This window comes from Nicotiana attenuata, chromosome 3 (genome assembly GCF_001879085.1).
Source record: "Nicotiana attenuata strain UT chromosome 3, NIATTr2, whole genome shotgun sequence".
Taxonomy (NCBI): Eukaryota; Viridiplantae; Streptophyta; class Magnoliopsida; order Solanales; family Solanaceae; genus Nicotiana; species Nicotiana attenuata.
Window position 1 is genome coordinate 6,193,104 of NC_031991.1, and position 72,089 is coordinate 6,265,192.

The following is a 72,089-nucleotide window of genomic DNA, read 5'->3' on the forward strand; positions in this document are numbered from 1 at the left end:
ACAAAGTAAAGGGTTCCCTGAAAATGCAGTAGGCCCTTGATTTAACAATGACCCAACTGAAGGTATTTTACCAGTCAAATTATTATGCCTCAAGTCCAAACTCAACGTCACCGGAAACTTACCATAACTCACCGGAACTTCGCCGGAAAATCTGTTATACGAAAGATTCAAAGTCCCAGTGAGCTGAGTAAGCTCAGTTAGCTCCTCAGGAAGTGAACCATTAAGAAAATTAGCAGAAAGATCAAGGTGATTAAGGTTAATAAGTGAAGTAATTTGCTGAGGCAAAAAACCAGTGAAGGCATTGTGTGAAAGATCAAGTGAGTGAAGTGAAGTAGCATTAAAGAGATGAATTGGGATTGGTTTAGAGAAGTTGTTATAAGAAAGAGAGAGAACTGAGAGATTTGAAAGTGCACCAATTTCAGAAGGGATATAGCCAGTAAGATTCTTGGCTGAGAGTGAAATGGAGATGACTTTTTGGTTTTGATCATCACATTTGATTCCATTCCAATGGCATGGTGATGAGTCTGATTCAGACCAAGATGCAAGAAATTCAGTTGGGTCAGAAGAAATAGCTGATTTTAAAGCTAATAATGAAAGTCCATCTGAATTCAGTGCAAAAATAGGAGAGATAGCAAATGTGAAGAAACAAAGAATAACAATTGCTAAAAGCTTTGAAAGATTCATAATGTAAAGCTGTAAAGATTCAATCTTTAATCTCAAGAATGATAAAGATTCCATTTTTATTTTTTTTGCATGGAGAAAACAGCTTCAAGAATGATCAAAGTGGCTAGTTTTGCAACAAGAAGTTGCTACTTTTGCAACAAGAAGTTGGACACACAGTTGATGAGGAAGAAGAAGAAGGCTTGTTTTGAGTTTGAACAAAGATGGGGTGATTTTTGAGGTGTTATTTGCAGCTTTAAGTGATGTAGCTACTGGCTATGAGTATACTGTACATTTGTTGGATTTGAATTTGTTTTGACTAATGTAGGCGCTTATAGGGGGGTTAGTAGTAAATTATAGTATTAAATTATTAAATGGGGGATTGAGGTAATAATATTGGGTTTGTTTTACTATTCACATGTTTCCACCTTGGGATGGGAGATATGGAGTAAAGAACAGGAGAGAAGTATCTGTGATTTAATTCATTCATTGTTTGAACTTGTGGTTTTATTGGTAGGTACAATTATTCAAACTTCCCATTAAATATATGAAGTTTTTGAGTAACTTTTTCTTGATACGCTGTTTCTCTTTTAGATTTTAATTGCAAAAGAATTAAAATAAAACAAAAGGTATATATATATACATAAAAAAAAGGGAATGGAAATGAAGATAGTATAGCAGACCTTTTCAAAGATAATGGGCAGAGTTGATAGATTCCAGAGTGTTTGCCCCGGCTAAGGAGACAAAGAAGTGAAAGTATGTTATATTATTATGAAGTAGATAAATGATAAATTTGAAATTTAAATACAGAGCGAGAATACCAAATCTTCTGATCAAATAATTGGTGTTTTTGCTAGGTACATTTGGGTGTGTTAATCTTTGTTTCACAAAAGAAAAAGAAAAAAAAGCTTCTTTTTTTGCATTTTATATCTCAAATGTCTACTTTTTTTACTCCCAAATTCTAGTATGCAATGTTTTATTACAAACTTGCTTTAGCTCAATCAAAGGATAAATTGCACAAATGATTATATAACTGTGACTTTTTTTCAATGAAGAATAATATTTTTTTTCTTACACAAAACCAAAACCAAAGCTCTAGTGAATGTGCCAAAATTCATGATTTGCTTCGAAATTTAGCTAACATTGCTAAGGAGCAAAGTAAATACTCTAATTCATTTGATTATAAATACCCTGATTCTTTCTCACTATTTAACAATATTGTTATGTAAGATGAAATAAAAACAAGAAAAATATGGAAGTACCTCACAATCTTTTTCATATGGTGGTGTCAGAAAATCATTGAAGAAGAACACACATGCTATGATAAGTTGATACCAACTTTTCAGAAAATATTCCAGCTTCCACTTACAATGGTATTTTCGTAAATATGAGGATTTTATAGTAGTTTGATTCAAATCCAACGGTAAGGACAACCAGTATGAGTCCAATTCACTCTTGACTTGATTCCAACTACACTTGGGTTTGTCTTTTGGTAAGGAAGTAGATAAAGGAGAAACTTGCTCAAACGAATACTTGGATTTCTCCATTACATTTGCTCGTTTACCAATTACCGTATTGGTTATCGGGATTATGAAAGTTATTTATTTTGGAAATATTCATTTGAAAAATAATTTGTTGAGCTGAGCATTGTTTAACCAAAAAAATATATCTTTCGGTCAAAGACTATTTTTAGAAGAAAACGGGCTTCTGATAAGCAAGTTTTGCCTCACTTTCACAATGATATGAACAAGAATAAATAAGGAAATGATTTATTGCAAAGTCAATATAGGGAATTTCGAGAAAAGCAAAAAAGTAAAGTAAAATATATTCCAATATTGTCTCAGATGTCTTTACAAGTGAAATTCTCTCCCCTTATATAGAGGCTTACACATATAACGTTTCTTTCCATTTATGGCAAAATCTTTACGAGCTTTAATGATATTAATGATCCGTTATAATTGGTAATCGTAACTGTCCATGGGATTCTGCAACGATTCTTATTCCCCTCCTCATTAATTGATGGTTGACGAATCTTCCCTTTTTGTTGTCTTGATTCAGTCTTTTCCAGCTGTTAGGCTCGGTTCTTCCTCGTGGGTGTTTCCCTCCCGTGCCTTCTCTTATTCTATCAAATAAGACTGCCACGTGTTGCTATATCATTGCTCTTACGTGTTATGCCATGTCAGCAGTCTAATATTCCACGTGTAGCTCTTTTTCACCACCAATACAGATAGTCCCCCAACTTTCTTGAATATTCTCTATTGAATATTCGGGGAAGTGGAAGGTTTTTATGGCGGGAATCCTCTGCCGTCGTTTTCGAATATAATCATACCCTTTTCTGAGTCGATGTGACGTTCATCACTTTTATTAAATGTCCATGCCACGTGGCTTTTGAAAATTGGTTCTGCAAATTTTTAGCGTCTTTTAGGATTTTCCTGCAACCGCATCAGTCACGAAGTGACGGTTCCATTATGACGCTTCATAATGACCTCAATAGTCATGCCTTCCTATAAATACTTAACCTCTTTCTTTTTCGATTTTCTAAAGCCTTTCCCTCTTAGTCTTCTTGTCTTATTTCATTCTGCATCTTTTTCTTGTGCTTCTCTATTTGATCATGGCTTCATCAAAGCCAGATCCTCGTAAAGTAGTAATTGTTGATGAACGTCTCCCTTCAATTACCCCTGTTAGGAGTATAAGAGGCGGTAGGTTACGTAGCCTTGGTTCAATTTTTAACCGTGGTTCCTCCTCTCATGGTAGTGCTTCCAAACCATCTTCTTCTAGACCTAGTTCTTCTGCACCCCCAAGGTCTTCTTCTAAAGATAAAGATTTATCTGAAGCCTTTCGTGACCTACTTTTGATGAGTTGTCCCTCAGGAGCTATCCTATGTGACTGACAGTGAATCCATGAAGAGTCAAGTCTCTTCCATGGCTGCTTCTCTTGACCGTGCTGATCGTTACCTAACCTTGATTACCACCGGTCTTCTTGCTCTAGTTCAAAGAGAATGTAAATGGAAACCCGACTTCACAATTTTAATCCCTGGTTCTAACCAAAGAATAACTTCATATCAAACTGGTTATTCCTTCGTTTATACATATCCTTGTAATCATTGAGTTCTGTCGTGACTTCAATGTATGTTTGGGACAAATTGGTCCTATTGTTTGGAGAGTTAATGCATGCCTCCATTATTTATCACACTTGGCTTCTATGCCTTTTACTTTTCGTCACTTACTCCATCTCTACTCTCCCAAATTATTTCGTGATGGAGTTTTCTCCCTTGTGGCCAAAAGTAAGAGAGTGTTAGTTAGCCCTGAAGATGATAGAGATCGAGGCTGATATGCTCGCTTCGTTGCTGCTCCCACTAGTGGTTTGGTGGGTGAAGAAAACTTGCGTTTTCCCGAGAAGTGGAATTTTGCACGTAAGTATTTGTATCTCACCTTTTTCCTTTATTAAAAATTGATTCTCATGTATTCTCGTGCCTACTTTTTCAGCAACTATGGAAGTCTTTGAAGAGATCCCTGACTTTCGTGCTTGGGTAGGAAAGTTATTATCTGTTGCTCCTATGGAGAGAAGGTCTTGGAAGTACCTTTCTCAAAGATTTGGGTGGAAAGTCAAAACACAAGGTATTTTTTCCTGTTTTGATCTTCTTCTTTTTTCCTTTTGCTTGTTTAAGAGTTTTTCACCATGACTATTTTTCTTTTGTCAGGATAGGCACAGAGCTTATGAAAAGAATTGTTCATACTGAGCAGCTAGTCAATGATTATCATACTGAAGCAGATAACTGGAAGGAACAATATGAGGGTCTTCAATTGGAGAAGGAGCTTTTAGCTAAAGAGAAGTGTGCTTTGGAACAACAAGTAAGGATGATGGCGGCAGAATTGGCAATTGAAAAGGCCTCTTCGAATCAAGTTGGCAGAGACAAAGACATCCTTGAGTCTTCATTTGCAGAGCAACTTTCTAAAGCTACCGATGAGATAAGGGGTTTGAAAGAACTCTTTAATCAGAAGGAGACTTATGCCGGGGAGCTAGTTCAAACACTTACTCAGGCTCAACAAGATCTTCGTGTCTCTTCTGATAAGATCCAATTCTTGGAGAGTTCCCTCGCCCCTTTGAAGACCTCTTATGACGCCTCTTTGATTGAGAAAGAAGAGTTGAAGGCTGAAATTGACCGGTGGGAGAAAGATTATGAAGCCCTTGAAGATAAATCGACACTTGATATAAGTTGAGTTTTTTTGAATACCCGCCTCGAGACTTTGATGGAGGCTAGCCAGGAAGGTTTTGATCTCAATGCTGAGATTACTAAAGCTAATAAAGCAATCGATAAAACTCAGCAAAGTCAAGACTTTCATTCACCAGAGGTCGGCGTTTCTGAAGGTGATGAACTTACTCCTGGTGAAGTTGGTATTCAAGCCTCTTCTGCTCAAGTTGAATCTTCTCCCGCTGTTGATGATGCCTTATTGGATTCTGCCTCTCCTGCTGTTGATAATGTCGCATTGGACTCTACTCCTTAGTGTTATTAGTTTGCTTTTGGAACTCTTGATAAGAAGTTTTTTGTTTTTTGGAATGGATGGTTAGTTTTTACCCCTGGTTCGTTTTGGGGTTTGTTTGAACATTTTGGTTTTAACTAAGTGTATACTTAGTTTTAGCAAAGTTTAATGTATGATCTTTCGTTTATTATGAGCTTTTTGTTTAAACTCTTTAACTTGCACTTAAAAATGCTTTACTATTTTGTGATTTTTGCATGGACACGATTTTTTTATTTATAAAAGAGGGCCCTTTTATAAACGACACTAATGAAGAAGACGTCTCAACTTCATATTGGTATAAATATATGAGAGAAGTAGGAAAATACATATTTTGAAGAAGTTTCATGAATAATTTGAGGAAGTTTCATATCTTGAACTTTCAAATTACATAGTACTTTTACAAGTATTCAATTAACATCTACAACTCTTTCATAACTGTTTTTCTTATAACAAATTTCTAACATTCTAGGGTATATTTTGCAACCCATGACTAATCACTGCCTTCAACCTTAGTACTCGTAGGATCTTATAATTTATTTCCGCGAGTTTACACTTTATGAAAGCTTAATACAAAAGGTTTTTGATTCAGACTTGTTTCTTGGCTCTTGACTTCTGATTTTTGGATTGATCCAGGCTTGAACTGACTTTTAGTCTTCTTTTTCCTTCTTTGACTTGCAGTCTTCTTTGCCTGCTATCTATAGTCCCCCAAGTGTTAGAGCTTTGAAGTATGGAATCTCGAGCACTTGATTATTCCTTCCATTTGGTCCATTTCCTGAAAAGAAAAATACATATGGGACTCGGAGGTATATTTTTAGATGATGATTGCTTAACCCTTTTTTATTACCATCATAAAGGTTGTAACCCAGACCGGGGATAATTTTGTATCCCGCATGTCTTTTAAGTCTAAAATCATCATTTGGTGTGGGCTAGCTTTGTGCCTATCATCTAAATGGTTAGTATAATTGAAAAATGATAAATCTAAAACTTACATAAACAATACCTGACAGGGCGTTCTTCTTTTAGAAGTAATACTTCTTCAAATGAACAACATTTCAATTTGATGGGAGTACTTTGCCGTCCATTGTTTCTAACTCATATACACCCTTTCCAGCAATACCTCGAATCCTGTAAGGTCCTTCCCAATTTGGACTCAACTTTCCTGCATTGACTGCTTTTGATGATAAAAAAACTTTTTTGAGTATGAAGTCCCAAATCTTGAAATATCTAAGATGAGCTTTCCGATTGTAATATCGCTCAATAATTTGTTTCTGCGCTGTCATCCTTATTAGAGCCACTTCTATCCTTTCTTCAAGCAAATCGAGATTTGTTCGCATCTCTTCCTCATTTGATTCTTCGGTTTCTTCGGTGTATCTTGTACTTGGTTCACCTATTTCAACTAGGATTAAGGCTTCAGCACCAAACACAAGTGAGAATAGAGTCTCTCCCGTACCTGTTTTTGGTGTCGTCCGGGAAGCCCATAAGACTCCTGGTAACACTTATGGCCACTTACCTTTTGACTCCTCTAACCTTTTCTTCAAGTTATTAATAATAACCTTGTTTGTTGATTCAGCTTGTCCAATAGCCACAGGATGATAAGGTGTTGAAGTTATCCTTTTAATCTGCCAACTCTGAAGGAATTCTATGATTTTTGCACCTATGAATTGCGGCCGTTATCACATATGATGTCTTTTGGAACTCCAAACCGGCATATGATGTTTCGCCAAATGAAGTCCCTGACTTCTTTTTCCCGCACCTGCTTGAAAGCACCTACTTCTACCCCACTTGGTAAAAAAATCTGTTAGTACTAATAAAAATCGTACCTTTCCCTTTGGCTTGTGGTGGTGGACCCACGATATCCATCCCCCACTTCATAAAAGGCCATGGTGCAATAACCAGATGTAATAACTCCTCTGGGCAATGCATGTTGTTGCCATATCGTTGGCATTTGTCACACTTGGCCACAAAACTTTTCGCATCTTCTTCCATTTTTGTCCAATAATATCCTGCTCTAATTAGAGTTTTTACCAAGGATCTTCCTCCTACGTGATTTTCACAATGTCCCTCATGTACTTCTCTCATCACATACTCTGTTTGAGAAGGTCCGAGACATCTTGCTAAAGGTCCACCAAACATCTTCCGATATAGGTTGCCACGATCCAAACAATAACGGGCAGCTTTTCGTCGTAGTGACTGAGCCTTTTTCTTATCTTCAGGTAGAATCCCGTATTGCAAAAAATTAACGATCTCGTTTCTCCAATCCCAAGTTAAATTATTGAAATTTACCTCGTTTTTGTCCTGATCGAGTGTTGAATGAAACAAATGTGTTACGAAAGCATTTTCTTCATTTGTTACTTCTGCAACGGATGCGAGATTAGCCAACGCGTCTGCTTCAGCATTTTCTTCCCTGGGTATTTGCACGATTTTCCAAGATTGAAATTGACTGATTAAGTCTCGTGCCTTTTCCAAATATTGTTGCATCATCGCTTCTCTACCTACATAAGCCCCCTGCATTTGATTAACAACAAGTTGCGAGTCACTTTTAATTATGATATACACTATTCCAAGCTCTCGTGCCAATTCCAAACCTGCAATTACAGCTTCATATTCTGCTTCATTATTAGTAATGGGGTGGCACTTTATTGCCTGCCTTATGGTTTCTCCTGAAGGTGGGATTAGAACAATGCATAAACTCGCTCCTTTAACATTTGAGGAGCCATCAGTAAATAGGGTCCAGGTACCCGGATTAGACTCGTTGAACACCTGCAGTTCCTTTTCTGCTTCTGGTACTATCCCGGGGCTGAAGTCTGCCACAAAATCTGCTAAAACCTGTGATTTTATCGCAGTTCTAGGTTGATATATGATATCATATTCACTGAGCTCTATATCCCACTTGGCTAATCTACCTGATAGTTCTTGCTTATGTAATGTATTTCTTAAGGGGTAAACGGTCACTACAGAGATAGGGTGACATTGAAAATAAGGCCTCAACTTTCTAGATGCCATGATTAGTAATAAAGCAAGTTTTTCTAAATAAGGATAAAGGATATCGAGTTTCAGCATCCAATAAAGATTTTCTAACATAATAGATTGGAGATTGTTTACCTTTGTCTTCTCGTACTAATACTGCACTTATCACCATTTCTGACATAGCGAGATAGATGAGTAGCCTTTCTCCATTCTTTGGTTTAGCCAGCTACGGTGGGTTAGACAAGTATGCTTTCAAATTTTTGAGTGCATGTTGACATTCCTTAGCCCACTCAAATTGGCTTTGCTTTTTCAACACTGAAAAGAACTTAAAACTCTTCTCCGAATATTTAGAAATAAATCTTCCCAATGTTGCTATCCTACCTGTCAACCTCTGTACCTCTTTTTTGCTCGTGAGTATGTCTGGTATTTCTTCAATGGCTTTGATATGTGCAGGGTTTACTTCTATTCCTCGGTTAGAAACAAGGAAACCTAAAACCTTACCTGAAGACACGCCAAATTCACACTTTTCGGGATTTAACTTCATATTGAATTTGCGGAGAATCTGAAATGTATCTGACAAATGTTGGATGTGATCCCCCGTCTGTGTTGACTTGACTAGCATGTCATCGATGTAGACTTCCATAGTTTTTCCCAGGTGTTCTTGAAACGTTTTCGTTACTATCCTCTGGTACGTGGCTCCAGCATTCTTTAGACCGAAAGGCATGACTTTATAACAGTAAGTCCCCCTGTCTGTAATAAAGAAAGTTTTTTCCTCATCTAAAGGATCCATTTTTATTTGATTATATCCTGAATAGGCATCTAAAAAACTCAACAATTCATGTCCTGCAGTAGCATCAATTAGTTGATCTATGTGCGGTAAAGGAAAAGAATCTTTAGGGCAACCTTTATTCAAGTCGGTATAATCTACACAAACTCGCCATTTACCATTCTTTTTTGGTACTACTACAGTATTATCTAGCCAATTAGGATATTTTACCTCTCGGGTAGACCCGATTTTTAAAAGCTTTTGTACCTCATCCTGAATCACCTGATTTTTGAAGGATCCTTGTTTCTTTTTCTTCTATTTGACAGGTGGATATGTTGGATCTTCATTTAGATTATGGGTCATCACCTCCGGTGGTATGCCTATCATATCTGAATGCGACCAAGCAAAGTAGTCTGCGTTAGCTTTTAAGAATCCAATTAACTTACCTTTCATCTCTGCGCTCAGGTTGGTTCCGATGTAAAATTTTCTGTCCGGCCAATGTATAAATAGCACCACTGCTTCAATTTCTTCAATTGTTGCTTTGATGTTTTCATTCTCTTCTGGCTCTTGAATGATATCAGGCCTTGAGTCTACATCCGTTTGCCCATCTCCAGTTGAGGTTTGTGTTGCTAAATCCTCAACTGAATTCTGTAATTGCTATTTTTTGTCTGCAACATCGTTCTTTATGCTTGAATCCGCCCCTGAACTGATACTTCTAGAAGTCTGCTGATCACCACGGATTTGTCTAATTCCCCATTGTGAAGGGAACTTAATAACCTGATGTAAAGTAGACAGAACAGCATCCATATCATGAATTCAAGGTCTGCCGAGAATCATATTATATGCCATGTCCGTATCTATCACTTGAAATTTTGTATATTTGACAAATCCTTCTGCAAATGTGACGAGCACTATTTCCCCTTTTGTAACAATGCTTGAATTGTCAAATCAAGATAAGGTACGTGCTTTAGGCACTATTTTGTCATCAGCTTGCATCTCGTTTACCGCTCTTAAAAGAATGATATTTATAGAGCTACCTGGATCAATCAAAACTCGTTTTACATTAGTATCATGTACAAGTAAAGATATTACCAGTGCATCGTTGTGAGGGATCATCACGCCATCTGCATCTACATCATCAAATGTTATGTTGTCTTTTTCCAAAACTTGATGAACTCGCTTTCTGTGGGTAACTGTGACTTTTAATGTCTTTTTTGCAGCCGTATACGTCACATCGTTGACATCCTCTACTCCGCTTATCACATTAACCGTTCTTTTTGGTGACGGAGGTTTTGGTGGCTCTTGTCTATTCTTCATATACGCTTGCTTACCCTTCTCACTAAACAAATCGGTTAAATAACCTTGTTTTAACATATGCTCTATTTCACCTTGTAGCAATCTGCAATCTGCTGTTTTATGACCGTGGTCACTATGAAACTCGCACCAGAAATTGGGATTTCTTCTGCTAGGGTTCGATCTCATTTTTTTGGCCACCGCACCTTATCTCCCATACTTCTTAAAACAGCTACCAACTCAGAAGTGCTAACATTGAAACTGTAATCACCAATCTTTGCCTTTGTATTAACATTGTTGTCCCGCGTATCTTGCTCCTTTCCAAACTTGGATGATGAACCCGCATCTATGCTCCTTGATCTAGAATCGTACCTCGGGTTTTCATGTTTAGAATGTGAATCCCGTCTTGCTGGTCCCATGTAAGGTTCCTACTTGTTCTTACCGGACCTTTTTTTAGTTTATGGTCGCCTCAAACTTGTTCTTTCGTCTCCCCGTAACTGAGTGATAGTATCTTCCTCTATCCGCAGCTTCGTGCTATACATGTTGTAAACATCATTCCAAGTTGTAGCAGGGAATTCTCGTAAGCTTTCCTTGAGCCTCCACGTGGCTTCAGAGCTTTTCTCATTTAAATTTCTTGCAAACGCCATGGCTGCCCAATTATCCGATACTCGCGGTAAAATCATTCTTTCACGTTGAAATCTATCCACAAATTCCCTGAGTAGCTATGTATATCCTTCTTTTATTTTGAAGATGTCTTCCATTCTCTTTTTAACTTTTTGAGCTCCCGAGTGCTTTTTTATAAATGAATCTACAAGCTCAGCAAAAGAATCAATAGAATTTTCTGGTAAAATAGAATACCATGTTAGTGCTCCTTTTGTGAGTGTTTCGCCAAATTTCTTGACCAGCACCGACTCAATTTCTTGCTTGGTTAAATCGTTTCCTTTCACGCCAGTTGTAAACGCAGTTACATGATCTCATGGGTCGGTTGTTCCATCATACTTCGAAATATCGTGCATCTTAAATTTTTTTGGAATCGGCAAGGGAGCGGCACTTGGCTTCCAGGGCTGTTGAGAATATTTATCAATATTCACTCCTTTAATCATGGGTGGCACGCCAGGTATCTGTTCTATGCGATCATTCTTCTCCTTGAGCTACTTCTGCAAAGTTAGTACTAAACTTTGTAAATCAGAATTATTTGGGGTACCTGACCTTCCATCGCTAGATTCGCTAGGAGTTCCTCCGCTGCCTGAATTAGCAAGTCCCGAGCGTGTTTTTTTTTATGGTTGCAGTGTTGTTTGGAGGTGGAGTTGGTGGTACAGTTGGTAATCCACTAACGAAAGCTTAAAGGGCATTGTTGACGTGTTATGCAATTAGTTATTTCAATGCATCTTCAGTAGATTGATTGTCCCCTTGTTGGTTATTCGTATGTGATATTGATCTTTGAGGTGACCCCTCTCGGGAGTGTTGGGGAGAACTTTGGGGTGAAGGAATTAGAGTTTCACCCTCTTGTTGATTCTGTTGGTTTTGTTGGTTGTTGTCGTTGGCAGTCGACATGGTTGTTTGACAGAAAAATAAATTTGGAAAGTGAAAATATTATCAGTTTTCGGCAACTGAACCAATTTGTTTAACTAAAAAATATATCTTTCGGTAAAAGACTATTTTTAGAAGAAAACGGGCTTCACCAAGTTTTGCCTCACTTTCTCAATAATATCGAAGGAAAAGACAAGAATAAATAAGGAAATGATTGATTGCAAAGTCAATACAGGGAATTTCGAGTAAAGCAGAAGAGTAAAGTAAAATATATTCCAATATTGTCTCAGATGTCTTTACGAGTGAAATTCTCTCCCCTAATATAAAGGTTTACACATATAACGTTTCTTTTCATTTATGGCTAAATCTTTACGAGCTTTAATGGTATTAATGATCCGTTATAATTGGTAATCGTAACTGTCCATGAGATTCTGTAATGATTCTGATTCCCCTCCTCATTAATTGATGGTTGACGAATCTTCCTTTTTTGCTGTCTTGATTCAGTTTTTTTCAGCTGTTAGGCTCGGTTCTTCCTGGTGGGTGTTTCCCTCCCGTGCCTTCTCTTATTCTATTAAATAAGACTAACACGTGTTGCTATATCATTGCTCTTACGTGTTATACCATGTCAGTAGTCTAATATTTCACGTGTAGCTCTTTTTCACCACCGATACAAATATGACCAACATAAACTATGTTTTGATGACTAACAAACGTGTTGAGCGAATCAGATTTCCATCGATGTTATTTGCTATACTACTAATTGGTGTTAAGACAAAATATGCAGAAGATGAAAGAAGCAAATCGATAGCAGGATGAAGCAGAATGCTGAAGACGTTAATCAAATATAGTGGGAAATTGAGTGCAAGTTGGATTCCAGAAGAAAGTCAATTCGTGCACATCAAGGAATTATTTTAGCTAGAGGAATCCGCGTTCAAAAAGTTTCAACAATTATGGAAAACTTGCAAAGAAGGGAAAGATTGAGAAGTTGGAAACAAATAAGGAAACCATATAGAATAAGGAGAGGTTTCCCTTAGCCAAATTATTCCAGATTTTAGAGTATTAATTAAGGAATGATTTCGGTCAACCTCATACCTATGTAAAGAGTCTTACTTGTTGTTATTAAAGAGTGATGGCATTTGCACAGTTTCAAGGAATTACTTTTGGCAATAGAAATCTGAAGCAAGAAGGTGCTCTTATAGACTCAAACTGCTCATCGAAAGAATCATATCTCGAAGAAGAAGCTGCTTAGTTCTTTGGTTGTTAGGTTGAGTCTTTGTTCTTGAATAATAACCTATTTGCTTTTAAAGAAGTGTAATCACATGTTATCATAAACTTTTGAGTTTATTTTTTCGATTTCTAGACTAGAGTTAGTTTAAGAAGTGATACTAGAGTTAGTTACAATTAATTTGATTGTAGGGCAGGGTAACTAGAGTTAGTCCCTTTGGTTATACAGTTGTAACCTAAAACAGCTCTTTGAAATTAGTGAAGTTTTGAGGCAAATCCTACGAGAGTAGGTCATGATTTTTACTTTATTGAGCAAAAAAAAAAAATTCACGTAAAATTATTGTGTTCTAAATTTCGCACTTCACTAGTTGTTTGTATGTGAATTAGACATGGTCAAAGAATTAGGTTTTTTGACTCACAAAAATCGTTACGACACAATTCACCCCTTTTATATTAAGATGCAACCTTAGAATAACACAATTAACATGTTTGAATAATTGTTGTTTTCAAAAGATTTTGTTTTTCCCAAAAAGTTTCTCGCTTTACTAGTATTGGCCAATCATCCATCCTCGAATTCCACGTCAAATTTATGGGTCATCTATCCGCTATTACACTTCTTAGTTCTCGCTCCTTTTGTGTCCACTCCCTCCATTTGTCTTGTGTCGTGTTTCTCTTTTACGCGCTCTTTAAGAAATATTAATTAGGAAAGGAATTGAACTATTTTACCCTTATTTATTTCTTAAGATATAATCTCTTTTCATTGAATATTTATTCTATTTATGTGTTATTTTCTTCTTCAAGAACAACAATTACTAAGAATAAAAAAAGGAAAAAACAATCAATTTTGTCTTGAAATTCTAAAATGATAAATAATTAAGGTAACTATTTTTAATAACCACGACGGTTAATATGAGTAACTGCTAAGTGCTAACATATTCACTACTTTAGAGATGTTATCAACATTGTAAGCTGAGCATTAAAAAGTCTGAGTCAATTTGGGCTACAATTTGATATACTCCAAATCGACCCTAAGAATCAGGGGCTTTTGCATCTATACCCATTTTTTGTGTCACGTTTTAACTTGTGCCCGCTTTGCAAAAAAATTGCAAGCGTACCCGCTTTTTCGCATAACTTCAGCATACGGGGCTAAAGTAGCAAAGGCAATCACGCAAAACTTCAGCATTTTAGTAGCCGGGCCTGAAATTCTTCAGCTCTAGAGCTGAAGTTTTTATTTTGTAACCGGAAAACTTAAGCTCTAGAGCTGAAGTTCGCCAGTTATAAAATAAAAACTTTAGCTCTAGAGCTGAAGTTTTGTTTTGTAACCGGGAAACTTCAGCTCTAGAGCTGAAGTTCGCCAGTTATAAAATAAAAACTTCAGCTTTAGAGCGGGTACAATTGTGTCATAATTGCGCCACTTAGTTCAGGAGTGCATGTGCTCTCAGTTCATATGTTCTATCTCTTAGGTTTTGGTCTAAACAATAATGGAAACTCTATTCATTTGGAAGATACATCAGCCATGGCGTCTTCTGGAGCTATGATTCTTCGTCTTTGGGATGATCTTGGAAGCGCAAAGGTAACAAAAATATCATGTTAGTTTATTATTTCTTTAGCTACAAAGACAAAAACTTCAGCTCTAGAGCTGAAGTTTTTGTCTTTGTAACCGGAAAACTTCAGCTCTAGAGCTGAAGTTTTCGTCTTTGTAATCGGGAAACTTCTGCTATAGAGCTGAAATTATTTAAAAAGACATTTCTACGTTCAGGTATCACTGGGCTTTTGCTTTTGGTGTTCATTGTGTTCCTTTCTCCACTGTGAGTCTCCATTTGCTTATACTTTTTTATATGTTATGCTATTTGTTTTTATCGGCTAATTATAATCTGACTAACACTATAACTTCACACCTGCAGGCCCACGTTTTATAAAATTTACAAGAAGGGTATCAATCTATTCGATATGTGGTTGCTCTCTTTAGTTCCATGCTTTGGATTTATTATGCATTTCTCAAGACAAACACGACCCTTATCATCACTATAAACTCCTTTGGTTATTTCTCAAAATTTAATTAATGCAGATTCAAACTGTGAAGATGCTCGTATTATCAGTAGTGGGTGGCTTTGGCGTTATTGTCCTTGTTACCCTATCTATCTATCTATAAGAAGAAGGAGAAGAAGAAAATGAAGGAGGACAAGGAGGATGAGAAAAGAGCTGAAGTTATTGAAAAAGTGGGTACAAGTTAAAAGTTTTTTAAAAAATGGGTATAGGTTAAATGGGGGCGACCAAATAGGGCGTCCGTGCAATTTTTACTAAGAATCATGACATATTCATTATTTATTTAAGGCAGAATGGCCTGAATGACATCTATACTTGTGCCACTTTGTCATGCCGATCCCCAAACTCAATAATTTGCCAATCAAATTCTTACACTCCTTCAAACTGTGTATAATAAATGCTTATGACAGGAGGTTGTCGGTGCATGTAACACAATCTCCTCCACGTTGACTACCACGTCAAAAAATAACAATGTGTAGGTGCCATGTCACCTGGTAGATTAAAAATAATTAAAATATAAAATAAAAATAAAAATAAAATTCAAACATTAATCCCCTCCCTCATATGGTGAACAATAACACAACAACGACGGAATGGCCACTGTGCCGTCGTCCGGTGGTGAAATGCCACCGGACCAGTCCCAAAAGATGCGCCTCACCATTGCGCATAAACCCCACCTAGGCACCCCTCTCATTTCTTCCCAAGCTGCTGCAGATTTCAACAATGATGGATTGAGTACTGTAGAAAAAATTGCCTAGGCAAAACTGATATTTATCATTATCGGCTCTTGTTCAAAGCGAGTGATTCCAAGCAGTGAAGATTGTTCTCCACTTCAAATACTATCGACCTACCAAGTTTCACACAATTTCAATGCCTGAATAGTCTCCTTCAACCAACTTAATATGGCCGACGAACACCAGTTGGTCGAGCATGGAGCTACAGGTATCCAAATTGAACAAGACCAATGCCAATTGACTTCAACTGAGCAAGTGATTGATGCCAAACGATCAAACAACAACTACAATGAGTCAATCGTCACAACAATTCAAAAAACAAAATCTGCAAAATTGCAAACACCAGGTGTTCGACGATATGCTAAAGTAAGGAAGGGAGAAAGAATTGGACAGAAATTGTTGAAGAGAGAGAAAAAAAAAAGAATGGACAGAAAATGTTGGAGAGAGAGAGAGAAAAGCAAAGAAAAAAACTCACTTTTGTTCAACAATGGAGGATGAACAATCGGGAAGAAGATGACAGCCAAAAATGGCTCTTGGTGCCTTTTTAATAGGCCTCACGCTCCTTAAACGAGTGTAGCACACGCACTTCAGTAAAAAATGCCACATAGGATGAGCGGGGTTTAAAATGCTCAGTTTTTAAGGGTAGAGGGGTTTGGTTGGCAAATTGTTGAGTTTGAGGACCGGCATAACAAAGTGGCACAAGTATAGGTGGCATTTAGGCCATTCTGCCTTTATTCAAACCTCTTTACTTAATACATTTAATTAAAGTTTGACTCAATCAGTCCATTTTCCTCCAAAAGTTTGTGCATTTCTTTGCAACTACCTATATGCTTTCTCTCTTAATTCGACCAGCCCATCTTCTTCAATTATAAGGAAGAAGGGTTCGAATTATCATTTATTATCAATTCACTGACAGAAAATTTCCAGGATAAGATGTAAACCAATATATGAAAGGAAAAAAAACCTTTGTATCTCATTCTCAATACTTGGTTCTTTAAACTCGATGCAAATTCAAATTGAATTTTAAATACCGAATAATTTAACCAATAATAAAACAATCAAAAGTGTTGACTTGAAAGTCCAAACTATATGGAAAATATGATGAATAGCAGTGCAAAATGGAAGAAATAGACAAATTGAGTAGATGACATTGGAAATGCTAGTTGAGGGAATGGTGGTTGAAATGATGACAAGTTTTGAAAGCTAATTCGAAAGTGGAAAACAAGACAACGATGTGACATCCCCCAAGCTAAAAGGACATATGCAAAGTAAAAAATGCACTTTTTATCCACCATTGTGGTCCATACTTGTTAGGATTTTGAGGACCATTTCCCTATTTCCGTTCCACAATTATGTAAAAAGAGGCCAAAGGAGACATTATGTGGTAAAGACCAAATACGTATATTTACTTAAAACTCTCCCAATTTTCATCATTCACACACCTTCAAAAATAAAGAAGTGGATGGCAAAAAATGAAGGAGTTTTAAGTGAAAAAATGGTGAAGAAATGCTTAGCTAGTAAGTTCAAAGAAACAAGGAAACATCAGTACTCAAGGCATGAAGAGTTTGTTTCCACACTTGCACCTCCAAGCTTCAGGGTATAATGGAAACGTTCAATCAATTTGCAACTTAATTAGTCATCACAATCCAATTAAGAAATCAAATTGGGTACTTGTGAACTCACTGAGTTTGCGAGTTGGATATAGAAAATTGCACATTAACTATTCGTACGAGGGAGAGTAAATGAAAAGCATGGGGGAAGAATGTGCATGGAAAATTGTGGGGAGCTGCAGATATCTCCAAGTGAAAGCCAAAGAAAAATGAGAAAAAGAAGAACATACAATCCAAGATTTGAAATTATAAGCAATTAACTTGAATTTGATTGAATAAGCAAATGAAATTCTGTTGTAACAGCCCAGTCCACTAGTGATATTGTCGTTTTGGGCCTATGCCCACACGGGTTTAAAACGCGTCACTAGAATCTAAGGCCTGTCGGCTGTTACATATGGTATCAGAGTCACTCCGCGTGCAACCTTGAAAGGTGGTGGGGCAAACCTCAAAGGGGGTGTATGTGACACCCTAGGCGAATTCCACATCGACAAAACGCGGGAAAGATGCTGAGTATATAAGAGACATGCCTCAGACTCTAGTGACGCATTTTAAAGACGTGCGAGCCTAGGCCCAAAGTGGACAATATCACTAGTGGACTGGGTGGTTACATCTGTTCTCCTGGAGTTATATTTAGCATCGTAGAAGAGCTCAAATTACTGCTATCCAGAGAAAAAGTAAACAGCATATTCACCTTGCAATCATTATCACACAAGTAATTTAGAACTCACCTTAACAGATCAGTGAAAAGGAAAGATAGTAAAGATTACATGTTTCATTAGGGGAAGAACCAAGAATCTCCTAGAGACATATTCAGAACCCATCTCTTGACTGTTCAACGCTACTTGTTAGATTCTAAACAGCAACATAGCTAAAAAGTCTGTGCATTGTCTCTTCTCCTCTATGATTAACCTTTTATAATCAAAGTGCATTTTACAGTTTTGATCTTGGACCTTTCTTCCCAGGAATGTGCAATGCATCATAATGACCGAAGCCGTGATACAGAACCTTAATAGGATTTTCTTTGCCATATTCTTCCCCATATTCAGCTATAGAAATCAGGCCACGGGCATCTTGGTCATACATGTAAACAGTAATTGGCATCCTGCAGATGTCAAGAGTACAATCTTGTAAGTCGCGCATCATCAACCTTTTTCACTCTTTTATAATCAACACCATTTGGCCACAAAATTCATAAATCCAAGAAGATGACATTTATTCCGCTAAAAGAGAAATACTTATCTAGAGTAATAGGGAAATACTAACGAGATTGAGAACATTAACGAATAGACAGAAACACCAATAATATGTGAAAGTTTGGAAAAATCAACGCAACTACTTTGCCCAATCCAGCTCTTGTACCTGAGACTCAAACAGTATTCCTTCATTCATGAGCTCTTTTTTGATTTTTTTTTTCCAGCTCACCTAAATTCCTATAGTTTCCACGCTTCATTATCATATATTTTCTTTGTTAGTGCTCCTCTAGCTCCTACTTTCAGCTCATTTCTCAGTCACTAGTTTAAATGCATCCAACAGCAGCTCAATGAACTTTTAACTCATGCTCTAACCTCTTCTAGCTAGAGAGCAACAAAATGTGCATTTCCAAAATAGACATGTAATACACTGACCTCTCAAGTATCTCTACCTACAAGGTTACTGTATGACCCAAAAAATAGATCTTGATTTTATATAATTAATATGTTGAAAAATAGGGTTAATCATAGTCAACATTAATATTCAATGACGGATCTAGCACTGTGAGACCCGTATTTACTATATACTATTACATAAAACGATTGTAGGACAATAATGGAGCTGTAATGAATAGAAAATGTAAAGAGGAGCAATAAATAGTAATAAATGACTTCTAAATAACAAATGAGATAAAGACAACCCGACAAAGATGAGATTTTTGGATGTCTTTCTGACAATGATGGATGATGATGAGCAACCTTATATTCCAATCCTTCTTGGATCGGGTGAGAGGGATAAGAGAAAAGCGGTATAAAGTTAAGCTTTGTTTCTATTTGATAAAGTGAGAATCTTGTACAGAGAATGTTGATGAAATTCTTTACAAAAGGTCCCCCTACCTTTTTGATATGCATTTCTTCCTATTTATAAGAGCACATGTGCAACAAAACCCAAGATAGTACAACAAAAAGAATATCCATTAGAATATTCTCTAGGAATCTAAATCCTAAAGCTGGTCGTCACTTCGTACTAAAGGCAGATGCTCGTCCTCGTCCTTGTCCTAAGCCATTTCGACTTCGACTACAATTTATCATCCATATCTGACCTCGACCTTTTGGAGTCAGGTTGGCACGTCATAGCCTTCACAGGCTTTATTGCCTTGACCGGGTCAAACACATAAAATGAAGTTTTCACCCATACAGCTACAAATTAGAATATATGTTATGAACTTGTTATGGTAATTTGGTTGCTCGTGAATGTTTCTTGTTGAACGAGTGTTTTTGAAAACAAGAGTTGGAAAATAGTGCTTATATGAAGTGAAACATCACCCAACTTCAAATATGAACGACTCTTATTCTAGTAAGAATCTGGACATGACTCCTGAAGCAAATTTGTAGTCCTTGAAGCTTGGTTTCCAACAGTTCAAATGGTTTTTCATTTGGAGACAAAGTAATGGCCATTTTACTTAGGTCACACAGGCTGACAACAGCCAGAGCCGCGCATTGAAGATGGATAAGTAACCAGTGGACTGCACGGGAGTAATCTTCAGAGAGCTTGAACGTCCCCCCATCAAGTGCCTCACACTGGACTCAGCAAACAAGCTAGTGCAGCAGCCGGAGACAGTGAAACATTGGAGAATTTCTTAATAATGTCACGCGGTTTTGTGCCACAATTGTATAAACCTCAACCCTAATCCATGTATAAACATAGAACGTGGTTTAGCAACTAAAAGGAGTTGGGAAAAGGATTTGAAGGGATTTCATCACCAAACAAGAAATTACAGAGGCTAAGGTAAGATGGAACCTAAGTCTAGATTTTAACAAGAATTCTACACTGAGTATTGAATTTTTTTTAAGTACCATGAATACTGAACTGTAGTCACACAGAGTGACTTAAAGGTTGAGTTAAGGTTACAATGATTGGATTTTCACACTTTGTAAAGAAGTTATGGATTAGTTGACCTATAAATATGATGATCCCTGGAATTATGATAAGATTGCAAAACTCTTGCTATGGATAGAACTCTAACAGCTAGTATGAGGAAATTGAGTTAGTTTAGCTGGGTATTGCAAATGGGCAACGTATATAGTAACAAAATATGTTTAGAATGATGCTATTTCACAAAAACTTGACACTAGATCTATATTATATGACTATAGATGAAAACTTAGAGATTATTGATTTTATTAGAGACAAGTCCAGTTGAGACTTGGAATTGAGATAAGTAATAGCCCCACCTATAACTAGTTTCTTTGAAATTGCATAAATCTCATTAAGTTGATAATGTTTTATTAAGATATGGTTACATTAAATGATTTGATAAAGAGAGTATGTGTAGACAAGCCTACAGTATTATATGCATATCATCTATTTTGGTGGAATGCTTCTTGTTCTTGCAAGCACTGAATGTTCAAGATGGTCTTAAAATGTGTATTAGCATAGTAGCCTAAGTAACTTATATCTTATGAGCATGTATTGAACTGATTCTTGCAAAGCCTATACAGCATGTTTGACTTACATGTATTTGCACAAATGATACTTCAAGTAGGTGTGCATAACCTAAAAGAAATTGATTTGAAAAAGCCAGCAAGGCTTCGGGTGGAAACCATAGAGATGTCATCGTTTACCAGCAGGGCTGGCTCTAACCTTATCAGTAGTAAGGCTTGTGCCTTAGGCCCCCAAATTTGGGGGGGTGCCCATTTTTTAAAAAAAATGGTTTGTGGGTATTTTAAAAAATAATATTTAGTACTTTTAATACAGAACTAGAGTTTTTCGTATAAAAATAAGGATATTTTTTTAGATATAACAATTTGACTTATCTAAAAATGGGTAGATGAGTAACTTTTCCAACGTTTCAATATGAGTTGATTTGACAATTCCCTTTTACTCCTTCATTAGATAACGTGTAACATTTTACTCCCCCTTCCTTAATTTATCTAAGTCAATCTTACCTAAGATCAACCATGTCTCAAGAAAAAAATTAAATGAGTTGGTTATATTATCAATTGACAAGGAATAATTAGAGAAAATCGATTATAAAAAAATTATTAATAACTTTGTCCCTCAAAAGCTAGAAGATTAGAATTTAAATAGAAATATATATTATAACTTTCTTTTAAAAATTTAGGCCTCACATTAAGGCCCCGTTTGGCCATACATTTTGGCACCATTTTTTCAGATCTTTTTTGAAAACATTGTTTGTTCATAGATTAATGATCTATTTTTGAAAAATTTCTGAAATTATTTTTCAAGTTCCCAAAATCTAGTTTAGGGTAGATTTTGGGTGAAACTTGTTCTCCCACTCACAAAACTTCAAATTTTTTTCAAATAAAATGCATGTCCAAACATAATTTCAACTTCCAAAAATTATTTTTCAAAACTACTTCAAAAATTATTTTTTCAAGTTTCAACTAAATCTATGTCCAAACGCTAGCTAAATTTTGGTTTTAGGCCCAGCTTGTGCTTGAGCCGCTCCTGTTTGCCAGTACAGAAAAGTGTTGACATATGTAACCCGTAGTGGAAAGTGTATAAGTTCGGATTGCACTATCTTTTGTGTAGTGGATACAATAGCCCTTCCTGATCTGGTTAGCAAAGCACGTACTCCCATAGAAGGAAGTACTTTGAGATAAAGAGGCTCTTGAAAAAAGAAAAGTACTAGTTCGATATGACTCAAGTTTGTGATCATACTTCGATATAAAAGTTATATGTTTGAGCAGAATCTACTAGATGATACTTTGACATATACGATACACAATATTTTAGCAAGTATGAACATTGTACAGAGTTCATTATTATGTATTTGATAGAATACACTATTTTAAATGCATAAGTTGTCCCTAGTGGTTGTAAGGTTAGTATTAAGAGAGTCGGTGGATACACCCCTTCCGTTTACGTCTTCACATATCCAGATGCAGAGTTGAGTCAGAAGGACTGAGTAACACAGTTGGCACTTGAGCTACTTGGTGCTCCACACATTGTTTATCTAGCATGTCATGTTGCTTTCCTTGTGTTTAAAAGTTTAGATTTGTTGGTTCAATATCTAGAGTCTGCTCCATGTAATCCATGACAGGTTCTGAATTGAGTAGTGTACAATTTTAAGGTTCAAGCATCTACTATAAAATATACATACACATTGCAGATATGAAAGCTCATCAATACAATAGCACACTATTAAAAGCAGCAGAAATCTAACTCACTGGAGAACATGAGAAGCCATCAAGAGTTCTGGTTCACCTCCCCACACATGAGACTTCCTTATCCGTGCAACATATGTGTCAAAATCACCTTCGATGAACCTGAATGGATATCAAACCATCAATCATATGTCTACAACCCAAAAGTTAGAGCAATGAGGCTCTTCACTGCACCTGCCCAGCTATTCTCCCTACTAAGGAAAATTAACAAAAGGAATAAAAGATGAAGTGCATGTTCACTGAAATATCTGAAAAACCAGCAACAACTACATATCATTCTTCCATCATTCCTTAGAGTAGAATTCCATGATTATTACTGTTTAATAGCAACTTACCTACATCAGAATTAGTCAGAACTAAGAACTTAAATTGCATATGCTTTAGACTTACCATTCTGTCTCTTCTCGCCTCTTTATAAACTCATCTGCCACCTAATAGATAAAATGAACTAGAGTAAGCAGAAATTGCTGCAATTTTTGCTTCCAAACAATATGAATTTGTAAATGCCCCCTTATTTTGTTTTCTCTCCTAAGCTAATTTTCATTTTTCTACTTTTATATACTTCTCATTTCCTGTTTGCAGGGGCTGGGCTACCAGTGCTCTAAAAGCAAGTCTTAACTGACAACCAAGATCTCACAGAAGGTATGACATCAGAAGAATAGAGAAACATTAGACACCCCAAATATAGCCAGGAACTAAGACGCGTTTGCAGAAACAACAGTAGAACAAGATTATATAGTGATCACTTCAACCCTTTCGAACTTTATCACTTCAAATTTTCAGTCTTTATTAGTCTGCAAAGTGTCAGAACATTGTCAAGTGTTATCATTTCAGGCTTCAGCCAATAAACAGGGAGCTGCAAGTTTGTTAAGAACACATCATAGAAGAAACTAGGCAAACATACACTGGCCCGCAATTCATCCGCCAATTGCCTCTGTAGGTTCTCATCAGGAGGGGGCTTCCCTGACCTTAAACAAGCACCATGAGCAACAGAACGAAATAAACATCTTCCATCTCCAGGTATACCTGCATGGAATGAAGCAGTCTTTTCCATCAAAATAACTTCGATATTACTACTATTTACATTAGCCATTTTAGGTAAGGCTCTTGAAATCCAATATTAGTGCATGTACAATGCTTCCACATAATCAGCAAGGTCCTGGTAGTATATCAACCAACTTGGAAAGAACAGAAAAGAAAAGTCTGGAATGCACCACTAACCAATTACAGAGTAGTCAGTATAGACCTTCTTTCCATGTGAATAGCCAGTGGTTGAGGAATCACAGTTATTTCCCCTATTTTCTCCTGATGATTCTGCATGTACCGGTTCAGAGGCTGAGTAGCAGACCAACAAGCCAATAAATAAACCAGCACATGTATGATGTCTCTGTCCAGAAATATGCGCAAGTTTGCATCTGTTTTTTGGAATATTTGACTGAGTGGGCAAGGAAAGCCTCATATTCAGATTTTGGGACCGAAGAGAAATATCACAGCACGTCTTCCAGGTATATCTGGGATTAACTGCAGTTTTAAGCGTTAACGAGTGGCAACTGCTCTTCAGCTTGGAGATACTAGACCCAACACATCTTTTATGGGATCCCTCAAAGTTAATTGAAGATAAGAAACAATGTGACTTGGACGTAGAGATAGTAGAGTAATGGAGTTTTGTAGGCTTGGTTGAGATACAAAAACGCAAAGAGTTGGCTGGTGCTTGCAAAACTATATTACAGAAGCGACTTGTCATTTGTCTTCTCGCATGTCTGCTCAGGAAACACAAGTTTATCATATAAGTACAGATGGGAGAACTGACCATTATTCTAGAACGGCAGCAAGAAAGCAAAAGACTATAAAACCTAAACTCACAATTGTTTTATATAGAATCAACAGGATAATGTGGCACTTGGATTTATCGTATCAATTGGCTCTTAGTGCAGCTGCATATTCATCAAGCAATTGAAACCAGATTTATATACCCATGTATTATTTAAAAGCTTAATATCTTCTTTGTCTAAAATCTCCACATATTTCTTTGAGATGAATAAGATGATAGGCAAAATAAGAAGCAAAGACTGCAACCAATTTGGATGCCATAAAGGGAAAGCCTACAGACTGCTCAGAAGACAAATATCAAAATGGACTTCGCTCATACAAATACCAGTACCGTACAGTTTATTCCAGTATGAAAGCTCTTCCTAGACATTTTATCTTCTTATATATGTACAGAGACATTTCAGTTACAAGCATAAAATATATTCCATATTGTCTTTTGACAAACATATGTTGCAGTTTCCTCGATCAAATGATTCAAGTGGTTATTATGCTTTATTGGTTAGTTTTATCTTGTAGGCACCTTATATGCAAAAAAATACACCATGCATCAGAAAAGAAGACTTATCAACCGAAGAGCAAGGAGCATATCAATATGCCACATGAATTTCGGGAGGCAACAACCAATATCGACCATATAAATCTTGTCATTACTCCCCTATAAACTGACATGATTGAGTCAATAACTGCACAATATCTCATACAGTACTTTTTATTATAAAAGAAATAATCATCATTGCCTTCATATGGTACTTCATTCTTCTTGAAAGGGAAAAGTTAATGAAGTGTTCAAAATCATATGGTACTTCATTCAGAATGAGCAAGCTGTCTATTAGGCCAAATATTAACACTCATTTTGAAGTAATGGGAACCATCGGAATATGCAGATTTTTGAAAAGTCATGCAAATGATCCTTCAAGCATTGATCAAACTGAAAACCACATTGTAACTATCACATTTCCTTTTCATATGCATGTTTGATATCACAAACAATTATGGAAACTCTGAAAGTGCACAAACCATTTCATGAGACAATTCTTAAAGCACCAGTAATGCCAGAGAAGGATGTGGAAACAAATGATGGGTGTAATTGGTTGGCTGCTCAAAACTTAAAACATCACTGGAAAAAAAAGTACTAATGCAGGAGCTTACATCGACATTTCATGAACTATGGACTCAACATGACATTTTCCTATGTGAATGCTTCTCTCTCCTTATCAATAGTTAATTAGTAGAAACACCAAAAAGATCTCACAAAATAACTCCTATCCTATACTTATAACACCATTTGATTGGCACAAAGTTTTTTAGATATTAGTTTAACTTTGTATTATAGTAGGTTTGGAAGTAAGTATTAAGAAGTTGTTAAGAGTTAGTTTGTTCAAGAAAATATCACATTAAAGTCAAATGTGAAGATACTTAAACTTTTGTGAAAGTTGTAACTTATCAACGAAAAATATTGTGAATTTGCTTTGGATTATAATATTAAAATGTTGTCAAACATTCTAGTATGTTCTTAAAATGGAAAAAATATTTGGAGGGATAAATGAGACATCAATACACAAGTCACTATAACATAAAAGATAACTGATTTAAGTTATATATATATTGACAATGTAATAATTTTCTTACTCCATCATTGTAATTTAACTTGATATAGCAGGTTGCTTACCATTTATTTTAGGTAATCAATTAAGGTTATCAAATGAGCCGAGGGTCCATCGGAAACAGCCTGTCTACCTTCATAAGGTAGGGAAAAGGTCCGCATACACAGTACCTTCCTCAGACCCCGCTTATGGGATTATAATGGGTATGTTGTTGTTGTTGCAACTAATGTTATTAAATAGAATTACCTTCAATTACCTTTTAAGTAACCTCATTTTTTACACGGCCAATGGATAGAACTTAAACTAAAAGATAAGCTATGATAAACTAAGTATACTAAAGAATGCTGATTTTGAAAAGAATAAAAATAAGAACAGTATAAATCCAAACTATAACCATCCACAGAAAATGAAGGGTGAACATACAGTAGAAAAGACATTAAAACAAGGATTAGGGCTAGAAACCTACAGAAGACCAACGTCAAATATACATCAATTGAATGGTAGCCTGAACGCCAAAAATCAAGATAGACAAGAAAATTCAGAAATTAGAAAGTCTACACAGAAGCAAATTGTAGCAAAGTAAAATTGAAGCAAAGAATGTAAGAGTAGTGAAGAAAAGAATAACCTTTGAATTCTGATAAATGTTGAAGAAGAACAAAATACAAATGGTAAATTGTGCAACCAGTTTAAGCACCTCCAAACGTTTCCGTTAGAAGCTTCTACGTTTTGTCTGTAATTTGTTAGCTGGAAGAACTCAAAACTAATAGGCCCAAAAGGCCCGTTGCTTTATCCAACGGAAATGTTACGGGAACGTACCGAAACAAGTTACTCCCTCCGTTTTAATTTAGAGCCGTTTGGACATACAAAAATTTTCCTTTTTTCCAAATGTTTTTTTGAAAATAATGTTTGATTATTCTATTCTTACCAATTTTTCCTTTTTCACTTGAAAATCCATTTCCAAATTTAAAAAACTGGTTCTCACCACTTTTTTAATTGAAAATGGGAATTTTCTAGTTTTAGATTTTACCAATTTACCCTATATTTTTAAAATTTATAAAATGACCCCATCAGTTTTTCATCTTTGGCAAATACATCTTTAGCGACTGATGGTGGAACATCAGTCCTAGTTGATTTTGTATCTTCTGTGTATTGCAGTAAAGCAGAATATGATAACTTAGTAAACAATAGCGTTTTTGTTATGAAACAATAAAAGAAGAAGAATAGTATTGCAGTGAAAAGTAGAGAGAGAGAATTCTTATTGATTTTGGGATGAAATACAATGGAATATAACCCTTTATTTAAAGGGAAAGAGTGACTTAGTCACCAAGTAATAATCCCTAGAATCTCTCTAAATATAGACATTCACCATAAATAAAATTTTATTTATAACACTCCCCCTTGAATGTCTATTCAACAGATAATGTGCCTCGTTAAAACCTAACTAAAATAAAATCCAACGGGAAAAAATTCTAGAGAAGGAAAAAGAGTACACATATCTAACAATACGTCTTTTGGTTGCCTCGTTAAAAATCTTGCAAGGAAAGCCCAGTGGGACAAAACCTTGTAAGGGAAAAAGGGTACAACGCGTATTAACTCCTCCTGATGAGAGCATCAATTCACATCCTTGAGCTTTCGCATCCCAATCTTGTGCACTCACTTCTTGAAGGTTGACGTCGGCAGAGATTTGGTGAATAAATCACCCATATTAACTCCAATGAATATGTTGCACCTTGAAAATTCTCGCTATCACATTATCATACTTATAATTATAGCAAGATACATATGTGCACAAATTGCATTTAAGATACGGTACTTCAGGACCAAGAATTGTATATGCTTTAAGCGATGTAAATCCTTCAAGGATTGTCATATAAGTTAAGTCATATAAGTCATATAATAGATTTTAATTAGATGCATATCAAGTTTTCATGTCGTGATAGACAAATAAGATATCGAGAACTGATTGCACATATCATTGACTTTATACTTTCAAGTGTTTGAACTGCAGGTCCAAAACTACATGTCTTTCATATGAAACCAAATTCTACTTGAATTGTTTCTCCAGACTTAAAATCCTCATATATATTTAGCGCTATTATAGATGTCGTCGACAAACATTTTATATCGGTTCCAACCTCCTTATTTTTCATAAAGACATAACATAGAGATCTCTTCATTCATATATTCATGTACCTGAATCTCTCATGAGATTTTATGAAGTGTTGTGTCATGTGATCTTCTAGATCACTTGCCTCCTTTATTATGATCATTTTGATCAATCGCTCATCTTCTTTATCAAGAAGTTTATTTGAAATCGATTTGTCTATACGCTTTAAGCGTACCATAGATTTTGTCCTTCTAGGACTTATTATAATAGGAGCATTTGCAGTGAGAATATAGTTACTTTCTTTGGGTCAGCAAATGCGTCTGGCATGCTTTGCAATATATTGCACATGAATTATCTTTTTATGAACTTCAAGTTCATATTATCTTAATCGAGGATCTAGATGTACAAATGATAATTCATTTCACATAACTTTTTCTCAACTGTTTATCATGTCTACCCCTCATGTTACAAAAACTAACTTGTTACCTCAACTTTGAGAATCCACCTTTGTGCATTATGGTGTTAATCAAAATATACACCGCACATCAATAATAATAAGATGGAATTATTTGGTTCCTGACCCTGAACCACTTGTGAGGCGAGAAAGTAATATACTTTGGTATATAACGTATATCAAACTGATATAGATAACTTTGTTCTCATAAGCAATTGTTTAACTATTAAGTAGAGGCACTTAATAAATCATTTTGCTAAACCAACTATGATGTAAACCAACTTATCAAGATGAACTTCTTGAATAGAAAATCTGGAAATTATGCTCGAAATTAAATTATTGAGCAAGTTACCTCGCAAAATATCATGTTGCGGGTTATTAATAATCGCACATGTAACAATCTCATAGATGCATCTTATGTGGTATACATGGTAGGTGAATGGGCCCATATTCACCTTTGATATTTCTAGCATTCATGGGATTCAATCCCAATTTTAGTTGATATATTAATTAATGAGAACATGCAACATAAGAGAATTCGTAAAGAACTTTCTAGTTCTTTAATATTTACCCATGTGAATTCTCTTTTATTTTTGCACATCATACTTAAATTGATATGGGTAAACCAATTATGCCAACTGAATAAATTATCAATATTGATAAACTTCGGATTTACACCATGACGTGTGCAATTATCAATAAACTCCAAGTTTATTATGATATGGATTTTTATATCAATAAACTTCTCTTTATTGCGGCATTCTTTTGTTTGTGTAGTACAAACTGGAGAATAAAGCGGGTAGCTTTTCACATACATATTACCTCGCTACAAGTTGTAGTAATAGAAGATATTAAATCTTTCCTTTATTTATAGTCTCAGTATGACCAACAGCTGATGATAGGCTATAATTGCATATTTTAGTCGCTTATTACACTCGAATTTACTGCACTTTAATTGAGTTTGCGCTTTAATCGCTAGTGTTTTGCACTAATTGTGTGTTTTATGCCTTGTAGGTGTGATTCCGAGCTATATAGATGTTATGGAATGAATTTAAGTGATTTGAAGCTTTGAAGTCTGATTAAAAGCTCAAGGAATTAAGCCGGGATCGTGTTCGGGGGTCAAATTTGATAATTAAGTACGAACGAAGACTTGAGGAAGCATATTGCGCACTGTCTAGTAAAATAGACATAACGTTTTGCTCAGAACTCCATTTGGGCTCCACAATATATGGTTGGAAATCTAGCTCAAAGAGCTACAACTTTCATGTTTTACGTTTTTCCAAATTCCAATCAGAACAGGGCGAAAAACCGCGGTTTTTCCGCGATCGCGGCAGAACCGCGGTAGAAGATGGTCGCGGACAACTGAAGAATCAGAGGGCATGTTTGGCCGCGGTTCCACCGCGACCGCGGCAAAACCGCGGCAGGAAGCGAAAATTTCAGGGACTAAAGTGCAAAACATGGGATTTTAAGTCCTAAACCCTATATTAAACAAAGGAGGTCGGCCAAGAACAAGAGGAGGACATATTTTGGACACAAATTAGACCTAAGGAGGCGAGGAGACACTACTTTAGGGTTAGACAACACCCTTGGAGGCAAGAACACATTGGGAGCAAGGCGGAGAATTCTTCTACGAGTTTTTTCCTTCCTCTTCCTATTTTTTTCATTGTTGGTTATGACTTTTAGTATTGTAGTTTTACATACTATTATGAATAGCTAATTTGTTATCTAGAGTTTTGATTGAACCCTTTGTAGGATAAATTCTTGTTATGTTTTTATATAATATAGCCATAGCTTTTCTCTATTTGTTCAACTACGTTTATATTGTGGTTGATTGAAGAGCTCTCAATTAGCTGTGCCTATTTAGTATGCATAACTCGGGAGAGAGTGCATATTTAGGTAGCTGTTGAACAACACCACTCCCAAAGTATATGAGGGATCAATAACCGCGGGTTTAAAGGCGGGATTAGGGATAACGAAGCCTTGGGTGCGATCTGAAGTGAGATGTATTAAAAGCCAGCTAGCGTAGCTCGGGAGAGTGCGTCTAGTAAATTGTCGTAATTACTCGGGAGAGATTTACGGCAATAAGAGTGCTCATGATCGGTAGAGAATACTTAGGCGAAATTATAGAAGACATAGCGGGAAGAATTCCGACAATAGGGGAAATCATAACTCTAGACCTCCTTAATCTTTTCTCTAACCCTCAGTATCGTTAGTTGCTAATTTACTATTTTAATTTGTTAGTTAATTAGTTAAACACAAGAATCTTAATATCTATAAGTTAGGAATTGTTCAAGCTTGTCTTCTTGGTGATAGTGAACAGCTGTAGCTAAACCTTAGTTCTCTGTGGGATTCGACTCCGGACTTGTAAACCGGATTATATTTGCAATGACCGCATTGTCCTTTTTATAAGGCATAGTTGGGCGTGATCAACCGCTTTCGCGAATACTTTAGAAACTCAATAAGTTTCTTTGAGACTTACTACAACACAACGTCTTATTGATAATCAATTTTCTCCAAAATAGTGATAATTGGCTCTTCCAGAGCTCTCAATTAATTTTGTACTACCACATATTCATCAACATCCATATGGTCATATATCTCTTTCAAGGAGAAAGTTATACCATTATGGTTATGGTCAAAATTATATGCAAGATATGTTTCTTGCATTAATGTTATCCTTTAATAATCACATTACCAAAATATTTTAGTGTGCAATAGGTACGTGACCAATGACCATTTATGCCATAATACTGATATTATTTTCTTATATCATCTCAAACCTCCTTCTAGAGGTGAGTGCGTGGTATATTCACTACCACTAGCACGTTCATATTCTTCCAAGAATGAATATGTATTCATAAATCAGATGTTGTCACATTCACATCATGAATTGACCATAGTCATCTGTATGTGCTTTACGAAATCTTATGTCAAATCGATGACAAACATTAACTTCATAGCGTGAAGGCTTATTTTGAGAATCCTTATTATTCTCATTACTACGATAGTGACGGTTATAATTTCGTCTATTACCACGTCCACATCCATTGATACCTTTATGGTAATAATTTTGTCTTCTTTCATACTTATTACATATTGCTATCACATTCTCTTAAGGGAATGAGAATGGAGCAAATTCAATGGGACGGGTTTTCACTTCTTGTGCTCACGATCATACATGACTTTGATCATGGCAAGACATAGAAATTTTACCACTTCGAGTGGTTATAATTTCTTACTAACTCCAATAGAGTTATAATCAAAATTTATTTTCTTTACTTGTATTTAAAATCAAATTATAGAATAAAAGAGAAAATTACGGTAAAATACATACTTTAAATCCAGAATTTAATCATGAAGGAAGTTCATGGAATAATTGACAATCATCATGCTCAATCCCAAAGCTTCTACTCAATTGGTTAGAGTCTCGTGCTGATAACGTGTTATGAAACAATAAAAGAAAAAGAATAGTATTGCAGAGAAAAGTAGGGAGAGAGAATTCTTATTGATTTTGGGATGAATACAATGGAATAGAACCCTCTATTTAAAGGGAACGAGTGACTTAGCCACCAAGTAATAATCCCTAGAATCTCTCTAAATATAGACATTCACCATAAATAAAATTCTATTTATAATAGTTTTGATTGTTTATTTCAAGTAGGATAATCAAATTGGGGTGGTTTTGATATTTTTACAAGTTGTGGGGGTATAAATCATGTTTCAAGATTTTGAAAAAAAAGACATCCAAATATTGCAAAAAATTATAACCAAACACAACTTCATCTTCAATTCAAATTTTAGTGAAATTCCAAATTCGATTTTTTTTTTTTGGGAATTCATGTCCAAACGCCTACTTAGATGAGCTGGGTTTGAGGGGAAAAAAGACTTTTGAAATTTATAGTCTTGCTTAAGGGTAAAACTTTTGTGGGGACTGACATTTGTGTGGTTATAAAATATTCCCGTTAAGGGTAAAATGGGTGAAATATATAGTTTAAAGTTGAATTATTTCCAATTGTAGAAATGTGTCATTATTTTTGAATGGACTAATAAAGAAAGTATGTCATCTAAATTGAAATAGAGAGAATATTTTTTGTCGGGTATTATCACTTTTCGCCCGCACCAGAAATTACCAATAACTAGCTATTTTAGTCATGCTACTAAAATAACCAAAAAAATTACTAATGACATACAACATTCAAAAAATCTAGGAATTTTTTTTTCCAATGAAATTATTGCGATTTCACTGAAAACACATAGACGAAGCAATATATAAAATTTGACGAAGTCTGAAGGTGAGTTTAGACTAGTTTGGAGTCAAAATTGACCAATGATATATAATATTAACAAATTAAGCAAAAAGGTCTTTTTTCAATGAGTATAGCTGGAATTCATCGAAAACATATAGATGAGACAATATATAAAAGATTAGAGGTGATTTCGATTGGTTTGTATCAAAATTCGCAACTAAAATTGAGTTCAAAAAATTCTTCTGCGACACATGTATCAAACATGTATCACGCATGTATCTCACACACAAATTATGGATATACACATATGATACACACAACATCTTTTTCCATGTTCATCTTCTACTTCGAATTTTTAATTCAAACCACATCAAAACTCCACCAAATCATCCCAAAACTGAAATTTAAACTCCTTAAAATATACCCAATCTATTCCAACAACACTCACTCAAAAGAAAGTAAAATTTTGACTTTTTTTGGCTATTAATAGCTAATTGATTAATATTAATAGCATTTGACTAATATAATAATATTTTACGAATTAATCAATTTTTGTACTGATATACTTATGAACGGACATAACTGGAAGTTTCCCGAAAAAAATAGTCTGCTTAATAATCTAATGAGAAGGGAGGAGTCTGCCAAATCGAAATAGCCCAAAACTCAAACATTTCGATTGTTAATACCCCTGTGTAATATAGAATTCTACCATTTGATACTACCAACGTTGTTTTGATTTTTATAACTTCCGTCCCTAAACGACAATATAATGACCAAAGAATTATATTTCGAATTGCAATATCATAACTTCACAACATAATGTATAGCTTGTAACAAAGACTCCTCAAGATTAATCCACATTGTCATGCAGAGGCGGATCTACAGTGGAGGGTGCGGGGTCACCAGAACCTGTCAGGCTCGGCAAAAATCATGTATATATAGATTTTATGTGTATTGTATATCCAGATAGGACCCATTAAATAGTTTACTTGAGCCCCCTAAAAAATAAAAGTTGGATGGCAGCAGTGGTTGAATTGCTAGTTTAAGCACCTTTCCAGCTTTCCTTACCACTCGGTCTTCTGTTCCACACCTAATCAAGCAAAATTAGCATTTTTTTCTTTCTTCTTTTGTGTTCTTCTACATTTTTTGGATTCGATGATAGTTCTTACGCAAAATTGAAGGCTTCATTACAGACCTTATAAAGTAGTTTTTTCAAAATGTTTTATAACAAAAGTAATATGATCAGATGCACCTGAATCAACGTTTCTATCAAGCATTGCTTCCTATGTCCTCGATAAGCTGAAGATGCGTCATGTCATGTCATCAACTCTCCCCAATATTTCTTCGGCCTACCACGCCCTCTCCTTGAACCCGCCATAGCCAACCTCTCACACCTCTTCACAGGGCATCTATGCTTCTTCTCTTCACGTGACCAAATCATCTCAGTCTAGCTTCCCGCATCTTATCCACAACACAGGTCACTCATACCTTATCTCGAATATCTTCATTCCTAATCATATCCCTCCTAGTACCACACATCTATCTCAACATCCACATCTCCGCAACTCTTAACTGCTGAACATGAGAGGTCTTGATTGGCCAACACTCCGCCCCATACGACATGGTCGGTCTAACGAATACTCAAAGAATTCAGGCCTAATAGCGAATTTAAAAGGAAGAATGAATCTAGGATTATGTACATAAATTGCCAAAATTCCCTGGCTGGTTAAAAAACATTACGAGGCGAGAATCGTCCATCTCCAATGAACTTGAGACGAGATGGTCACTCTAATGAGATAGCAAGCTCCTGAAAGGTCCTTCCTCGGTGTTCAAAATTTCTGAACTCGTCAAAGCTAGCACAACCAGGACTTAGTACAATGGCATCCCCTACAACCAAAATAGAAGGCATTATGTAGGTGATCTCAAGGTGAGAAGTACTCTACTTGCAAACTTGAATTCACAGTATCTAGTTAACTCAACCCTTAAAATGTAAGGCCAACCATTTTCCAATTCAGGCCTCAAATGTATGGTCTTCTACAACACTTGAGTTAGAAACTGAATTTATTTTCATTTCTCAGTTATCAATGCAATGACAAGGTAGATAATAACAACCTAAACAAGAGATTTTGCGAAGTAAGAGACAAACCATGTTGGGCTATACTCCTTGCCAAGCTCACGGCATTCTTAAGAGTTTTAGCATTCAAACATGGAATTGTAAGACCATTAGCACAGAGTGTCTTCTGAATCATCGTTCCTGAAAATCCAAACTGTAGAACAACAGATACCAGTGTCAATATTTTCAAAAGCAAAAGTAAATAGTGATGCCTTGAAGCACAAAGCATCGGCAGATTTCATCCTGAAGCTACAACAACAGTCACATACAGTGATTACAGCCCGATGGTGTTGAAGAGGTTCTACCAGCTGCTCAAATCCATTAGAAGCTTTTGTCTTCACCTCCTAAAGAGAAAAATGCAAAAGAAAAAAGAAAATATTACATTTAAAGAAAAAAATTGGGCATAGTATGCACAGGCGAGAGAAGGCATGGTTTTTTTTTATTTATTAAAAAAGATTATTGTGCAGCACTTTGAGTACATACAAGACATTTTTCTAATTTTCTTTGGGTAGGGGAGGTCGGGAAATTTAGGACGTTTATCTGATTTTTGGCATTTTGATTTCCTATTGCTTATTTCATAGGTTTCGCGTGGAGCATAAGGTTCTTAAAGCATTCCAGATGACTAAGAGGTGATTTTACATACTACAATAACAACAACAACAAACCCTGTAGAATCTCACAAGTGTGGTCGGGGGAGTATAGTGTGTACGTAGACCTTACCCCTACTCTGGGGAGGTAGAGAGACGGTTTCCGAAAGACCCTCGGCTCGAGAGGATGAATAGTAAGAGGTGATTTTACATGAGAAATAAAAATTACTCTCGACACTCAAATGTTGCAGGGATGTTACTGACTGGCCACACGACAAATAAATTTTCTTTTTTCCTCTCTCTACCATGACCACTGCTGAAGCCCTTAATTTTGGTCGACTCTACTGCACTTACCCTTTAGTTTTTACTTCAGAATCCAAATGTTTTATGACTACATTTTCCAGTTTTAGAACTATCAAGCAACACCTCTTCTAATGTGCTCTCAAATCAACCAAGAGCATCTTTTAATCATGCTACAAGCTCTTGATATCCCCGAACCAACTCAATTCTGTGAAAATTGACACAGGGACAAAGCCAAACAAATAAGATAGATTAACACTAATGAACCAGTAAGAATTTTAACCTTTGCAAGACCACCAAGTAGAAGCACCGACTTCTGTTCAAAGCCAAGCAATCCAGAATATGTTGCTTCAACATTTGTTGCCTTACTGTCATCAACCCAAGTTATTTCATCATTGTCTACATGAACTGAAAAGAAATTACTATTGAATTTCTCACCATTAAGCATCCACCAGCAGTATTAAATATTACGGAAAAGAGCTTAATCCAGGGGAAGAAAATTTAGGGAAAAGATTTTTTAGCAGAAAAGATATACAATTTCCCACATGATAATGCATGTTTTATCTTAATATTGTGTCTATGCAATTTACATTCCTTTGTTATATTCTAGAAGATTGATCTGTTTGAAAAAGAAACGAGTTTCAACCTGTCAAAATCACATGCTCCATGAATTTGTACTTGCATTAGACATTCCAGTCAGATATGGATATTTGCATAATAAAATTGTGCAAGGATTTAGTTACTTAACTAGACGTAGATTAGCAGCTAGAATTATTTGAGCACGGACTTCAGACATAAAGACTAAATAAAATGCAAATCAACAAAGAAATGCAGTACAAGATACCCAGCTATTTACGAAGTCTCTTCTATTTCCCTTTAAAGGGTAATACTGTAGGCCATTTGATACTCATTTTGATATTGGATAGAGTTCCACTCCAAATGAGTAGCAGGCACAAAATTACTCGAGTATTGCACCTAATACTCGAGTATATCAATGCTGAACCCCAGAGAAGGAGAAGTCGGTTGTGTTCTTTTTATCATGTTCCTTCAGCAAATAATGCCTAGATTTACTTTCTTTTCTGTTTTCATATTGTAAAATGTTAGCAACAGTTTGTCTCTGAAAAAGATTAATGTCGAAGGATACAAATATAGTAATTAACCAACAAGAATAGCATAAAGGATGTCGCTTCAACTCACCAACTTGCATTCGATGAGGCAGAGTTCCCAATTTGGAAATTGTTGAGCTTAAAGCTGTAGCGTTGATCTCAATATCCAACCCGATAACTGATAATGCAGCCACTGCAGCATTAGAGTAATTGTGCTTCCCAACTGCCTTCAGCTCACCTAATTTTAGTTGCGAAACACATCCTATTGTAGGAAGATTTATGTCTGCAATCTTAGCCTCCACATTTACCTTCCAGTTACAGGTAAAAATTTAAGATACTTCGCCCCAAAGACCAACAACCAAGTTCTAAGAGGATAGGACAAGTGAAAGTAGTTCATCTCATTTGCATCCTTTCAGTATGAGGGCATCAGGGCACAAGAAACACTGATAATCCCTTTTGTTCTTTATGATTCTTATAGCTGTTTCCTAGAAACCAGTTGGAAAAGATAAATAACCATAACATCATGGATAATCAGAAATGACAAAAAACAACTTATTTTTCCAACTTATTGCATTGTCATACATACTCCATAACAATTTTATAATGGAATATGGACAGCAGAATTTATCCCATTGGCATGGAATCACAACAAACAACGCCATCCATATTTGGTATGGGAAATATTTGCTTTTCTTAAGGACCTTAAGATGCATTATCAAATCCACCAGCGCATTCTCTTTACACAAGTGAGAATGCATGACTCAATTCTTTAGTTTCTTGATCCTTAGGTATTAAGAAATAAAGCATCTTACCCTGACACCAGAGCGAGCTCCAATCCAAGCAAGATTAACACCATTTGCGTGATCCATAATTGCTTCATCAAGATACTGGTTTCCTAAATAGATGTGAGGATGTTAGGCATGCATGGATATGAGATGGACACCAGTGAACTAATAATAATCTTTGATTTAGAAAAAAAATTGAGGCTCAACATCACAGGCATCACACTATTGACCCTAATAGGACATTTTGCTCTTTTTACCAGCTATTTTTATTCATCTTTTAAAAGAGCGATATCATCATTGTTGTTTCAACCCTTTATATTTCTTTATCCATTTAAAAGTGGACGATTTCCAATACTTGCATATTTGGTTCCTTAACCAAAGCAAACATAAATTATAATGGTCAGCAAGCCAACATATTGAGTAAAACTAGCTTTAGACAAGTCAAATATAAATGATACAATGTGCCCCATGTGTTTCCTCTAGAGAGAAATGCCACTTTTTAATCACTTACCAACAGGAAGGATACCAATTTTCTGATCTCTCATGTGCGAAAAAATTCGGCACTTGGTTGCAGCATAGTTCCTCATAGTTTGGTGCCTTTCGAGATGATCAGGAGTAAGATTAAGGATCACAGCAACCTAGACATGTTGTTAGAATTAGAATAACACGAACAAGTTGTTAGATGCATTAGCTATCAAAAATCGGACAGCTTACTTACTGAAGGACAGAAGTATTTGGGTGGGATTTCTAACTGATAACTACTGACCTCCACAACAGCAACCTGAAAATAAGAATATGAACAAAATTTATCAAGTATAAAAATCTCATACGCATAATTAGGGGTTTGAAAAAGTACAGAAAGGTCATACTTGCCTGTAAAGGTCTTTGGTGAGACCAAGTTAAGCACTGAAAAACAGCTTCTGAAAGTGGAACTCCAAGGTTACCGCCAACGAATGTCTCGAAACCCAAACAGTTAAGCATCTACCTTCAGAATAGCAAAGTAAATGATGTTTAGTAAAAGCAACATAAACTCAACATGTATGATCTCCGTAAATTGACAAGAAAGTTAACGCTCCATATGATACTGAAACTCTTATCCAACTATCAATAACAGCCTCAACACAAAACGATTTGCTCTACCTCTGGTTTCTTGTGCTTTCATATAAACCTATGATATGCAACAACTTACAAGAGACTTGAAAAATTTACAGAAAAATCTAGATTTTGACAAATACATACTAGATTAGTAACATATTTGCAAAGATAAAACAAAGAAAAAGTCGACTAAAGGGTGTGTTTGGCATGACACAAGTCATTTTCCAGAAAAAGCATTTTCTGCTGTTTGGTTGCCAAAAAATATTTTCTGCAACAAATGGGGGAAAAATGACTTCCCTCACTTTTGGGCAAAAGTTATTTTCCAAAACTATCTCCACGCTCAGCTTCATGTCACTGCTCCAAGCACAAACTAGACATTATTATTAATCGTTTGTACTCAAAAATATCATCAAAACACTCTCTGATTTCTAATATTATTATTAAACTTTAATATAGATTTTCTCCGGAAAATACTTTACCAAACACCGAAATTCAAGAAAATATATTCCATGGAAAACTTTTTCCAGGTTAATACTTTCTATGGACAATGAATTCTATCATACCAAACACACTTTAAAGAGAAGACAAAAAGCACAAAATTTTGAGCAATTAAAGGAATAACCTGTCCTGCAAATGTGGCAACAGTAGATTTTCCATTAGTTCCTGTCACAGCTAAGATCTTAGTGCAACTGGGAATAACTTGCGCAGCAAAATCCAACTCTGAGAGTACTTGCTTCCCCTAAATATGAAAGAGAATTAAAAAATTGAGTAGTGGAAAAGGCTGCAAAAATCAGTCTATGATCCTGCAATATTTTCATGATTCCACTTCTTTTTCTATGTGGACAAAACAAAAATTGTATGTCAAATTGGACATATCACCCTCCAAAATCAGACTAATTATGCTTACCGAGCATAACATGGAGAAAAGTCCATACTTTTCCAGCGGAACTCCAGGAGAAACAACTACTATATCTGCCTCTTTCAGAATCTCATTATCAAAATTACCAAACACTGTCTTCAAATCATCATTATGCTCATCCAAGCAAACATTTTGCTGCATAAAACCAAGGACATCTTTTTACTAACACTAAAATCAACAAATTGAGTCACTGAATATTATCCTGAAAACATGTACTCCCTCTGTCCTATTTTATGTAGCACACTTTTCCTTTTTAGCCTGTCCCAAAAATGACATTTTTCTATAATTAGAAACAGTTTACTTTGAACGCTTTGCCCTTAGGAGTCGTTTGGTAGGATGGATAAGCAATAATAATGCTGGAATAAAAATTTAGCATCACCTTATCCCTTATCCCTTGTTTGGTTACTAATCCTAGATAAGTTATCTAGGATTAGAAATAGTACCGAGATAACTTATACCGGTAAGAGGATGGAACAGTAATCTCAGGATTAATACAACATACCAAACGGTCAATAAAAAATAATACCAGGATAACTAATCCCGGTATAACTAATCTCGGTATAACTAATCCCAGCATAACCTGTCTTCAAACCAAACGACCCCTTAATGTGATAGATTTATAGTCACACAAATGTTTATGAGTTGTTTTAGACGACAAGTTTCAAAAGTAGTTCTTCCTTTCTTAAACTCCGCGCTTAGTCAAATACCGTCACATAAAATGGGACGGAAGGGAGTATCAACCATAAATTGTTAATTGTACCTTAAAGATTGGTCTCAAATTCTCATTTTGATCAATGGCCAAAACTGAAGCACCCCTAGCAAGAGCAAGCTTAGTAGCAGCTGTTCCTGATTTTCCAAGACCAACTATCTGTAATCAAACCAACAATGGAAACCCTTTTCAACATTTATAAAGATTTTAACCAAAAACTAAAATGGTCTTATTTCTAAATACTTACAGCAACTGTTTGACCTTTAAGGTCTTGTTTAGGAAAGCAAGACTGAATATTTGTATGTGAGAGAGCATTCTTGGCGAGTTTGAAGCTCATTCTTTGTTGCTCAGTGCTAATATTGAAGCTTTTTTAAGCTATTATTTTGAACTCTTGAGATGGAATTTAACGGTTCCATACTTCTGTGGGTCGGGTCGATAAAATTTGGGCACAACCAACTCCTTACAATTAATTATGATTAATTAGTAGTATAATATAATACAAATACTAACGTGAGATTTTTTTTTTTTAAAAATTATCTACACACAAAATGAACTACGCACAATTGGTTTAAATCTGAAATGTAATTTCTTCAAAATAAACTTGACTGGAGCCTCTTTTTTTTTTTTTTTTTTTTTTTTTTCTGTTTTGGACTTATAATTAATAACTAAACTAGTTTAATTAGTAGAAGTTCACCACTTAACTAATTCAAAATTCAAATTAGTTATATTAATGAACTAAGCACATTATAGTTGATTATCAAATAAAACCTTGTCTAACTAACAAATAGCCTCCTCGTTAATTTTCAATATTAATTTGTCTTCTATTACTCCTACACAAATAAATTTAGATGCAGTTGATTTTCGGCATCAATTTTTTCTTTTTCTTTTTTGGTACAATAAAAAGTACTCCACTGGACAAAATTTCTTCCATCAACTTTCTGAAAAAGGCCAAATACACCCCCGTGAATAATTTTTCTTCTTTTGCCTGGGGCTGTTCCTCCCAAGAAAACACCAGCCATCATACTAAAATTTGCTGGGGTTTTCTTCTAAACAATCATCACCATTTTTACAGATTTGCTTTTTCTTCCTCTGCATGTGAAAAAACAAAAACAAAAAACAGAAGAAAGCAAAAAAAAAAAAAAAAAAAAAATGGCTTGGGAACCCATTCTTTGGCTGATATTTTTAGTCATTAATATTTCCCTCATCTCATTAATCATCTATCAGGTACCGTTTCTGCCCTTTACTCCGTTCGGCTTTTATTCTTTGTTTCTCCTTCATAAGGTTTTTCAAAGATAAATGAAAATTTAATTTAAATGTTTATTTGGGAAAGTTATATTTTTTCCCTCGAATTTAATGGTTATTTATGTATAACAAAGTATTGCTAGTGATTAGTGCGTAGTTAATTAATTATTGGTTTTTTTTTTTTGTATTTATTGTATGTTATTTCTAGGAGTCATCTTTTGAAAAAGTTCCAACTAATATGTTCATCTTATCATCAAAAAAGAATCTTTTTAGACTTGTGTTGAAGTTGATCACTAAAAGTTTTAAGTTTTTCTTGTGTACTTTTCTGGGTCTATGGCCCAAAAAAACAAAAAATAACAATAATTTTCTGCTGTCTGAATGTTTTTGCAGTTATGAAGGTTCTTATGAATTATTTACTTTATTTCAAGTACCACTAAATTGTTCTTTTTGTGCACATTAAGTTAATTCCTTGTTTCTTGTGTCTGAAGTTGTTTATTTTGCTTTCTGTAGATTGTGTGTTTAACAGATTTGGAAGCTGATTATATGAACCCTTACGAGTCCTCGTCTCGTATCAACTCTGTGGTCCTTAAAGAGTATATTTTACATGGTGCATTTTGCATCGTATTCCTTGTCACAGGGCATTGGTTTATCTTCCTGCTAATGCTTCCTCCTGCTTACTATAATGCCAGAAAGTAAGTTTCTTTTCTTAAATGGGAGATACTTATGGCTTAACTTAAATAATGTCGGTGTTTGTTAATCTTCTGATTACTTGTTCTGCTGTTTTGTTTTGTCAAAGTATTGTGGAGAATTTGGTGTCTGTGTAAGTATGCGGCCTCATTGCTTACTAATGCTGCTATGCAGCCCACTGCTTTGATCTTATTTTATTCTGTCGCTATTACTTTCTGAAATTAGTGAAGGAGCTTGGTAGATTGATATTTGACCTGATGCTATTACTTAAGTTATAAAGTGTACATTTACATCTTATGTATGATAAATAAATCTCTTATTGATATGTCCTTTCAATATGTTAAAGAGATACCACTTAAGGTCTTTTTGGAGTTGTGGAGTTTGCAACTATGCCTATAACTGGTGGAAATTCAGTTTACTGTAAAACACCATTCTAACTGATGTACACGCTAGGAATCTGAATGTTCTAGATAGACAGATATTATATGTGATAAGGAGGAGTACGAGCTGCTTCTCGGTCAATGGTTAAGCTCAGACGTTGATAGACCAGTTGCCAAATTCTATGTTTATACTTCCAAATATGTAATGATCGAGCTGTTCATAACTACATCTCAAGAAACTTTTGCAAGATCTAAAATCTGCTAAACGTAGTACAAGAAAAAATAAGAGCGTTATTCTATTATAGTAGATACATGTGCAATGCTTTCTAAATTGAACAAAAAACTAAGAGGAAATTGATGACATTCAGTGGCACAAAAAGCTTAGAAGTCTGTCTATTATCGACCACAAAAATTCATGGTGGTGGAATGAATAAGGTGCATGAAGATTTTAAGCAAAAGGAGGCCGGTATAGAAAATTATTGACATCGAAAGATGGAGAGAGCAATAGTAAAAGAAGTCAAGAAGACAATTAGCAAAATCTCATATAAAGCATAACGATTTGTACTAGAAGTTAGGGATGCTAGAAATGGAGAAAGAACTTTATAAGTTAAGGTAAAATGATTGTGAGAGAACAATTTCTTTTCTCAAATCAAAGAGAAGGTAAGGACAATTTCCAACAAGTTGTGACAGGAGTGAGGAGACAGTGAACCAAAAGAGATAGCGATGCTGCTATTCTGATCAATTGCTCAACACAAATAACAAGGATAACTGTGGAGCTTCATACGTTCGTGAGAGACTTGAACCTTAGCTCCTGATTTTCTTCCTCTTCTACCAACCTTGAACTCTTGACCTAGTGGGGTGGAGTAAACTCCCTCAACCACGATGACAAGAATGGCCGAGAGAGTATGAGAATTAGAAGAGTATGCGGTCCAGATGATATCTTTATAGTGGTTTTCTTTCAGTCAATATTCGTTTGTGTCTCTTCTGCTGTGACAATGCAGCTTGTCTTGTTTACATGACACTGACACAAAGGGTTCTAGATACAATTTATAATATTTGTTCTTAGATGCTTTCTTAGATTGCTTTATTTAAATCTTAACTAAGGGAGGTGTTATTGCATTGCAGATTCTTAAACCGGCAGCATCTTATTGATGTGACTGAAGTTTTTAGGTTCATTGAGTCTGAGAAGAAGATTCGGATATTCAAGCTGGGTTTCTACTTGGTCCTCTTTGTTCTAGTGCTTGTCAGGTTTTATTATGACTCTTGATCCTATTATTTTCCTACTTACTCATATCTTCTCTCAAGATATGCTAATACATAGCTTGATTGCTGTTTCTACATAGAATATCCAATGGAGGGACGCGTTCTACTTATCAGTTTTCCGGTCCAATGATGGAGATTTTGACATTCGCTCCTCAATTCTTGAATTCTAGACAGTTTTTAGGTCTGATTAGGTGGCCCTTTTGATTTTGAAAAGTAAAATGCGTTCTTTTTCTCATAATAAGACAGACAGGATTGCATATGTGATAATGACTCCCTGTTCTTGTTTTGCGCTCCACTTTAGGCTTTCTGTTTCTTTTGATTTTTTTACTATTAGTAATTACTGGTATAAGATAATAAACTAAAGATTATAGAATGAGCTTGAGTTGATCCATTGAGAATATCTTTTTGAGTTAAAAGGACAATGTAGTTAATCTAAAGCACAAATGTATATTTTTGCTTAATTTTTGGTGCAACATAACCTCGTCAAATGTTTTTGAGTCGGAGGCGTTGGCTGAGTTTCTTAGTTCTTTACCCTCTCTGTAGAGTTATCTTTTGGATGTACTCCTATCCAACTTTTTCTTAAAGTTGGCCCCCTCTTTACATCAATAAAACTCTTTCAGTTACCTATCAAAAAAAAAAAAAAAAAAAATCCAATGGGAATATCTTGCATCTTATGCAGCTGTAGTTTGCTCAAAGTTTCTTCACATCTTGTGGAGCCTCTATCTAACCATCTGATAAGTCCGGTACTGATGTATATAATTAAACTGAGTTCCAATTTTAGCTCCAGAGAGAAAAGCTTTGGCCTTAGTACAATGTATTCCCGTGTCCATGGTATGAGCTTGACATATTTTAATTCAAATTACATCTAACTGATGACAAGGTTTGTCCATCTGCACTACAGTAAATGGAATATTGACTATTTTTTTCTTCTTTGATAAGGAATCTTGAATATTCACTTCAAGAGCTAAAGTGATCAGGATTATCTTAAGAGCTACTAAAAGAAAAAAGAATGGCAAGTGTTTCTATCTGCTGTAAATTTGATTGGAAAAGTTGGTACTTGAGAATTGATGTTGGAATGTATATTGGAGCTGCAGATAGCTAGAGAAAAGAAATGGTAGACTAGCATTCTTGTGGAACAGTTACAAAATGATGTCACATGTTCAGTTAAGAAGTAGAAGCCATAATCATACAACCAGGGCAAAATGAAAAATACTGTAGGTTAACGTGGGTGGTATTGTTTAGTTACTGAAAACTGTGTATTGGTCTGGAGTAAAATGTTAGCTCAAAAATGTTATTCCCTCTATCCGAATTTATGCGACACTCTTTCCTTTTTAGTTGGTCCCAGTCCTGAAAAGAATGGCGACTTTCTATATTTAGTAACAATTTAACTTTAGACTTTTCATTTTACCTTTAATGAGATGATTAATAGCCACACAAATTTTTGTGACTTGTTTTAGACCACAAGTTTCAAAAGTCTATCTTTCATTCTTAAATTTCGTGACCAGTCAAACACCATCACATAAATTGGGACAGAGGGAGTATCAAATTCTCTTAGCTTTGGGCTATTCGACGCTGTGATAGAGCCACATTAATAATTGTAAGGTTATACCATGAGAAACACCAACTTTTACCCACCATAGACTAGTTGTCTTAGATGTGAAGAGGACGGGTGTTGCATCTAAGGACCAAGATATCAAGAATTAAGGGGTGGGTACTAAATGACACAAACCAAGTAGCATTTAAGGACAAGTTACAGAAAGAAGGGGCATGGGACATAGAAGGATACATAGATACCGAATGGAAAGAAATGTTAAGTAACATTTAGAAAGTAGCAAGTGAAGTTCTAGAAGTGTCTAAAGGTCTAGGGACTCGACCTAAAGAATTGTGGTGGTGGAATGAGGAAGTGTAAAAAGCTGTTAAGACCGAGTGGGGGTGCTCCTGATAAAAAAAGACTAAGAGGGAGTGCTAAAGGAAGCTGCCAAAATCATAAGGAAGAGAAGCATTTGAGGAAAACAAGAGAGCTAAGAGAGAAGCCAAGAAATTAATAATCAGAGCTAGAGGGAAAGCTCTAGATGGTTCGTACCAAAGTTAGGGATATGAGAAGAGAAAACGAAATGTATAAACTAGCACGGCTAAGCGAGAAGATGAGTAAAGATTTGAACTAGGTTAAAGTGCATTAAGGATGAGTCCTAGATAGTCTTACAAGGAGATAGTGAGATCAAAAAGAGATGAAGAGCCTATTTTGATCAATTGTTCAACTCAAACCATGAGGATAACTTTGCGAATCTTCATACTTTTGTTCGAGACAACAACTATAACTACACTCTTAGGATTAGACTCATAGAAATAAGGAATGCCATGAAAAACGTGGAAGTTAGAAAAAATTGTGGACCTGATGGTGTTCGTATTAGAGGTTTGGAAGTGCCTCGCAGAGGCTGGAGTAGAATGACTTACCAAGCTATTTAATGTTATATTGATGAGTGGAAAGATGCCAATAATGTGGAGGAAGAGTACTTTGATTCTTCATATACATGAACTAAGGAGATATTCTAAGTTGTTCTAACTATCAGGGCATTAACTTTTCAGCCATACGATGAAGCTACACGAAAGAGTAATCAAGCGGAGACTTAGGTCCACTAACAGGGAGAACCAATTCGGATCTATGCGTGGTTGGTCTATAATAGAGGCTATATTTTTACTAAGAAGATTGATGTAAATTTATAGGTAGAAAGAGGACCTACTCATGATATTTATTGACTTAGAGAAAGCATATAATAGAGTGCCAAAATAAATGAACTCATGTCGAATATATAAATGTCATAATCGGTATGTAAAAAGCAACTGTCACAAGTGTGAGACCGGCGGTAGAAGACACAGAGGAGTTCCCCATCACTGTGAGTTTGCACTAGGCTCTATGCTAAGCCCATACCTTTTTACCCTTGTCATGGACGACCTAAGCAACAGTATGTATGATGAGGTTACCATGGTGCATGCTCTTTCCAGACGATACTTCTTAATTGATGAAAGTAATGAGGTTGTCAATGAAAAGCCCGAGCTATAGAGAAATACTTTAGAGAGTAAAGGATTCAAGATAAGTATGGTAAGTTAGAATACATGCACCACTTGTTTAGCCAACGAGATAGGAGCGAAGTTTAGGTGAGATTAGATGGAATTGAGGTACCTAAATGTAGAGAGTTTAGATATCTAGTCTCAATGTTCGAGGAGAACGGAATAATTGATGAAGATGTTATTTTTACTTTACCTTATCAACGAAAAAAAGGATAGATGAAAGATGTTACACATAGGATTAAGGTAGGATGGCTGAAATGGAAGCGTGCGACAAAAGTGTAATGTGATAGGAAGATACCTACTAAAGTGGAAGACAAGTTTTATAGAACGGCCGTGAGGTTAACAATGTTGTATGAGAGTGAATGTTAGGCCTCTAAAGTCCAACCTATCCACAAAGTAAGTGTTGCGGAGATGTGAATGTTAAGATGGATGTGTGGAACACAAGATTAAATAAGATCAGAAATGATCACATCTGTCATAAGGTACATGTAGCACATATAGAGGATAAAACAAAAGAATGTCGCTTGAGATGGTCTTACCACGTGTTAAGTGGGCCTCTAGATGCATCATCAGTTCTTATATGTGCAAAAATGGTGATTGACGATGTTGAAAGAGAAAGAGGTAGACCTAAAATTACATGGAAAGAAGTTATCTCAAAAGATCTAGAATATCTTGGAATCCAGGCAGATCTTGCAAAAAGTTAGAAAACATAAGGAAGTTGAAAATCCATATAGGTGATATCAACTAGAAGGCTAATGCTTACTAGAAGGCTCTTAGTATATTAGATCACTAGAGTATATTAGAGAATTCCTAGAAAAAATTAATCCTTAATTACGGAGTATTGAAATATCATGGACCTAAATAGAGTAGTTAAGATATTGAGGATCTATACAACCGACCACAACTAGCTTGGGATTGAGGCGTAGTAGTCATAGTTGTATATGTACATATTACATATATAAACAGAGGGTGGAGAGATGGTTATGACCGTACATTTGAATCCCTACTTATCCTTGTTATATAATTATAGGTCTAATTGTCGAAGCAAAATGGAGAATCAAAAGTTATATTTGGGGCGGGGGGGGGGGGGTAGGGGGGGGGAGGAGACAGAATCAAATAAAGATTTTTCTCTGTTCATATTTATTTGTTCGACTAAGAACTCATTCAGAGAAAGTAGGAACATCTTGCTTGTAGTTAAAGTTACTTGTAGAGTTGAAATCCCAGCCACAAAGGCTCTTATGTTTGTATGCTTTTCTGACTCCTTTTATGAAGCAAAGTATGAAGTCGCTATGAGGTCATTGCTATTGTAAATTATGCATTGTAAAGTGCTAATTCATGCCTGCAGTTTTTTGCGTCGTATTTCTGAACAGAATAGATGACACGGTTGTTTTATGAAATGTTTTAGACACGGTTTCAATAGCAAAAAACACTTGATGATGTTCTCTTTTTGGAAAATCCTGTCAAGTATGGAAGGAGTAGATGTCATCTTAACAACAAAGTTTGATTATACCCAGCTACACTAAAAGGATGGGCATATTTAGTAGTATAAAATACCGCATGCGGCATTTGAAGCCTTCCATTCCTCTTCTTATATGTTTTTGCTGACTATAACATACTACATGCTACTGAAAAGGGTATTTTCCTTTCTTTTCTGATCAAAATGAATTCTTCCATGCAGTCTGGTCCTATCTTTTATCAACGCTCTAGTTGATGAAGATGATGCTATCGATTTTGGTTCCTTACCACTGCCCAGTTTCTTTTGAAGATATTTTCCAGTGTTTTGTCAAGGAGATAGATAGCTGAGGTCTGGTCAACCAATGTAGTCCTGGGAAACGTCTGCTTGAATTCCGAGCTAACCTAGTTACTCTAATTTGTATCTGCTGGTTATTTTTCCAGAAAAAATTGTTCAAACTGTATCAGGGCTGACTTTTGACAGTCATTTCGACATTAGATTGTTCGCTTACTCTTTTTGCCTCAGTCTGGTGCAGTTCGACTTTTAGTTGAGCAACTCTGGCAGTTGAATATCCATATTAGCTCTATGTAACTTAATTTATGGGTTACATTATCTTGTAAATGTCCTGTAGACTTTTTTCTAATAGAAAGCCTCATTTTGTCTCCCAGATTGGAGGATTTTTGTTTTTGGCTTTTGCTCTGTGTTTCCCTATAGCATAACACAGAGCTTCTTTAACACATCTAGTTTGACTGTAATTTTGGCATATTATATAAATAATTGAAGAATTTGTGAACACGGAAAAAGTATTTCTCTCCTCAACAGTCAGTAAATCAATATATAATAAGTATTTCATTGCATCATTTCATACTCATAATTTAAATAAAATAACAGATTATTCATAAGTTTGAGATTTGATATTATGAATGTGAGACATTGATATTCAATTGTTAAAATGAAAGATAAAAATGATATTACTTCAAGCTAATAGCAATTTCTTAGTAGATTGTTAATTGCTTAGTGAATAATAACAGTTAACAGGTCATTCTCACAGTTCACTTTAGAAATCTCGCCTTTGTTTCACACACTATTACATTTAAAAATAAATAAACAAAGCTGTATCAGCTCCTTTTGAATCCCTTTAATATGTGTCACGAATGATCCCTTTAAAATTATTGTGGTCAAGAAAATACTTTTTTTTCCTGATAAAATATAAAATTGGCCGGTCAACCAAAATTAATTGCATATATATATAATTAGTGTGGCGATTATTTTTGGGACAGCTATAAATATATAATATAGGAATTTTTATATTCCTATGCCACATAGGAAACCTTATTACCCTCAATGTTTAAGGTTTGATTTAATTACACTTAGTATACCAAATTACCAATCCTATACCATACTTAATTAAGGGTCTAATTAATGGGCAGTTTTTACTCCTTAATTAAAGGTGTCCATATATCTCACGTTTCTCTATCCCCCTAATTCTTAAGACCTGCTCTACTTGGAGAATTTTTTAGGGCCCAACCCTTATTCCGTTCTTCGTCAACTATGTCCCTCTCCTTTAAATCATCTGGACTACCAGACTCTTCCTTCAACTTAATTCCATCCTTTTCCTTTCGAAGCTTCTCAAGTAGAGCGGTAATTGACATAAACGTAGATGTGCCATTGGCATTCCATTTCCTTGTATGGTTGGCTATGTCATGTCTAATATGGTTCGAACTTGGAATTAGGAGAACAGAAAAGATGTGGTGTCCTCCAATACGAATTTCGACATCCGGATGCAATGTCACTTTCAGTAGCTGAACAAATAGCTCTTCAGGAAACACCTACAACAATTAAAAGATAGTTAAATACAAATGTTGATGTTCATCTCAAAATTATATACAATATTTATCTTCAAACCAATGAATTTCAGATTGAAACTCGAAGAAGAAGAAGAAGAAGAAGAAGAAGAAGAAGAAGAAGATATGACATACATTATATTGCAGCAATTGTAGATAAATTGTAGAAGATTTGTAGATAAATTGTAGACTGTTTTTTGCAGAAGATTTTGTAGAAGTTTTAGTCGTTTTGGATTTGTGAAAACAGAAAACAATGCATCTACAATCAGAATACAAATAATCTACAATTTATCTACAAAATATCTACAAACTGGATACATTGAATTTTAATATCCCAATTCCCATTTCAATTGTAGCATAATTGACATTTTCGACATAATTGCATTTTTTGCAGAAGATTTGTAGAAGTTTTAGTCGTTTTTGATGTGTGAAAATAGAAAACAAAGCACCTACAATTAGAATACAAATAATCTACAATTTATCTACAAAATATCTACAAACTGGGTACATTAAATTTTTATATCCCAATTCCCATCCAATTGTAGCATAATTGTGATTTTTGACATAATTGTACAATCAGAATACAAAAAATCTACAATTTATCTACAATTTCTGCAATATGTCTTCTTCTTCTTCTTCGAGTTTCAATCTGAAATTCAGTCAAAACCAAGTCTAATCTTCACCAAAACCCCTCAAAATTGAGATATAAACTCCAAACCATTTTCCCGATTATTTTCAACAACACTCAATCCAAACAAATAATGATTTTTGAAAACCCAAATTTGAATTCAAAGCTTTCAAGCTTTTTAATGGCTATCAATGGTGGAAAATATCTGGAAGAATATTTACTTCCATAATGGCTTCCTGATTTTTCGCAGGTGATTAAGGCAGAATTTTAATATAGACTCAATCAATCGCAAGATTTTTTCTTGATTTTTAGCGCGTTAATTATAAAAGATTCTGCCCAATTAATCGCGTATTAAACAAATGGGTACAGAAATTGTAGGAAAAATGTGGACTAGGCGAATAATTTAAATACTATGCACATTTTTGATAATAAGGTTTCATATATGATATAAATAAGAAAAAATCTCTTCCAGTGACCGATAAATTAGGGGGCCAACTTAATCTTGCATAAGTCTGATAAGTGATTATTAGGGAGACAAGACTTGACATTTGACGAACAACTGTTTCATGAGTTGTCTTTCTCTGTTTACATAAAAACTACACTAATTATTGAGGGCTCGTTTCGTACAAGGATAAGGAATTATTAATCCCGAGATTAAATTTGAGAGGAGTTTATCTTATATTTGGTTGGGATAAAATCTAGGTATAACTAATCTCGGGGTTAGTCCGGAATTGTAGGTTTTTTTCTATGCCCATGAGAAGTTGAGATAACTAATTATGGGATAACTAATCATGTGATAACTTATTTCCCAATCAAACAATCCTGACAGATTTAGTAGATCGGGCCAATCCAGATTTGCAAAAAGCACAATGGAGACTTTTGCACTTTTTACTGATTTTTTTTTATCTTAGGCATCTATTACTTAGTGACTTGATTAATTCGTTTTTGACTCTCGAAATTTGAACGGACTCAATAGGGATAGAGCGAGTATTTATTTGGGCAAGTTACACATTTAGTCGATCGACCGAAATCCGCTATTCAAATATATATAAAAATATATTATTATGTATAAAATATGTATATTATGTGTTAATATACGAAAAATATATACTTTATCTGCTAGTACTTTTAGGAACGGCTATATAATATAAATTTCCCTATTTATTTTGTCATCTCTACTTAGTGTGAACAGGCAAAAAATTCCTCATTCCAATCATCATTAATCTATATTGTTAACTGGCGTCCAGGCTTGTATGTTGGTATTATTAGCCCAAATGTTGAGCCCAGTAGGACAAGGCATTTAATCTAGGTAGGCCCATCTGGCCCATGTCTTACAATTTTCTTTTCTGAAGAGAAATTATTAGATTGCTCATAATAAAGCATAGTGTTCAAAAAGAAAATTGAGAAGTGTGTCCATTTAATTTATTGCAGTTGGATTATCAAATTTGTATTTAATAAGTACTAGTCTTAGTTGATGTGTTAAAAAGATGAAAATTATGGACAATTTTGATAGGCCGTCTATGTATTTGACAATTGATTGAAACAGTGGGAATAGTAATTTTATTAAGATTCAGAAGATCACCAAAGGAAAGAAATCAAGGCAACTTTCATGAAATAAAAATTTATATAAAAAACTACATTAAAAATAAGTATTAATTATAATATAATGGAGAGAAAATGACAGGTCATTCAGCGTGATAAAAAATTGTCCGGGTTTGGATTAGTATTCGGTCCCACTCTAACGCCCACCCGATTAGTATTCGGTCCTCTCTCTTTAGTGAGTCTATCGTGTGGTTCTTTTGAACTCAAGCGACACAAATAGGTAAAAAAGAAAAATTGAGTTGCATTGTTATAATTGAACTCAAAAAGGGCAGAGGTATACCGCACATATAGGACGCGCTATAGTATAGCGTCCTGTATAAATGCGCTATACCTACTTAAAAAGCGGGCCGTCACCTTTCCCGACCAGAGGAGTGGAGTCCCCCAAACCCCCATTCCAGTGATTCCTATCACCCCCCCCCCCCCCCTAATTTTTTAAAGCAAAGGATTCCCATTGGAGCCCGTCTGTCCCATAAAAAGTGTATCTTCTCGGTATTATAGCAAGCTAACACCGGATCTAAGGCGTTACTGCGAAATGGATTGCTCGTTTTGGCCCCCAAATCATCAAATCTTCACCTTTCAAAAAATTTTAAATCTAGGTATTCCGGCGTACTTTTTGTTAAAACTCATTATAAAAAATGTGTATTATGATCTATATTTTCTTCGTAATTATTTTGTGATTTAATTAATTTGTTATTTTTTATTCGGATTAGATTATATTTGAGCTAAAAAATTAGTAAAATAGATAAATTATTATTTTATGAATAATTAATGTTATTAGTCGTTATAAAAAATATTTATCAGTTATTTTTTACTGTAGTATATGTATTTTCGTGATTGTTTTATGATTAAATTAATTTGTTTTTTTTTTATCCAGATTAGATTATTTATGTGCTAAAAAATTAGTAAAATAGATAAATTGATATAATATAGTGTTATTATAATGTAGTACCCTTTAGTAATGCTTTTTAGTAATCCATTACAATTACATTATACGTAATTGTAATGTAGCGCCCTTTAGTGTTATGTTGTGCCCGTATTCTTGTTAGAGATCATGCCTAGGTTATGATTATTTATGAAGACATGAGAACTTGTTCTTGATATGTTGAATTACTTGAATCATCCGTATTCATATAAAAAATTTATGAGCACATATCCGCATAATTATTGTTAAGTCCTTGTGCATCTTTTTTCTATTAATTCCTAGGCACATATATATGTGTTATAATTGGATACTTGATTAGGACTGAAATTATGGCACGAAAGGCAAGTCGTGAGATTGAACTACAGCTATCGGCTTATCGCACAGGACATGATGAGAGGATATTTGATTACGAGTGATGCTAGTAAACTCCTCTTTACGTACCATCCATCTAGATTCAGGTGATTACCCATACTAAATTGGGCCTTGTGAGCGTGGTCGATACATGAATTGTGTATCAGGTCGATACATAAATTTTGTAACGGGGTTCGGTGATACATGAATTTTGTATCGGGGTACATAGATCTTGAACCGGTTCAGGCAAGAGGTATGGTCTTGATTATACATAGATATACTTGACTCATTTAGAAGCATTCATTTAATGCTATTTGTTGCATGTCACCTATATATGCTGGTTGGGAGCCTCGACTCCGTTGATTGAAATATGCCATCTTTAAATACCATATCTGAGTAGCGTATGCTCCACTTGTGGGAAATTACTGGGCTTGTTGTTATTGTCGTTGTCATTGTTGTTTGTCGTTGTTGTTGTTATTGTTGTTGTTGTAGTTGTAGTTGTTGTTGTTGTTATTGTTGTTGTTGTTGTTGTTGTAGCCGTCGTCGTCTCTTGCTATATTTGATACATGTTATTCATGAGACTGCTTACTGTTTCAGTTCCGGTCTTTATGATCTATATCTGTGTTGTAAGTGTCATAATGCGTATAGCCTCGCCACTACTTCTTCGAGGTTAGAATTGATACTTATTGAGTATCGACTGTGGTGTACTCATACTATGCTTCTGCACATCTTTCTTGTGCATATCCTCGAGTGGATTCTAGCGAAGCCTTTTGTTGGGCCTAGGCGATTGCTCAGAGACTTAGGGCGAGTTGCACCTCATGGATTCATTTTACAGTGCTTGAGTCCCCGTCTTTTATTATCTCCTGTCTATTTTCTTTTTCTCGGACAACTTTGACTATGTATTCAAACTTGTACTTATTCAGTAGTTGATTGTGTGCTTGTGTCACCTAGTTCCTGGGGGTTGTACTGTTCTGGTCGTGTTCACACCATGCTCTGATTGTATTATATATTATGTTGTATCGAGATCTTTTCCATCTTTATTTATGATCTGACTCTGTTAATTAAAAGAAATTGGACTTTATTCTGGTGATTGTGAGTTGACTTGCTTAACAAATACATTAGGCGTGATAAGGTAATAATATAAACCTTTTATATAACTCCCAACTGCTAGTTGTGGAAGAAGAAGAAGCAATGGGAAAGTAATTGAATTTTTTTTTCATTCTATTTTTGGTGAATTTTTAATAATTATACTTTGGACCAAATCGTATTTTTTATAACTTTGAAACTAATTTTAAATATTTTATAAAACAATGACTTAATTAGCACTTATCATAGAAAGAACATAATTTTTTTAGAACCCCTCCCAAATGAGGAGGATCTACATTGTTTCCACACTTTTCCTCCGTCTTGACCCAAACCTAGAACCTAAATATTGAAGAATTAAAATTTGAGGTTCAAATCCTTAAAGAAAAGACTTGAAATGAGCCCCTAGCCCCCTACTCTCTACCGCTACTAACCTCCAGCTTATCAAGCCTTTAAAAGTGAGGGGTAGAGAGAATGACATAGAGAACAAGAACCAAAGCAAACATTGTTTTCCCGTATATAAGAAAACAATTTATTTGAAGGGCATCGACATCAGTATAAGGCTGTTTGGTGGGTTGGTCTGGGACCGGGCCCGCGGTCCTAACGGGCTAAACGGTCCCGGCGGGCCGGTCATGGTGGGCCGGTCCCTGAATGGGTAGGAAGCCCGTGACGGGCCGGTCTTGTACACGAGGCCCACGAGACCGGGACCGCTAAGCCCGGGACCGGCAGGAGGTCCTGGGCCGGTTCAACCGGGCCTAACGGTCCTAACGGGCTCCAACGGCTATTTTTTTAAAAAAAAAAATTTTTTTTTTAAAAAAATAGCCAACGGTCAGATTTTAAAATCTAGCCGTTGGCCTTTAATTTTCAACCGTTTGGAACTTTAAAAAATAGCCATTTGGCCCCCAAACTTTATTTTAACCCCAAACTTTATATAATTACACTTTTCCCCAATTCTCAACTATAAATACCCCCTCATTCTTTCATTTTTACTCACCAATTCATCAATCTATCTCAATCTCTCTCAATCTATATCTAATTTCTCTTCTATAATTGCTTATTTTATTATTGCAATTTCGTGAAAAATTGTGAAGTTGGTGAATTGAAGTATTCAAGTCTTCAACGATTTTCAATTTTCAAGAAGTTGTTCGGCAATTCGGTAAACTCGTTCCAACTCTTAACTTTTAAGAATATATTTTTGTGTGTTTAGTTTGCATAATTGTAATTAATATGGCATTTTCTTTGAAAAAAATGTTTGGTGGTAAGGGAAAAGCTAAAATTGGTGAAAGTAGTCTCAACCTACTACCCTTCCCCCGGCTCCCCGACCTAGACGTATTACCCGTCCTGCTGCTCCTATTATTCTTGATAGTGATAACCCTTGTTTTCAATTTTCCGATAGTGAATTTTGCCATAATGTTGCACAAGGTGAACAATTAAATGAAGAAGTTATGAATGCTCTTTATCCTAATCAAACNAAATTAGGATGAGAAATGAAAATTTGGGTGGGAGTTTTGCTGGGAAGATGAAAGAAGTGGAAAAGTCTTTTTTTGCTTTTCTCATTTTTCTTTTTTATTTATATTTTATTCTAATTTTAATTTTTTAAGTAAAAACAATACTATTCACGCGCCTTGGCAGCGTGATTTGCACACAGTTTAGCCATGTCAGCTGAAGTGCTTCCAGGCATGGTCAACGGTCAAAAGTGTTTATTAGTACTCGTTTTTTCAAGTTTGAGTGTTCAAATGAAAAAATTCAAAGTTCGTGTATCGGCTTTCAAAAGCCCTACAAATTTAAGTGGCCAGGAAGCAATTACGCATTTTAAATATATTTGTTCGTCACAAAGTTTTAAAGAGCACATTTTTATTAAGTTCATTAGTTAACAAGTTTCAAGAGATCAAGCAAAATGAAACAAGAGGATCAAGTAGCAGTACTAATAAATTCAAAATACGAATAATACGACTATAGCAATTAGCTACAATAGTGTTTAGACATGAAAATTTTAAAATTCACTTGAAATTGAATTTCAAAATTTTTCGAAAATTTTAAAAACTTCAAAAAGCTGTTTTAAAAAATTTCGCTTCACATCACTCATAAAAATTCAAAAACAGCTCCAAATTGTATTCTTCTCCAAAAATAACTCTAATTTTCAAATACAATTTTCATTTAAAAATGAATTTTACTTTTCTTTCTTCAAAATTTTACAATTCTTATATCCAAACGCCCACTAACTTTATTTTATTTTATTTTATTTTATTTTATTGATGTTTGAGCATTTGAACATAAAAATGTGATATTTGAAAAGAAAGTAATTTTTGAAGTTAAGTTAAAAAAATATTTTAAAATTAAAATTGTGTATGAACATGCACTTCACTTGAAAAAATATTGCAGTTTTCTGAGGGGAGAAAAAAATAGCAACTTTCAAATTCGAACATATTCGGAAAAAAAAAATAATAAAAATATTCCAACATATCAACCAATATTTCTAAAAAAAAATATCGCCTTGAGAATCTTATTTAGNTGACTCATGTGAACTTTTCAAGTTGTGAATAGTTTCCTCCTGCCTTTCTATCCGCAGTAGTAATTTACTCTGTTGTTCCAAAATGCACTTTAACATATCTTCGAGCTTCTTTAGGTCAGCTTCCCTAGGTTCTTTGTTCCTATTAACTTCACCAGAAAAAGAAGAACCATCAAAGTAAGGGGTTGGGGGAAGGTAAGAAATATAAGCACAACCGTGAAAGTGACCATCTTGACCACCACACATATCACACACATTCCACACATAAGATTGAGTTGGTGCACAAAACTCGCTCTCAAGAAAATTTTGATAATTTTGCCCTGGGTGGTTTCCTTCACAATATGCATAAGAAGGATCAAAAGTAGAATTACCAACAACAAAATTCTCATAATTCCATGATGTCATGTTTCTCAAATAAACAAATAAAACTAAAATAATAAAAAAAATATAAAAAATCAAATAATAAAATAAAAGTTCAAACTTGAAACCTAGCAATATGTACACCTACAACTACACTGTTAGTTCCCCGGCAACTGCGCCAAAATTTGATCACGCCCAACTATGCCTTATAAAAAGGACAATGCGGTCGCTGCAAATATAATCCGGTTTACAAGTCCGGAGTCGAATCCCATAGAGAACTAAGGTTTAGCTACAGCTGTTCACTATCACCAAGAAGACAAGCTTGAACAATTCCTAACTTATAGATATTAAGATTCTTGTGTTTAACTAATTAACTAATAAATTAAAATAGTAAATTAACAACTAACGATACTGAGGGTTAGAGAAAAGATTAAGGAGGTCTAGAGTTATGATTTCCCCAATTGTCGGAATCCTTCCCGCTATGTCTTCTATAATTTCGCCTAAGTATTCTCTACCGATCATGAGCACTCTTATTACCATAAATCTCTCCCGAGTAATTACGATAATTTACTAGACGCACTCTCCCGAGCTACGCTAGCTGGCTTTTAATACAGCTCACTTCAGATCGCACCCAAGGCTTCGTTATCCCTAATCCCACCTTTAAACCCTCGGTTATTGATCCCTCATATACTCTGGGAGTGGTGTTGTTCAACACTTACCTAAATATGCACTCTCTCCCGAGTTATGCATACTAAATAGGCACAGCTAATTGAGATCTCTTCAACCAACCACAATATAAATGTAGTTGAACAAATAGAGAAAAGCTATGGCTCAATTATATAAAAACATAACCAGAATTTATCCTACAAAAGGTTCTATCAAAACTCTAGGTAACAAATTAGCTATTCATAATAGTATGTAAAACTACAATACTAAAAGTCATAACCAACAATGAAAAATAGGAAGAGGAAGGAAAAACTCGTAGAAAAATTCTCCGTCTTGCTCCCAATGTGTTCTTGCCTCCTTAGGTCGAATCTATGTCCAAAATATGTCCCCCCTTCTTCAAAATAGGTTTAGGACCCCTTTTATACAAGTTGGAATAGTGTAGGGCCTAAATAAACTTGTCCCGGGCGAAATAGGACTTCTTTTTGACGCCCGGAGGGGCGCGGCCGCGGTCAAAACGCGGTAGGACCGCGGCCAGACAAGCTCTCTGATTTCTGCCGTGGTCAGTTCCGCCATCACGATTTCGATCGCGTTTTTCACCCTGTTCCTTTTGGTATTTGGAAAAACGTAAAACATAAAAGTTGTAGCCCTTTGAATTAGCTTTCTAACCATATATTGTTTAGCCCAAATGGAGTTTGGAGCAAAAGGTTATGTCTATTTTACTAGACAGTGCGCAATATGCCTCCTCAAGTCTTCGTTCGTACTTAATTATCAAATTTGACCCCCGAACACGATCCTGGCTTAATTCCTTGAGCTTTTACTCAGACTTCAAAGCTTCAAATCACTTAAATTCATTCCATAACATCTATATAGCTCGGAATCACACCTACAAGGCATAAAACACACAATTAGTGCAAAACACTAGCGATTAAAGCGCAAACTCAATTAAAGTGCAGTAAATTCGAGTGTAATAAGTGACTAAAATATGCAATTATAGCCTATCATCAACACCCCACACTTAAACCATTGCTCGTCCTCGAGCAATCAAACTACAATTTTTTTATAGACACGACCTTTTTAAACAATTCTCCTAACTCATCGCACCAAGAGTATTTAAAATAGACTAAGCACAAAAGCGTAACATCTTCAACTCGAGATTTGGCTCACAAGTACCACACGTTATTCACAACTCACCCACTTACTCTAATATAGAGGTGACTGACATTACCTTTCCTTCATGAATCAAGTGCCCTCACACAACAAAAGAGAGTAGTTCCACACAATAAAATTTAAGAACACTTAGGAACTCAAGATAGAAAGAATTCACTCACTCTCAGAAATAACATTCATATGCCACAAAAGATGCACCATAAGCTTGCCCGTAGTGTACTACTCCCCTAATCGAGCTCATTCAATCTTGGATCAATTAGGACTTTATTTGGTTGTAATGTAGGCTACGGGNTTCCGAGGTCGTTTACTCAAAATTCCAATCCTAGTTCATTCTTTCAACTTTAAGCTTCCGAAATGAGGATTCTCTTCTCAAATTAACTCCGAACTTCCCGAAATTCAATTCCGACCACGCGTACAAGTCATAATACCAGAAATGAAGCTGTTCATGGCCTCCGACTGCTGAACGGAGCGCTAGCACGCGAAACGACCGGTCGGGTCGTTACAGTTTCCCTGTAGTTTAAGTATCTCTTATACTCAAAAATACGTCAAAATAACTGATAGATCAAACGCAAACTCTGTCCAATTATAGTCAGCATATAATTGGTGCTACCTGGCCGCAAATATCGAGTCTGGAACCCACATATGAATATTAATAATTAAGTATTGTATAATTCTAAAAATTAATTATTAAAATTATAAAACTAACATGTAAAATAATAAAACTAACAAATAGAAGAATTCAGGATAAATTGGTGCTACTGGGCTCCAAATATCGAGCCTGGAACCCATATGTAAATATTTATTAATAAAAATTAATTATTTAATGTACAAACTAACATATAAAATTATAATAAAACTAACACATACAAGAATTCGGAATATCTTGGTGTTACTGGGCCGCAAATATGGAGCCTGGAACCCATATATGAATATTTTATTATAAAAAATAATTATTTAATTTACTAACTAACATGTAAAATAATAAAACTGACACATAGAAGAAATCAGGATAAATTGGTGCTACTGGGCTCCATAATATCGAGCATGGAACCCATATGTGAATATTTTCTTATAAAAATTTATTATTTAATTTACAAACTAACATATAAAATTATAAAACTAACACATAGAAAAATTCATGATAAATTGGTGCTACTGGGCTCCAAATATCGAGCCTAGAACCCATATGTGAAAATTTATTTATAAAAATTAATTATTTAATTTACAAACTAACATATAAAATTATAATAAAACTAACACATACAAGAATTCAGGATATTGGTGCTACTAGGCCGCAAATATCGAGCTTGGAACCCATATGTGAATTTTTAATAATTAAATATTGTATAATTATAAAATTTAATTATTTAATTTACAAGCTAACATATAAAATTATAAAACTAACATGTAATTAATGTTGTTTAATTTACAGTAGACGACATGGAGGTGCCGCCTATTCATCCCGGACCTTCCAGCGATGAGCTACTGTCTTTACATGGCGATCATAGGTCTGCCCACATATGGGAGAGAGAGTTACTGACCCAGACTCTCCGCGCCAGGAGAGTGGACGACATGTGGGACTTTCTGCATGAGAGAGTACTCCATGACCGTGTAGTCACATACCTGCGGGAGGCAGGTTTCTACAGAATTTTGAAGATCGGGCGGCTGCAGCTCGATTGGTCTTTGGTCACGGCCCTAATAGAGCGGTGGCGACCGGAGACGCACACATTCCACCTGCCCATTGGCGATGCCACCACACACTCCAGGACGTGGAGGTTTTATATGGGCTGCCCGTTGATGGACACCCCGTTGCTCTGCCGCCTGGCATGAGAGACATGACACGTGTGCAGTACCTGGACATGCTGCAGCGACTCACTGCTTTCCGGCCAGATGATGAGAATGTACTGGCTGGGACTAGTCGTTTTCCGTTGACGACTATTCGACAGTGGTTGGAGGCATTGCATCCTGACATCGATGCTGATATACCGGATTATCATGTTGACCGGTATACGAGGTTGCTGCTACTCCTTATGTTTGGAGGGGTCTTGTTCCCGAACACTTCGAGGAACCTAGTCAGCTTGAGATTTCTTCATCATCTTGAGCGGATAGATGATTTACCCAGTACAGCGGGGGCGGTGCTGTTCTCGCCTACTTGTATAGACAGATGTGCCGGGCGAGCATGGGCACCAAGAGTGACGTTGCTGGATTGTTGCCGCTACTACAGGTGTCAACATATTCAAATAACCTATTTGATCTCGCCCAACTATGCCTTATAAAAAGGACTAAGCGGTCGCTGCAAATATAATCCGGTTTACAAGCCCGGAGTCGAATCCCACAGAGAACTAAGGTTTAGCTACAACTGTTCACTATCACCAAGAAGACAAGCTTGAACAATTCCTAACTTATAGATATTAAGATTCTTGTGTTTAACTAATTAACTAATAAATTAAAATAGTAAATTAACTACTAACGATACTGAGGGTTAGAGAAAAGATTAAGGAGGTCTAGAGTTATGATTTTCCCAATTTTCGGAATCCTTCCCGCTATGTCTTCTATAATTTCGCCTAAGTATTCTCTACCGATCATGAGCACTCTTATTACCATAAATCTCTCCCGAGTAATTACGATAATTTACTAGACGCACTCTCCCGAGCTACGCTAGCTGGCTTTTAATACAGCTCACTTCAGATCGCACCCAAGGCTTCGTTATCCCTAATCCCGCCTTTAAACCCTCGGTTATTGATCCCTCATATACTCTGGGAGTGGTGTTGTTCAACAATTACCTAAATATGCACTCTCTCCCGAGTTATGCATACTAAATAGGCACAGCTAATTGAGAGCTCTTCAACCAACCACAATATAAACGTAGTTGAACAGATAGAGAAAAGCTATGGCTCAATTATATAAAAACATAACCAGAATTTATCCTACAAAAGGTTCTATCAAAACTCTAGATAACAAATTAGCTATTCATAATAGTATGTAAAACTACAATACTAAAAGTCATAACCAACAATGAAAAATAGGAAGAGGAAGGAAAAACTCGTAGAAGAATTCTCCGCCTTGCTCCTAATGTGTTCTTGCCTCCTTAGGTTGAATCTATGTCCAAAATATGTCCCCCTTCTTCAAAATAGGTTTAGGACCCCTTTTATACAAGTTGGAATAGTGTAGGGCCGAATAAACTTGTCCCGGGCGAAATAGGACTTCTTTTTGACGCCTGGAGGGGCGCGACCGCGGTCAAAACGCGGTAGGACCGCGGCCAGACAAGCTCTCTGATTTCTGTCGCGGTTAGTTCCGCGATTGCGGTTTCGACCGCATTTTTCACCCTGTTCCGTTGGGAATTTGGAAAAACGTAAAACATGAAAGTTGTAGTCCTTTGAATTATCTTTCCAACCATATATTGTGGAGCCCAAATGGAGTTCTAAGCAAAAGGTTATGTCTATTTTACTAGATAGTGCGCAATATGCCTCCTCAAGTCTTCGTTCGTACTTAATTATCAAATTGGACCCCCGAACACGATCCCGGCTTAATTCCTTGAGCTTTTACTCAGACTTCAAAGCTTCAAATCACTTAAATTCATTCCATAACATCTATATAGCTTGGAATCACACCTACAAGGCATAAAACACACAATTAGTGCAAAACACTAGCGATTAAAGCGCAAACTCTATTAAAGTGCAGTAAATTCGAGTGTAATAAGCGACTAAAATATGCAATTATAGCCTATCATCACTATTCATTTTAACATACCTAGTAAAAATATATCTTAAATTTTACATCAACTTTTTATGTTAGGTTTGGGCCTGGGAGCGGTTCCTACAGTTGCAGCCACCTCTACCTCCATTAGATCCGGATGTACCACCTCCGTTGCTCCCTCTAGCTAGGAGGTGGGTTCTCCGGCGGGGATATATGCGCGAGTACGAGGCTCGGCATAATTGTTGAGGGATATATTGGATTTGCTGGATGGCGCACAGGTAAATGTATATCTAAGTTTACTTGTAATACACTCTAAAAACAAGTTGCGTATACTGACGTTTTCTGTTCTTACTTAATAGTTCATCTGGACCAGATATTTACATGGGACCGGCGATCTGACCTGATTCCACCCCCTTCACTGTGTCGGCTGGATACTGAGCATGATTACATGGGTTGGTACCGCGACGTTACCCGACTTATCATCGGGAATCCCATTCATCGAGCTGGCAGTCGGTACGTTCCATACGCTGGGAGGCACGAGGCACTAGTATGTTATTTGGTATTCTTACTTATAACTATGATCTAGCGTTCCGTAATTTCTATTTTAAATGTTGTGCAGGCTATTGGCCTACATTTAGTCCACCAGTTGGAACTGCAGATGCAACAACACGTTGGCGATCCTGCATTTGCTTAGCAAGAGTATGGCCGGCAGGTTACAGAGCTGGCTGCCCGGACACTGCATCTAGCCAGAGAGGACGAGCGCTTAGAGCACGTCCCTGCTTATGTGGCGCCAGAGCACTACCATCGAGGTAGGACTGTCCCACGAGCTAGGGGAAGATGAGGCAGGGCTGTCCCACGAGACAGGGGTGCCCCACAAGGCAGGGCTGTCCCACGGGGTCGTGGGGGTCGGCGATGAGGTGGTCCCCAGCAAGGGGGCGTTGAGTCACCTGTTCAGGCACCTGATGATGATGTTGGAGCTCATCTTCCGGGCGACCTCTATCAGCCAGACGAGCATCCCAGCAGCATGCCGTCTTACAGTCTTCAGCTGGCGTTCACTCCAGCCGCATCGTAGGTGATCCTGTCAGATCCATTGTTGATCACGGGCATGAGCATTACCAGACATGATTGGGAGTAGATGTTTTCAGGCCCATCGACCGCTGCTGAGGATCGGCCGACCCGAGATGTGGATGGTCGCGCCGGCTGAGTTATGGCTCATCGTTGACGGGTGGTGTGGATCTTTCACAAGAGCATGTATGTTTATATTACTATTAAATTTAAATATGTTTTTATCTCATTGATTCTCAATAAATAACTTTATAATTTTCTTATTAAGGCTTCATCCCAGCTCGTCACGGAGGTCACTTTATGCGATGCTGAGCAGGAAGCGACGGATGCTTATATTCAGGAGCCCGACGAGACCATGGTAAGAATTTTTTTTTGACTTAACACGTACATTAATAATATATATTTTCATATACTGAGCTGACTTATTCTTTTGTAGGTTGTTGATGGACCGACAGCCCCTTCTACCGATCCTGCCAGCACTACTGACGATTATGTTGCAGCGCATTCTCCGATAAAGAGGCGACGTGATGAGGATAATCCTGATAGCGTAGCCGGGCGGGATGGGATGCGTCTCAGGCCAGCGGCTGCATTGAAGCACACAGGCTGTGGGACACATTGATTTTTTTTTTTGTATTTTATGTATGCTATTTAAATATTATTTCATGTAAATAATAACAACAATTTTTTATGTTTACATAATTTGCGCATTATGTTTTTATTTCCCCGTTTCTTCTTTATTTCAACACTACAACACAAGCACAAACATAGAAACTTAACATAACTTAAATTCAGTACAACTAATGAAAACACATGACACGGGAAACATAAAGATAAACTACTACACTCAACACATACATGTCATTGTTTAGTCACGACCTCCTAGTATTCTCTGCTCCAACCACTTAAATTTTTCTTCCAGCTTATTTTTTTCTTCTTCCACCTCTTTGAGTTTCTCCTTCGACTCCGTAGTTTCTCGTTTGTATTCTCATTCATATTCCAACTGTTTTTTGGTCAAATCATGAAGATACTGCAAATATTGTTTGTAGCATTCCTGCTAACAAGGTTCATCAATCCATACCTCAAAATTGCAAAAATTTCCATTGTTGCCTCTAAACCTGTTCAAACACATCCAGTATCTGCGTCCAACTTGACCGTCATCCCAACAGTCCGTCATCATACAACGTTTGCCACATTGGTACATACATGCAGTCAGACATTTGTTAAAGCGAAAAAAACCCCTGCTTTTATGGAAAGTTTTGCTATTTGTTATGGTTAAGTGCAGAAAACAACTAGAATGCGCCCGTTTTTTATAGGCAAGACAACACACAAAACGTAGTATTTAACCGCTCTATATATATTCACACAAAACGTAGTATTTAACCGTGCTATATATATTCACACAAAATATAGTATTTAACCGCGCTATGCTTGGCGTGTTAAATATTCTTTCTAATACGAAACAACTTTTTCGCAGTCGGGCAGCTTTTCAGATCGACAAGACAACACACAAAACGTAGTATTTAACCGCGCTATATATATTCACACAAAATGTAGTATTTAACCGCGCTATGCTTGGCGTGTTAAATATTTTTTCTGATACGAAATAGCTTTTTCGCAGTCGGGCAGCTTTTCAGATCGACAAGACAACACACAAAACGTAGTATTTAACCGCGCTATATATATTCACATAAAACGTAGTATTTAACCGTGCTATGCTTGGCGTGTTAAATATTTTTTCTGATACGAAACAGCTTTTTCGCAGTCGGGCAGCTTTTCAGATCGAGAAGACAACACACAAAACGTAGTATTTAACCGCGCTACATATATTCACTTATTTATCAAACATCTTCCTCTCTTTGACAATGTAGTTTTCTAATAATTTTAGAGTGAAACTCGAAAGTGAACGTAAAAATTTTCCGTTTTTTAATCCAATAATATTTTTGATTGCATGAATGGGAGGGAGAAATTCATTAATTTACTCAACTGAAAAATGTTAAATATCAATAAGATGTAACAAGGCTGTGGAAACATAATTTTATTTGATACATCTTGCAATATAAATAAGTACAGACACTTATTACAAAAACATTATGAAAACAAAACACTACGTGTATCCTTGATAGTTGGGCTTGATAGTTGGGCACATAAGACGAACTTGCACCAAGAACTGGATTACCACCGCCACCCAAACCAGCTGAAGAATATTTACGACGGTCGTGTCCCTTTTGCGAGCATATGTGACATTTACGCGCATAAACGGTATCACCAACATCCATTTGGTTCTGTATACGCGTTCTCTTTTGCACTTGTAGCTTGCGCAAATAGTCCTTGTTACACAGCATTTTAAATGGTTCTGGCGGCCAATAATGCTCAGCGCCCACTGCCTGCAACTGCCCACTATATGTGTTTAAGTATGCAGCAACACTGTATTGCCTATCAACATAGTTGGTTGCCCCTAAACCTCTTTGTTGAAAGCACTTCATGGCATATGAGCACGACATGTGGTAGATGGTCCATTTCCTACATGAAAACAACCTGCCGGCTTCATTTACGGTGTGTATATTATTTGTCCGGTATTGATGGATAGCGATGCGAACTTCAAAAATACCCCGGTCGTGATCATACTGTAAATATGAATGCCAATGTGCTCGCCTCCTGTATTTCTCAAATCTTTTCATCGGTATTGGCATAAATTCAACACCCCTCTCCATCAATTCCGATGCACCTCTATGCCTTTCAACAAACCTCTCTGCCATGTGTTTGAATGTCATCCGAACCATGGCAGTGACAGGCAATCCACGTGCAGACTTCAATAACCCATTGAAAGACTCCGACACATTTGTAGTCAGGGTTCCTCATCATTTGCCACCATCAGCATGCAATGTACACTTGTGAAGCTCATGTCGCATCAACCAATTATAGGCTCTTTCGTCTAACTGTCGGATCGATTCCATGCGCCTCCTGAATTTGCACTGCTGGTGATCAGTTGCAGCCATCCAGCTTAAATCATGTAAGTCCTTGTTGGGATATTTCTTCTGGAAATTGGCCTTCAGGTGCCTCACACAGTAATGCTGGTATGCATAGGGTTCCTGCCATTCAGGCAAATTCTCTACAGAACTTAATATACCACCATGCCGATTAGATATTAGACAAATACCTGAACGTTGTTTGACAACGTGCTGCTTCAAGTGTTTCAAAAATAACGTCCACATCTCTTGGCTTTCATTGGCACAAATTGCAAAAGCTAGTGGAAATATTTGTCCATTGGCATCTACTGCAACGGCGATCAACAACTTAATATCATACTTTCCATAGACATGAGTACCGTCTATGGAAATTACCGGACGGCAATGCACAAAACCATCAATTGCTGGTTTAAATGCCCAGAACACGTATCTAAATATATATTTCGGTATTCCTGCACTCTGCTCATGCTTCCATTCAACAACAGTTCCGGGGTTAAAGTGTTTCAGTGCGGCCATATACCTAGGTAGAGATGCAAATGACTTATCCCAGTCACCATAAACAATTTCACATGCACGTTTGCGCCCGAGATATGCTTTTCTTTTGGTAATAGTACACCCATATTCCTGGTGGACGGATGTAATACACTCTTTGATCTTGTACCTTATGGATACTTCCAAGTGTGGAATCAAGACAAGAGAAATCAAGTCAACATCCAAGTTGAAGTGATTCCCATTGAATGTGTCCATTTCACAAACATGGGTACCAATATATTTACCCACTTTCCACAACCCAGTTTCCTTCTTGGTCGCACGCAGCATCCAGTGACAACCCGTAAACCATCTACGGCAAACAACCTTGTATACTTTCGGACTTGACTCCCATATCATCATCTTACGAAACTCCCTTACGCTGTACATTTTACAAGCCCTGGATATGTGAGCTTTATAGGAAAAATACATGTTCTTTGCCAGCACCGTTGGTTTAGACTCATCCCACATTGCTGACCGAATTTCGTCAAGATCCCTTGTGAGGGCATCCACATCCGGCATACTTGGCAAATTATCAAGGTAGGGAATATGCCTTGAATGAAACAGCACGTGGGACTCGTACACTCTTGGTCTAACGGGAGGTGGAGCATGCTCCCTCGTCAGCTCAGGTTCGACATTCACTTCCTCCTCATCATCACCCTCTTCAGGGAAGGGTTTGTCATCTCCAGACTCATTGGCATTGTTGTTATAATCACTATTATCTTTCTAACTCTGCGCATCTGCCAAATCCCGAGTAAATACGTCGTCTACGGGCAACTGAGTGAGGTCAGGACCATCAAGTTGCTCGTTTTCACTGCACAAACAACAAAATGATAAGCTACTCAAATTGATAAATACTTTACATATAGCTATATCACTTCACTTACAAATCATAATTTGTTGACATTCCATGATGGACATTATCTTGTTGGTGATGACTCCCGAATGGACCACCGTGATCCAACACACCAAAACTACGCATATTCCAACTGAACGTGGGGTCATAACTTGTAAAATTCATATCTGGACGGTATCCCCTGTGGAATATATGAGTGTTAATACAAATTCAATACAACAAAAATAAACATCGTAACACAAAGGAAAATTAAAGTTTACCAGTCGTCTTGTGGATTATGTAAAGTAGGAGAAAAATTATTTCCTCGCTCCTCGTTCGCCCGCGGAGATAAGTTTAGATCCTGCCACACTCTTTCAGCCGGAATCTGTTGGGCTAAAACTGCTCCAGAATAACCACCCGATGATTGAGGGTTATCCCTGCTTTGCGCAACATCATTATTGCGAACGTCTTCAGCCTTCACGTACATTTCCAACATTTTTATCAAAATAAGTTCCCGGTATTCATCCGGAGTCCCCAAAAAATCTCTCAGAGTTTCATCATCCTCGATGTTAAACTCAGCGTAACAAGCAACTCTTGCGGAGTCACAGAATACGGATATGTTTCGGTTATTTTAAGATTCACCGAACGTTTGCTCAACCTCATTTTATTGCATAACAACGATACCAGTCTATCGTACTCCATTGTAAGTAGCAACTTAACATGACTCTGTGGAGATAAACTATAGCTCATTGGGTTATTCGCCACCACAACCTCACCCCCCCTCCCCCCAATATAATGAAACCCTTACTTTTCGCTCTTCAGACATTATGAAAAAAGCTTGAGAATTTAACAACAAGAAAAATTTATCACGAAGTTGGAGTATTTCTGAATGATATTTCTCAAAACCCTTAACGCCTTTACATAAGGCAATGCCCAATCCGGGGATCAAATTTTTGGAAGTAAAACACAGTTTAAAAGGGCGTTTTACATATTTGAATTATTGTTATGTCAGTTAAGCACAGAAAAGTTATTGGTGGGCCCACAAAACATGTATAGCGCGGTATTAAACTGCATTTTATATAAAACGCAGTAATAAACCGCGCTTTACCTTAACGTGACAAACGGCCGTTAAGGTAAAACGCGGTTCATAACCGCGTTTTATATCGAATGATAACTTTTCTTTTTCACATAAAAAAATATTTTGTGTCCAAAAGAACCACATTTTGGTTCCGGACTCCCCTACTCTCTACCGCTACTAACCTCCAGCTTATCTAGCGCTTAAAAGAGAGGGGGAGAGAGAATGACATAGAGAACAAGAACCAAAGCAAACATTGTTTTCCCGTATATAAGAAAACAATTTATTTGAAGGGCATCGGCATCAGCATCCGCTGTAGCAACATCCTCTGTAACTCGAAGAATGCCATTTTATCAAGTACTAGCAGACGAAAAGATATTTACCACCATTGAAGCTTCTTAAGCTCCATATTACTACAAAATTCTGAACCCAAAAAAAAAAAAAACAAGAAAGAGAAGAAGCATATATATATATAGACCCTTCATTTTCACTCCTTTTTCCTGCCACCCCCATTTGAAAATCTTGAAGTATAATCCAAGTTTTACCCCTCTCTACAGCTCTTTGACTTGAAACTACTCAACTTCTCGGATTTACGTAGACTATAATATATAGTTGGTCATTGGAAAGGACTCGCACTGTATTTTGATCCGTTGGTGCATACTTATTTTGAAAATTTGCCGCAAAAAGCTGTAAAATGGAGTCAACCCAAGTTAGATCCGCAAGTTGCGGAGGCAAAGCAGGAGAAACGGCAACTGGGTTTCATCAAATTAGCGGTGAAGGCCAGAGCATAATAATGCCAGTACCAATGGAAGCTGCTGGAAATTCTTTTACTGCTTTACTTGAACTGCCACCAAATCAAGCTTTGGACCTTCTAGTACATTCTGACGAAATGGGTTCAGCTAAACTTTCCCTACCAGATACTCATAACAGGCCCTACTACTCTTCTCCTCTGATTGACAGAGCGTCCGCCGGAGAATTCGCCGGAGAGTTCTCAGTCTTCGCCGCCGGAAATTCGCCGGAGAATGGCTCATTTCCGTCCGACTCACAATTCGTGAAGCAAGAACCAGTTGATTCTGATTCCAATCCTAATTCTTCTCCCGAATTTTCAAATCCAACTTTTGATCAGAAAACCACAAAGCGAAAAGAATGCCAGAAAAAGGTAAATTATATGCGACATGTTTTTTTTTTTTTTTTTTTTTTTTTTTTAGTATAGGAATTTCTATCACTTCATTATAATTAATTTAGGGCCCGTTTGGCCATAAACTTTTTTTAATTTTTTTGTTTGGCCATAAAAATTTTAAACTGAATTTCGAAATTTTTAGGAAATTTGAAAAATTCCAAAAAGTTATTATTCAAAAATTTTCACTTCAAATCACTCAAAAATTCAAAAACAGCTCTAAATTATATTCATGTCCAAACACAACTCTAATTTTCAAATACTATTTTCACTTGAATTTTCTTTTTCCGGAATTTCACAATTCTTCCAAACGTCTAAGTTAGCATGTAATTTCACCTCTATATAACTACTTAAAAATGATAAATTATTGGTTTATCACAAAGAATGGTAGTGTTCAAGTTTAAATTCTGAATGAATTATGATTTGATATATACGAAGTCTGTGTTTTGATGAATGAATTATGTGGAATTCAGGGGAAAGAAAGCAGTAGCAAAAAGAGCAAAAAATCAGCAAATGATACCTCAGAGAAGCTTCCATATGTTCATGTCCGAGCAGCTAGGGGGCAAGCAACAGATAGCCATAGTTTAGCTGAAAGAGTAAAGTGTTTTTGCAGGATTAGTTCTGATAATGTTTTGTTAAATTTGGTTATAATGAGTGCTAATCAAGGTTGTTTAATTGCATATATGTGTGTAGGCAAGGAGAGAGAAGATTAATGCAAGAATGAAGCTATTACAGGAATTGGTCCCAGGATGTAACAAGGTTAGCTGTTATCACTAATTAGTATCAATTAATATGTAGTAGGTTGTATTACCACTAATGCTTTAACTTTGATTTGGTTTTTGATTAGGTGATGGGATTATTAAAGGGTTCCTTTTGATTTGCTGGTTTTTTTACTTTTGTGTGTGCTATTCTAGAATAGTGGGTCGTTTTCGCC

The 72,089-nt window shown here is 36.1% G+C and overlaps 5 protein-coding genes across 10 annotated transcripts in view; 2 read left to right on the forward strand and 3 right to left on the reverse strand.

Moving 5' to 3' along the window:
* Window positions 1-1,156, reverse strand: part of LOC109224151 (receptor protein kinase-like protein ZAR1) — a 16,627-nt gene extending 15,471 nt beyond the window's left edge. Inside the window, exon 1 of the mRNA XM_019388736.1 lies at window positions 1-1,156. This exon is cut by the window's left edge and continues 652 nt beyond it. Within this exon, the coding sequence (XP_019244281.1) occupies window positions 1-738 (738 nt within the window). The 5' untranslated portion in view covers window positions 739-1,156.
* LOC109223246 (OTU domain-containing protein At3g57810-like) lies at window positions 18,015-26,961 on the reverse strand. Of its 4 annotated transcripts, XM_019387475.1 has the most exons (8): window positions 26,791-26,961; window positions 26,632-26,670; window positions 24,595-24,665; window positions 23,953-24,491; window positions 23,636-23,757; window positions 23,122-23,162; window positions 22,735-22,833; window positions 18,015-18,452 (listed from the first exon to the last, which is right to left on the reverse strand). In XM_019387475.1, the coding sequence occupies exons 4-8, from the start codon at window positions 24,473-24,475 to the stop codon at window positions 18,281-18,283; spliced, it is 957 nt and encodes a 318-aa protein (XP_019243020.1). In that variant the 5' UTR covers window positions 24,476-24,491; window positions 24,595-24,665; window positions 26,632-26,670; window positions 26,791-26,961; the 3' UTR covers window positions 18,015-18,280. The 4 variants fall into 4 exon arrangements, with proteins under 4 accessions (XP_019243020.1, XP_019243022.1, XP_019243024.1 ...); XM_019387477.1 differs by lacking the exon at window positions 26,632-26,670; XM_019387479.1 differs by lacking the exon at window positions 24,595-24,665.
* On the reverse strand, window positions 34,170-40,940 carry LOC109223247 (UDP-N-acetylmuramoylalanine--D-glutamate ligase-like). 2 transcript variants are annotated; one of them, XM_019387481.1, is made up of 13 exons: window positions 40,835-40,940; window positions 40,639-40,746; window positions 39,867-40,013; window positions 39,582-39,698; window positions 38,738-38,845; window positions 38,583-38,645; window positions 38,376-38,502; window positions 37,892-37,974; window positions 37,171-37,387; window positions 36,257-36,372; window positions 35,356-35,430; window positions 35,120-35,240; window positions 34,170-34,860 (listed from the first exon to the last, which is right to left on the reverse strand). In XM_019387481.1, the coding sequence occupies exons 1-13, from the start codon at window positions 40,922-40,924 to the stop codon at window positions 34,757-34,759; spliced, it is 1,476 nt and encodes a 491-aa protein (XP_019243026.1). In that variant the 5' UTR covers window positions 40,925-40,940; the 3' UTR covers window positions 34,170-34,756. The 2 variants fall into 2 exon arrangements, with proteins under 2 accessions (XP_019243026.1, XP_019243025.1); XM_019387480.1 differs by having other exon boundaries at window positions 36,257-36,381.
* On the forward strand, window positions 41,418-49,362 carry LOC109223248 (protein cornichon homolog 1). 2 transcript variants are annotated; one of them, XM_019387482.1, is made up of 5 exons: window positions 41,418-41,811; window positions 42,340-42,521; window positions 44,022-44,144; window positions 44,240-44,340; window positions 48,907-49,022. In XM_019387482.1, the coding sequence occupies exons 1-5, from the start codon at window positions 41,737-41,739 to the stop codon at window positions 48,933-48,935; spliced, it is 510 nt and encodes a 169-aa protein (XP_019243027.1). In that variant the 5' UTR covers window positions 41,418-41,736; the 3' UTR covers window positions 48,936-49,022. The 2 variants fall into 2 exon arrangements, with proteins under 2 accessions (XP_019243027.1, XP_019243028.1); XM_019387483.1 differs by lacking the exon at window positions 44,240-44,340 and having other exon boundaries at window positions 41,466-41,811; window positions 48,907-49,362.
* LOC109223249 (transcription factor bHLH48-like) overlaps window positions 70,069-72,089 on the forward strand; it is a 5,845-nt gene continuing 3,824 nt past the window's right edge. The window contains exons 1-3 of the mRNA XM_019387484.1: window positions 70,069-71,137; window positions 71,629-71,751; window positions 71,849-71,914. Of these exons, the coding sequence (XP_019243029.1) occupies window positions 70,673-71,137; window positions 71,629-71,751; window positions 71,849-71,914 (654 nt within the window). The 5' untranslated portion in view covers window positions 70,069-70,672. The remainder of the gene's footprint in view (window positions 71,138-71,628; window positions 71,752-71,848; window positions 71,915-72,089) is intronic.

Bases quoted from the DNA above. Each gene is read 5' to 3' on its own strand.
- LOC109223246 (XM_019387478.1), bottom strand. From the start codon at position 24,475: ATGACAAGTCGCTTCTGTAATATAGTTTTGCAAGCACCAGCCAACTCT. The intron at 23,163-23,635 runs GTATGTTTGCCT...TTTATCTATTAG, and splicing joins CGGATGAATTGCGGGCCAGT to GTGGCAGATGAGTTTATAAA. The intron at 22,834-23,121 runs GTAAGTCTAAAG...ATATCCATTCAG, and splicing joins AGGCGAGAAGAGACAGAATG to GTTCATCGAAGGTGATTTTG.
- LOC109223247 (XM_019387480.1), bottom strand. From the start codon at position 40,924: ATGAGCTTCAAACTCGCCAAGAATGCTCTCTCACATACAAATATTCAG. The intron at 39,699-39,866 runs GTAAGCATAATT...TTTCATATTTAG, and splicing joins TTTTCTCCATGTTATGCTCG to GGGAAGCAAGTACTCTCAGA. The intron at 35,241-35,355 runs GTATGTGACTGT...GTTGTTCTACAG, and splicing joins ACCATCGGGCTGTAATCACT to TTTGGATTTTCAGGAACGAT.
- LOC109223248 (XM_019387482.1), top strand. From the start codon at position 41,737: ATGGCTTGGGAACCCATTCTTTGGCTGATATTTTTAGTCATTAATATT. The intron at 41,812-42,339 runs GTACCGTTTCTG...TGCTTTCTGTAG, and splicing joins TCTCATTAATCATCTATCAG to ATTGTGTGTTTAACAGATTT. The intron at 44,341-48,906 runs GTCTGATTAGGT...TCTTCCATGCAG, and splicing joins GAATTCTAGACAGTTTTTAG to TCTGGTCCTATCTTTTATCA.